Below are 72,089 nucleotides of genomic sequence, written 5' to 3'. Positions count from 1 at the left end.
CTCCTTTAGAGGACTTTTCTGCTTCTTAAACAAAATACTTGGTAAAGACATCTGCTGTGAAAAGAAAACTTTACAAGATGCCATTATGAGCCATATTGAGGGGTAAGTAAAAAAGTTCTAAGTAATAAAGGGGAGGTTCTTATCATATTTGTTTGATATTATTAAATTTTCACGCACATCTTAATTGGAAAATATAATTCAGGGGATTCTCATCTTCAAAGCATATTCTCTATTAAAAGAGATTTTTTTCATAGCAAATAATATTTGTCAACTGAAGCTTGGCCAGTCCAGTTTAAGGTTCATTTTTGAACAAGTTGCAAGGATTTTTCTTCCTCAATATGAGAAAAGCATTTTATAAGTGTCATTAGAAACTGTGAGGACTAAACTTAAAATATGTGCTATGAATCAGCTGAAACCAGTCAGACTTATGATGGAAAACATACCCAATTATAGTAACATGTCCTGTATTTGGGAAAAAACAGTAATTATCAAAGGTGAACATTTGTGTGTGTGTTTGCATTTCACCAAGGCTGAGATGTCACAAAAAATGTATGATGTCAAAAAAACTTTGTTCTGTATGTGGAGAAGTCAACACAGTCATCACATGTGGAGAAGTGCTGCAATATGGTGTGTCACCTTTTTAAAAGCTGTGGGAGTTGTTCTGATATTGTTCTGCTAGACTACTAAAATATTGATTTCCTTGACCAAAAGAAGTAAAATTATGAAAGCCTCTGTGTGTCATATACACATCCACCATCATGCTCAGGGCTATCATTGAACTGCTGCCATACAGAGGAAAGGGCATAATGATTCAACTCTGAGATGCTAGCCAAATCTGTTCTGTACATATGCATGGCATTCCTGTTTAGAGGATGAGTAAATACAGGACAAACGTTCATGCAAACACAGAGACCTGTGCGACTTTTCACTCTAATCAGCAACATTTTCACCAAACAATTGAGAGGATGACATTAAAAACTACAGTTAAGTGATGTATTTCAAATCAAAGGCTTTCCATTCCTTTCCTGCCTTTAATTTTATTTAAAAAACGATTTCTATGTAAATCCTTAAATTCTGTTAAAAGGAAACAGCCATTTAATGTCAGGATTTTATTTAGAATTAAGTACAACAAAGACATTTCTGGGAACATTCCTTTAACAATACAGGAGAAATGCCAGACCACATAGACGATACAATATGTTACACACTCAGTGAGAGATGTGCCAAGGGACAAACACTTTCTACTTTTTTTTTCTTGATCCAAGTCATATTTATTTTATTAGGTGTATTCTCCATAGGCTTCATAGTGGAAGGATAGCCATGTGCTCAGACACTCAACACACACACACGCGTGCGTGCACAGAAGCGACAGGACAGGACCCTAGATCTTCACTGGTGCATGTAGTGATTCTTTCTTTTTTTTTTTTTTTCTCATGGAGTTTTTCTTCTTTCAAACAGGGAAGATAACGCCACCAGCAGCCAGACATAATTAGTATTGAGGAAGACACAAAGAGTAGCACCTAATGACTACAAACATCTAGGTGGTTGACTTTTGTATATGTAATTGAAAGGGGTTAAAAATCAATAGCATTCAATGAAAACTAATTGCAAGAGGGGAGAGTGGTTGGCTGTGAGGCGTCTATTAAGAGAGGCTACAGTAAACCACTGTGATTCTTCAGTCAGTTAGAAAAATGCTCTTGAGTGCAAATTTGTGTGAAACTGTGCGTGAAAAATGGCGGAATAAAATACCCATATTTCTTCTATTATTTAGTAACTTTCAGACAACATGGGGTGATGGGAAGTAGGTGGTAATGTAACAGGAAGAGAAAAGCATTGTGTCTATTGTAGTTGGTGGTGTGAAAGTAGAAGTCACGGTAAACAGGAATATGTTTTAACTTGAGCTAGATACAAACATTTCATCAATTGCAAAGCCTATCCCACCATAAACATGCAAGAAAGATTAGCCGTCAGTAAGAGAAAGAGTAAGGTGGCATATTGTTTTATGTTAAAGATTCCTTGCGATGAGTGAGACCAATCCCACCAGAAATGATAAGATATCAATGTCTGTCCCCAGATCCAATAGATAGTAACTATCACATTTTTTTCACAGTATTCCTTTAATGGTAACATCAAGTCACGTGACAGAAACCACGAACATTGAAATCTAAAACTTCGTAATCTGCGACAATATATATTTTTTCTGACACCAACCATATATCTCTTAAGATGTAAACCTCGTCATATACATTTATTATAACCCTAAGCATGTACTTTAAACCCCTAAATGTAGCCATTAGTTGGTAGGAGCGAAGTAGAAAAGCGGAGGCAGAAAAGTGAACAGACAGAGTAAAACAGTATTTCCACCAACAGTCCCACACATGAGGGTTGGGGACATGGTTCCACCTATCACCACAAGTCTTCCAAATCATAAGGGCATTTTTGTCCTAATCAAAAGTGACAACTCTTGACTCTTAGAGATGTACGGAAACGCTAACAGAAACACAATGAGAGCTGTGCCACAATAGAGAACTGCAAAAACAAAATGTAGGTATCACACAATTTTTAAGACTTCATTGTGAAATGGCCACAGATATTTTTCTGTTGACAAACGTCAGTTTTTTACAATCTGTAAAGTTTATCTGACCTACAAACCTATAAGTCCAGTAAAAATATCACACATTTACCTAAGTGATTATTCCTATGCAAACTGAACAAACAGGATATCAATGGATTCCCAGTTAAACACTCAGGGCCATCAGGAGGACAGATACCAGCTACAGACATCTGCCAAGTATACAAGGCAGCATGTTTACCCTATGACTCAGTTCGAATCCTGGAGTAACAAAAGGAAAGCGCAACAATCAAATTAACACAGGTCTATTATAGAATACAACTCTTTCCATCACTGCAATTCATGGGTGTTTCTAAAACCCTAATCAGGTCAAATTTATACAGTGTATTTCTCACTGGATTTCATTTTATTATGTTGTGTCGTCATTACTTGATGTCCTGGCTCTGTTGCACTTCAAACATCACCTGTGGTCCTGTTCACACATATGGATACACACAGAGATTATGGAGAGGCCACAGCAAAACAACCGCAGCCAGTTAACACTGACACACACAAGCACACGGAAAATGTCAGTTGGCTGTGGTCGCTGGCAGTGGCCTCGCTATAATCTCTCTCTAATTATATACACAGCCAGGCTTACTGTTTCAAAGCAGAGACCTGAGAAAATACAACCTACTAATCTTATTTGCACACTGGAGCAATAACCTGCCGGGGGAGGAGAGGAGAGGATGACAGACTTCCACAAGAAAGGAACAGGGATTGACAGAAAAGGGTTAACAAAAATGACTGACTCTATGACTATAAACCGTTTGTCATGTGACGTTTTCTGTGCTTCCATTTTAACCCTGAGGCTGAAGAAATATGAGAACACTTTAAATACTGCACATAACCTATAGTGTTACCAATACAAATTTATAATTTACTTTATAGTTTTTGTACCTCTGGTTTATTAATGTAGTACATAGTTGTGTAATATGTATTGTGTATGATGTAAGAGAACCAAATGAGAGTTTAGGGAATAAGAGTGGAACAATCTTAGAATTTACAAAAGTTTCGAAGAATTCTGTATCTCTTCTGCCTGCTGCAGTAAATCTGGACATATTGTGTCTTTCTTTGCATCTTCTTTAGATCTTCAACAGAGCTTTTTTTTTTTAAAAACACAAAAAAGATTTTCCCAAGCTGTGCTGCTGGAATAATTTCTCCCGATAACCCTTTGTTTTACATCTGTTATGATGAGTAAACATGGCAATGGGAAAATTGCGCCCAAGTAATTTCTGGAATAAGACCCCAAATCCCTCTAAGACGAGACATCTAGGATGCATGGAACTAAACGTTTAAGTAATTTCTTCCCTTGATCACTGTGGGAAGTATGGGATCACTTTTATATAAAATGGATGAGCTTGGACCCCTGACGAGAAGGCAGCAGTATATCAGGAAGGCAATATTATTTTTTTTCACTGAGACCTGGGTGCAGGAACAACTGTTAACACCTCTTTACTCAACAATGTTGGCAGACAGAGACTGCATACAGAGATATAAAGCATACCCCACTTATAAACACTGGAAGGCCCCAAAAAACAACAGGCAACAGATGTAATTTATATCATTGGTTACACTGTGAATGTCAGAAGGTACAGTCTAGCTGCAGTTTTACCATAAAAAAAAAGTAAACCATTCCTTCATGCAGCAGTGTTAATTTGTTGTGCCTTGCTCTGATCATAGGTAATCTTATGCAAAAGAATTGACAGAATTAACTCTTTTCTTTCTTAATACCTTTGATTTCTGACCTTTATTTACCAACTTGTTTAATTATTTGTCCTCTTAACCCGAAAAAGGTCATTTAAGTACATCTAGTAAGATTATGAATTACCATATACCATTTACTTCCTGTTTTGACCTTAATATTCAATTCATCTGAGATTCTAATAATGTCTCATATTAAAAGTGAACAATTTATTCAAAGGTTTGACTTAAGATATTTAGGTATTACAAAATAATTCACACTTAAAATATAAGAACTCTTGTAATTCCTTCCCTCACAGTCCCACTTAAGTACTGTGTCAATGACAATATTTCCATTTCAACCACTCTATATGGTGAATGGCTGAGTCTTCCTTTCCACTTGAATGCCTTGTGATAGAATATATTCCTTCTCCAAAGGAGGTGCAATGCAGACAGTGTGCCACACAGCCCCTACACAGCTACACACACTATGTAAATAATGCATGTGTCTTAAAGGGTTTCACTTCGCCACAGCTGGCCCACTTCAATTAGAATGCTTTGCACTCATTTTTACCCTCTTTTCTCATGTACCCTTTTTTCACATATTCCACTGTGTGTGTGTTTTTTTAAATCAGTTTGTACACCATGATTTCAACTGAAGTAAAATTAAATCTCTCTGTATGAGCTGTCCTTTGTAGAATTTATGTTGGACGATTTTCACCCTAAAGTGCTACATTCAGATGTAAGAAATAGATCATTTTCTGTAATCCAACCCTTCTAAACCCTCTTTTCTTAGTCATACATATGACAATCTAAGTAAACTCAATATGTACTGAAAGCAAGTATGAGGAAAGAAACTATGCTAACTTTGCCCAATATTATTTTCAGCTCTTTTACTTACATTTATTTGGTTTCCTACAAGTGTCAAATAACACTTTTCAATTCTCTTAACATGCTTCCTGAAGCAATCAAAATACCAGTATTGTGAGCTGTGCATAATCTTTATTGCTACAGAATTTACAGGGATATTTGTTTCCAATGTCTGATTGCATTTCAGTTGCTTTTCACAATATTTTCTTTCTTGGTCTCCTCCTTGTCCCAAATTAAGTGAAGGCCTTGCACTAGTCTTTATTCTCCAGATGCCACCCCCTCATTGACTGTCTCCCTCTCGCCCACATTACTTCCACTCACCATAAGTGGAGGGCCCGGCCCGGTCTAGTCTCCTCCAAACACATCTAATTACTCCCAATGCCAAGCATTTCCCATCCATCACATAATCTTTCAGAGACAAGGTATTAGTGCTACCCGTCCCATCAGCCAATTACCTTCTGCCTTCTGCTTGAGTCACCTGCATTGCAAATGTGACCTTTACTTAGAGGGCTGATTGCATGTTTCCTAGAGTGTGTGAGAAAACATAGGGCATTCAAGAGTGTGTGTGCGACCGACAAGAAAGTGTGTTAAGCGAATGAAACTACAAAAGCATGTGTGTGTGTGTGCACATGCACGATTTCACACATATCACATGCTTGTGTTGCAGATGCACGACTCTAAGAAGGTTAGGGTGAGACTAATGTCCAGTTGTGTTATATTTGTGTGCATGTACACGTATGAAATGTGGATTCCCTATGTGTGTGCGTGTGTGTGCATGTGTGTGCCAGTGGGCTGGGGCAGTGAGCAAGCCCTCTCAGACACCCCTCTGACCCCCTCTCACCCTCCCTCATGTGACGGGCTGTCGTGAATGTTAATGTTCTGTGATGGCTTTGGAGCAAATAAGTGTTTCTGACACAGTACAGGCTCCCATTACAGGACTAGGCCAAATGGGCTCGCCAGTGCCTTAATGAGCAGGCAGATCAGTCAACCGCAGCCACTGTACCAGTTCCACACACTACTTATGCAGGGACGGACCTCTACACCCTTGACCAGACGTGGAGAAAAACTGACTTTGCCCTGTGGCGTCTGAAAACCTCCTTAGTTCAGAACTCTTTTGTGGATCATCTGAAACCAAGACTTTAAGCATTCGAAATCCTTAGAATTCCCATTTACAAACAGTATTCAAAGCATGATAAAAAATGTTGTTTTTTATTTATTTTAATTCAGCCAGTCAGCATTGACTCCACAAAGAAAATCAAATCGCTATAACATTTCCACACAGAAATTACACTTTGTTCAGCTATAATGTCCATAATGTAATTTATTATTATTATAGGCAATTTGTTTAAGATTGTCGAAGATATGTGAAATTACATACCGTCATACCACAAAGTACTGCTCCAGCCCAGCTTCACAAGAAAACATGAGATAGCTATGTGTGTCCACATGTCAAAACAGAGTAGTGTCACAGTAAAGGCTCTGAAATTGGGCTGTTGTTTTGTATAGTGACCATTTTTTTAATGAAATTCTAAGCCTAATCGTGTTAATCATGTGTTTAATATTTTTTTAAACACAACACTATGTTACGGTTATGCAATGTCTCATTTATGATGGTTTCACATAATGCAAAATAAAAGCATGTTACAATGTGAAAAAAAAACTTAAAAATTAGATGTCTTCCTTTCCAAAACGTGCACGAGTCATCTGTTCATATAGCTAAATATGACATATAAGTACTTTCAAATGATGCGATCTCTTGTAGTGGTGAAAGAAACAGTATGCGAGAGAAATTTGTTTTAACATAGTTTTGCTTTCATGTAACCAAGGCAACCAGAAAAAAAAACAAACAAAAAAAAAACGGTTAATATGTCAGTCTCAATCTTACTTCCATTGAAGGCTTATGGTTTAAAGATAACTGTGCCATCTGACTCTCCTCCATCCCCCTGATGAGGATTTTGTGGTTTCTTAAACAAGAGACTTGATAATGATATCTGCTTTGATATTTAAACACTCTGAAGAGGCATGATACTTATTCTAGGGGTGGAACTTTATAGAGTGCCATTATGAGTTCTCTTTTAGGGTACAAACTAAAAACCCATATGCCTGTACTGATTAGAGGACTTGTGCAAAACATAGGTGTACTACACTTTTGAAAAGCAGATGTAAGCATTTAACAGTTTTGTAGCAGAGAAATTATAATGATTTTACAATATTCAAGCCTCTATTGTGAAACTGCTACATTTTGTGCTGTTGACCAATGTAGCTCTTCCACATTCTATGAGGGGACAGTGTTGGCTATTCATTAACCACAGAACACTAGCGCACATTTTTGTAACACCATCACTACCTAAGACACAACAATATGTGGCAAATTGAAGTACTCCTCTTTTATTTCCAGCTATGCAATGCCTCATAAAACAAACAAAAAAAAGGTATCATGGGGGGACTTAAAAGGCTCTAAATTAGTAAACAAATTAGAGAATCATTGACAAGATTCATAAAAAATGCAGCAGGGGTCTTGTCATATAATCACATTAAGATTAAGACTATTTTATTGTCATGTATACATGAATGTTAACACGAAATGACTCCTCCGCAATTGACCCATCCAGGTTGTCACCTGTTGAACACACATGCACATGCACACGGTCACACACTCATGGAGACAGATGCCATTCACTGGAACAGTGGGCAGCCAATCACAGCGCCCGGGGAGCATGGGGGTAAGTGTGCCTTGCCCAAGGGCACCTAAGCTGTGGCAAGGAGATGGACTGCCACCCATCCAGCTGTCATTCCACCAATCTATTTTGAGCGGCGAGGGTGGGAATCGAACCACCGACTTTCCGGTTATTGGACGACCCAATCTAAACACCCAATGTTAGTGATCTAGGGTTGAGCGGTGCCATACATATAAATCTTAAAGTGTTCTTCTTACTGGCTGACCAACCTAAAGCACATGCCGTCGTAAACAATCTTTATAAAACCAACCACTCAGTTACTTTTTGTCATGGATCAAAGTGTTTGCACATATCATGTTAGTACTACTTTTTGGTGAAAAAACTAAGAAAGAAGCCCATGTATTTTGTACGGTTGCAATTTTAAAGTAGATGGATGCCACCTGTCAAATGGGATACAAAAACATAAATAAAAAAGTAAAGCTTGCAAGATCTTTTGCTGAAAGACAAACTGAGAGCATTGCCCATTGTAAGGTCCCAGTTAGTCTGGCAACTTGTGGACCCTGCAAACTCAGTCACAACCAGTCCAGTGCATTTACAAGCTTGCGAACAAAGACGCTGTCTCTCTCATCTCCCTCTGGATTGTCAAGAGAATGTACAGCTTGTAGGCTGATTCAAACAGTTATTTCTGAGAAAGGTGGAAAATGCATCGCTTGACTGACTCATCACAATTTGGAGAGAGAATGTAAAATCTCCTTCTCCCCCTACCTGAGGAGAGATCCAAGAGAGAGAAAAGCTGAGAAGAAGGAAGGAGAGAAAGGTGGAGACAGAGGAGCCAGGAAGCAGACGTTTGGCTTGATTGAGACGCATGGCAGACGGAGAATCACGTAGCGCGTCAGAGCACATCCTCACAGTTGGCCGGGCTGTCTTTCAAAACTCTCCAAATAGTCTAAAGTTGACCTGTTGGAGTTACTGAGTCATCACACTACATGTTGTAGCCCAGGAGCAATGGGCCCACAAAGGTGTCTCTTTTTTCACTCTCTGTGGGACTTGTTAGAGGAGCTATTTTGGACTCTATCTACCTTCATTTTCACTGCTGCAAAACACCTTGAGATGTACCACATAGTCCATAAAATCAAGGTTCATGGTTAAAAGTAATCCAAAGATTGGAATGTTTAACATTCCACAATAAAATACGGAATCATGGAAAACACAACAAAAACTTTAATCTGAAATGTATTTATTGTTTGAACCTTTTAACTGACACAAGCACAAAGGAAATCATAGTCACTGATCAATGTCATTGTGTTTAGAAAATATAAACAAAAACCTGAATCTGATGCCAGCAACGCACTATAAACCAGTTGGCGAAGAGGCATGTTTACCATTGTATTTCAACACCCAACATTTAAATCAACCTTCTGAATAAAAGATTTCAACACACACTGGGTCTATGAAGCCTCGCTGTTGTAAACTGAGCAGAATTTGGCCCAGCAATGTCCTGCTGAAATAACCACTTACAACCCAGGAAATTGATCACTTTGATGGTAGCATATGTCTTTCCAATATTCCATTACATGACTTTGCATTAATGGTACTTTGACACATGTTCAAATTATATGTTCCATTAGCACTGTTGTACGCCCATATCATCACCAGTGCTTGCATTTGCATCTTTAGCAGCCTGGATGGTCATTTTTGGTTTGTAAAACTAGACCTCAGTTTTTTCCCAAAGCAGCAAAAACATATCTGGCCAGAGAGCATGTGTCCACCATCTTTCTGTTAATCTGTGATGAATTTGTGCCCTGACAACTTGGTGATGTTTCTGAGTATGGTTGATATATTACATTTCTGGATTCAGCAGTGGACTGTGTGGATCAAAAATGGTTTTCCTTGGTACTTGCAAACCTATGTGACCATATTGATCATGGTGATATGACAGTATCTGACATAGTGCTACTTGAGGGCTCAAAGGTCATACGCATCCAGCAGTGGGTTCTGGCCTTTCCTTTTACGCACTTCGATTTCCTCAATTGTCTTTTTAATGTCTGTCTCAACTTTGTTTTTAGTTTTCTTTTGAGATTCAAATTGATTTTTGTTTATATTTTGATAATTGCTAAACAATGAGGACACTGGTAATAATTTATTTTGTACTTATGTCTCCTAAATAAAGGTTTGAATTCATTCACAAATTTAAGTGATTCACTGATTTTAGTTTTCATAGCATTTTAAGAAAATTCCTAACTTCTTTGGAAGTGGGGCTTATAGTTTCAATCAAGCAACTTCATCCAACAATAACTGTCAACTCCCTTAACAAAAGCAGCAGAAAATGCTTGTTCATATTTTTTCAATTTGAATATAAACTTTGAATTAAACCAATGCACACTTGGTGAGTGGTGGAGGACATACAGTACAAAGTGCCTGGTGATGAAGTTGTGGTTTTAACTGTAAAAGTTAATTCTCTTCATTTAGATGGAGGCAGGAACCTTTACCAGCTGACACTGGCCTGTGATAGTGCTATACCCTGGACAAGTTGCCTGTCGATTGCAGGAAAAACACAGAGAGACAGACAGTTGTGCATACCCCCATGGCCAGTTTAGAAACACCAGTTAACTGAACATGGATATATTTGAGCTGTGGAAGGGAAACCAGTGTACAGTGCTAACCACCGAACCACCTTGCAGTGCTGCCCTGTAACCAAGATTGTATTTCCCTGACTTCATCCATGTGCTGACAATGCTTCAACAAACCACATAATGTCTACGAAGTCTGCAGTCATTGCAAGTGGAGTTTGTACAGGATTAAATATTTGGCATAGAGGTGTAAAGCAAGAATATATGTTGCCACTAAGATCACTCAGTGTTACTATTATTACGACTGACTAAATATTTTAGTTAACTTTTTTTCTCTATAAATAAATAGTAAATGTTGCATTATATGTCACCGAACAAATATTAATGGCCTTAGATTTCTCTTTCGTGGAGTGGGGACCTTTTTTTCACAATGGAGAAACAATTTTGTTAGATTTCATTTTATATCCCAGACCCTCCACTGTTAAACATCAACCCAGCACTTTTTTTTTTTCAGACAAACCTGAAGGCCTCATTTGTATGTTTTGTTGGACCTCCTGAACACAATGGGAAATGGAAACAAAGGTCAGTGTTAAGTCTCCCCTGGCTTTTGTTCTTTAAAACAACAGTACTGTATTGATTTGCCCTGAATGATAAACACAAATGTTTTGGTATAACACAGTCTCTTTTGACCTTTAGCAATTACTTTTACATGGCTTTAGTGTTTCTCCAAATGAAAAAATAAAAAATAAATAAAATGTCCTACTCATTTTCTGTTGTGGTTTATTTTTTTTTTGTGGAACCACAGCTACAACTTGCTCCAGTGTTGTAAGATTAGGTATATTTCCCAGATGCTGCTCTACATTGTCAATTAGTTTTGACAGCAGCTTGGTGTGGCAGTTTTGCATCTGATCTACAAGTAGCTATCAGAGCATAGCAACACTGCTTCAACGATATGGAAAGGCATTGCCAGAGATCATTTGAGTATATATTCCATAAAAATCACACTCAGCAAACTCCCTCCTGACATGATACAAAGTACAAAACATCTGACCAAGGCGACATTAGGCAATAAGGCCCATTAAACTGCGCAAAACATCCAGAATATTCTCACTTATAGGTGTGAGTTGGCCACTTGTGTGGGTTTCGACTCAAGAAATTTAAATACATTCTTCTTGTACCAGGATATAAATGTAAATCATGATCTATCCTTATCGTGAAAACAGAGTTAACAACTGAGTTGCTTGATTATAAAGCCTAGTTATCCAGCTGGCTTAACTGAGTGACACAGTTCAAGTGTGTCGTGATGACCCATGATTAGACCCTCTTGACCCTTTCTCTGACCTCAAGAGTTCGAGATTACAATCCTGTACTTTTGGGGGGACTACAACTGTTTGTGAGGATGGCAAACAAACCCAATATGCCGACAAAAATCTTGTCACATCGACCCAATATATTTTATAACTTTTTCTTTGTTGTTGTTTTGGACCCTAACCAGCATACAGGAAAGAGCGATAGGATACCTTTTTTCTATTCATATGAGTGATTCTGAAATTGACAGAGCCAATGAGTCTGAGATGACCGAAATGATGAAAAGCAAAATGCACCTCGGGCTTAAACCTCTTGACCTGCGGAAAGATTGCAGGGAGGTGATGGCAGCAGGGGGCTGATAAAGGCCAGTCACTGGGGCCTAAAGGTGCATCCTGGACATGTCCTTTTGGCAGCAGGGCTCTGACCACAAATACACACAATCACAAACAGACCATATCGCCAAGCAGTGGAGGAAAAATAACAGGAGGCACTTCAGAACTTAAAGCGGTGCGGTAAATATTCTTTCCCTCAGTCTGGTGGCAGGTGAATGATGACAACATAAGCAACGATTGAGAGCTCTCGTCCACCATCCTCCTGATTAAATCAAATTATCCGAATGGACAAACTCCTCTGCACTAAACTTTGTTGTTTGTTATGTCAATATATTCATTTGCTGGGTCAAACATGTCTAGCCTTCACAGCAACTGACATTTAGATGTAATCTAATCCTAACAAAGAAAAGAATGTTTTGAAGTCATATGAATACACATCTATGAGTTGTTTTGTTTACTGTTGCTGTGAGAGAACATTAAAAAAATAAAAAATAATTTCTTCGTAATTGGAATAAAAGGCCATTCCATTGATTCTTGAAGAGGTTGTAAGAGCACTGTGCCTAAACTGATTGTGCGTGTGTCATCTCTCCACGCTCCCTTTTGTGTGTGGTCATGCTTTGCGTTTTCATTTAAGCTTTGATCACATTATTGCCATTCTCACCATATTAATGTTAGTCAATGAATAGATTAAATATTCAATTAAAGCCTGATGCACACAAGTGTGACAGTGTGTTTGAGAGTGATTTTCTCTGTGCATGTGCGTGTGACAGGGAGAGACTTAAAGTGTGTGTACGTTGATGTTTAATGATGTGTAAATATATTTATGGCTCAGGGTCACAGTGGTATTAACCTGACCCAGGCTGGCTTTCTCTCTGGGGGAAGCTCCGCGCTGCTGATTGTTCTGTATTTTAGGCCCTTGTATTTGTGGGCCCTCCGCCACTTTAAAGGGAGCATATGCAATTGAAAAGATGCTTCTAAAGAAAAAAAAGCTAAGCAGTTAAGTTTTATCAAACGGCTCCATTACTTTTGATATTGTTTGTGAAAACTCGGACTAATCATGTTGCACAAGAGGTGTCGGACATTTATCATGAAGTAAGATGAAATTTACTAATCCCTTGACTCTGCTACCACACAGGAGAACTACATACTGTGCTAAGATAAGTGTTGCCTTTACCAAGTGGGGAATCAGTTAAATGTCCCATCAGCCAGGCATGTGCCAAAGGCCTACATCTTATTCAAGTTTTAAACCTCTAATTGGTTACGTTTAAAAGGCATTTAAGAGTGCCCTTTCCTCTCCCTTTTCTCATTTCCCATTTAATGTGTTGTGTCAAAGTCTATTACCTCAGTTGGACGTTTCTGTCCCTTAAGTTGAAAAAAAGGGAAAAGGCAAGGAGGACGGGGGGTGGGGGGGTGGGAGCAGAGAGAATGAGAGGTAAGATGGTGTGGAGGCAAAAAAAAGAGAGAGAGAAGCCATCAGCTGAGGTTTGCTAGGTCGATAAAGCTTTTAGATTTGGAGATGTTTTCAGGGGGAGCCCATTTCCTGCGGCTAAGAGTTGTTAATGGAGCTTAAGGAATTATCTTATGAGCCTCGGTTTGAGAGCAGTTTATTTCCCGGACCCCGCTCCTGTGCCGGAGTGGCTGAATATGCTGCTGTCAAACCCGCTTAATGAAAAGTAACGCGTCGCTGATTACAGTTTTATTTGGCCTCTATGTAAAAAGCCCCTGTTAATTTACCATCTCGCTCCCTCTGTGCGTTCGTATTTGCCATGGCTGAATGATTTAGTTATAGCCGGCTTCCCCTCCAAACACTACGGCTCTCTCCCAGGATCGGTCCCCCCTCTCTCCCTCCTCTCTGTCCTGCCTCACGTCTCTTTCTCTAAAATGAAAAGCTACTTGGTTCAGAGGCCTAATAAAATATGTCTTCATGCTAAATTCATTGAATATCAAGACTCATCTCATCCGACTACAAGTCTGCGCAATTTCTGTAGCTACAAAATGATTGCGCCATTTCATATGCGGGCTAAACAGGGCTACAGAAAGAAAGACGTGAATTCACTTTTTCCAGTAGGGCCTTACTCTAGACCCCCCTGACAACACGCATGCCTTCATTTTGGATTTTATTTGCGCTCGGGTCAACTTCGCCACTCGAAACGCTGCAGGCAACTTTTTTCGACCCAAGGAAGCAAATAAAAACATAAATACTGTATATATATATATATCCCTATTGTCCGCTTTCTTTCAAAGGGTGGGGGGCTTCTCAGTCGTTGGTGGTGCTCTTCCCATTAAAATTCATCACAGAAGCCCCCCCCTCCCCTCACAGGACAGACAGAGTCCCCCGAGAGCTCCACTTTCGCCATTACTGTCAAGTACCCTTGGCTCCTTTCTTTTTGCCCTTTTATCTACAACAACTAATTCGAGTTCCTTTGCCCTTTTCACTTTTAGACGAGGTGAGTGCCTCTCACGTAAAGCCCTTTCACTTTTCAGGAGGAGTAATCAGCGTCCAGGCTGTTTTTTTTTTTTTTTTTTTTTCGCACAGCCCCGTCTCAAGGAAATTGAGGGGTTAGTGTCAGAACGAACACTCTTCACTTCAAATTATTTCAGGGCCCTTTCGTTAATAGACGTCCAGTGAATAACTTACCCTTTTGACAGCTGCATCATGGACGATGTTGAGATATTTCGATAATATTATCAGAGAGCGGAAAGAGGGAAAATCAATAGTCTGACATGAAATATGACTGCGAACATCCCAATTACAGGCTGTTTAGAAGGAATTAATGAGGCAGATCTTAGATACTGATATTGTTCTGTCTTGGGGTTCGAGCTGCTTCATTTTCTTGCTGTCACTAAATGAGAGTGAATGCTTTCTGAAAAAAAAAGTAGAATGAGAGCTGCAATTTGCGCCTGGGTTAAGAATGAACTGTTATTTGAGTAAGCGCTTTATTTAAAAACAGGACGCCTTAAAAAACATGAAGAAAAAGAATCGTATTTCTTTGCCGTGTATAAGGCCATATTTCACAGTGGTGAGACAATCAAATCGTAGTTTTTAGGGAAACAGGATGGTCGGTCAGTATTTCAGCACCCTGGACAGCACCATTAACCCCACATGACAAGCGCTCTTCAGAAACCGACTGCTTTTATTTTCAGTGAACAAAGTTGAAACGCTCCCATCCACTTCGTTAGAGAGCAGTGCATTTGTGAGATTTTTTTTTCTTTTAACAGTGATAACCATCTGCTGATAATTAAATAATATTCAATTACATTTGCATGCGCATAAGAAAGTAAATTTAAACAAAAACTCCTGTAAACCTCGGACTTACTTTTTTTTTCCGAGTTGTAAACTGTTAGTTATACACTTCAATTACTTTTGTGCGTGCGTTGAAAATAAATAAACAAAAATGATCCGGATGTTTCACTTCTGTAACTCCAATATAACAGTAGGTGGCTACAGTTGCTTTCAAACGAATAAAACATGGGCTAAGGGAGTCGTGGAGACGCAATAGGCTTTCCACCCAGCTTTGAGTCTGAAAAAAGTCTGTCTGTTTTTGCAGTAAAGGGTCATTTGGTTATGTTATGAGCAGAAAAGTTTGTTGATATTTTTTGGGAAACTCATGGCACTATCTTTGGGGGAGTCTTGGTGCTGCTGCAATGCCGCCGCGCTCCTCTCAGCCTCCAGAATGGCGCCTTTGGTGTTCGCGGTCCAAGAGACGGTGGTGTTGGTCAGAGCCTGGCTCAATGTGCTGTGCCTGAACAAGGGATCGTGGAAAACTCCGTCCACCCAATTTCTCAGCGTCGTGACCGGCGAGTCCTGCCTGTTATCCAGGCCGGCCACTGGTGAGGTAGCAGAGGGGGACGGGGTGAGGGAGGAGGGCTGCGGCTGGCACCTCAGCATACAGGACGGGTATTCAGTCTGGTTCAGAGACGTGGCGGTCTGGGCCAAAGACCAGATCCGAGGTTTGCCGTCTAATATCTGGTGCCCTTGTTGCTGTTGTTGATTATAGCACGACTTTGCCTGCTGTCTGCTGTCCAACTGGAAGTCCTCCGGATTCGTTTTGAGACAACCTTTGCTCAAGTCCTGCTCCCCTCCGAGAGAAACAGGGAGGGAGATTTTCAGAGACGCGTTCTTGACGAGGTGGTCGGCGGGACAGTCGGCTGTGGTCGTGGACATGTGTGTATTCATATGGTATCGGTGCTTCAGCTCACACTCAGAGTTTTCAGACTCCAGAGTGTCAAAATCATCCAAGTCGCTCAGCTGGAGGTCCTTATCAGCCCGACTTCTGGTCTCTTGGAGATCGAGAAAAAAAGGAGACATCAGTCATGTCACTAAAATGTAAAATGTCACACAGCAGAACACAATACAACTTGTATCTTGTTCCTAAAACTCTTGTAAAATTGGCCGACATGAGTTTGACTTGAAATCAATATTAGAGCTGTGGATTAGCAAGAAAGCTGATCTAAAACAAATTATTCGTATCTGAAAAAATGTCACTATTATAGGAACTAAAGACTCCAATAATATAATTCTAAAAGCTGAACTGGCATTTTAGGCCTGTATCAGAAATATAAACCCCAATCAGTCAGTAAAAATCAGCTTCATCAATGAAAAAAATAAAGCTCGGTCAAAAGCTAGGTTCCTGTGTAATGTGACTAAGGCTTGTCTTATGATTCTCCATCATTAAGTTCTTCATGTTGACCAAAGTGTGGTGGCAGGCCTGTCCAGAAAAGTTCCACAGAACTACTTGCAGGTTTTATTTCTATGTGCATTTTAAAAATAATAATTTCTTTAAGTTTAGGAGTTGGATTTGCTGTTGATATTATGCAATTAAAATCTTTGCTAAAACCAATTGTGTTGCATTTTATTTCCCCATCATGGTGCCGTGGTTAACGTTCATAACAGTGCCACGGACTTCTGCATTGTCATGAATAATACAGCACATTAGAATATGATAATAATCAGGGTGTAGAGATTCCTAACACTAAAAACACCTCCTGATAAAAGACCATTTCTTATACATTTCAGCATCACCTGATGTGGTGGTATAATTAGCAATTTGAGAATAGATACAGGTCAATCATCAACAAATGAAAAGCCCCTCTAGAGATGCAAAATAAATTAAAAGAAAAAGAAGTTTTACACTCCCAGAGAGAAGTGCTCATAGTAAATTTTATATTGTCATATAATTGCCATAAATGTATGAGTATGATTGTGATGTAGTCAAAAACAATACTTTGATGTATTTTTAAACACTCTGATTTTTTTTATTAATTTCTGCAGTGCAGTAAGGCATGTTGACACTAACCGTCATCATTATTCTCGCTTTTCATTTGCTCCTCCTGAGACCCATCCTCATCATCGTCATATCTTTTTTCCTCCGAACCCTTGTTCCTGGGAGGCCATGTCATCTTGTTCTCCTTCTTGAGCCTCCTCCTGGCGTTTGCGAACCAGGTGGAGACCTGTGTCAGGGTCATTTTGGTGATGATGGCCAGCATGATCTTCTCGCCTTTTGTCGGGTACGGGTTCTTCCTGTGTTCCTGTAGCCAGGCCTTCAGGGTGCTGGTCGTCTCACGGGTGGCATTCTTTCGCCTTGTTCCCCCATCCATCGAACCATATCTGTTAATGAGAGGAACATGGGCAAAATGGTAATGAGAGAGTAAATATGGCATACAATGCTTGTTGCATGATAATTTCTAATTTGTCGCCCTGGAAGTTTGTCTCCTGAGAACAATCTGCTTTTGGAATTGTTATGAACTGATGCATTACATGTTTCATAAGTCTTACAGCTGCACTAATATTCCTTTGTACATCGCTGCTTAATTAACATGAAGATCTTAAAGTTCATGTTGTCAGCTTGTGTCATTTGAGAGACAATTTGGACAGTGTACACTGAAAGAAAATGTAAAAGAAAAGCAGTTTTCTCTGGCTAGCAAAGCATACTGCAAGTAATGTGATTACTTCACACGATCTTAAAAATTTAAGGTGTGCTAATATAACTATATATAAATAGAAAAAAACTGGATCCGCTAGAATAATTTGAACCGCACAGCAATTTATCATACTGACAGGAATGAGGGCAAGACAGACTCTGTTTCATATTTGTTTCACTTTCTTGAAACTCTTCCAAACTCCTAAGTCTCTTTGGTTCGATCCAAAATGCAAATGATTCTATCACGTTACTTTTATCGGTGATAATTTACAGTGTGTACTGTTTATTATCCTACTTTTTCCAATGTATTGCCTATCAAACGATTCTTGGAGCCGCACATGTCCCTTTCCCTATTCCCACAAATACTAACCATAACCCACATTTAAAATGCATGGTGTTGATTTTCAGTCAGCAGTGAGCTGTAAAAGCCCTCTCATGGGAGTCTTTTATGAGGCCTTTATTGCTCAGTATAGCTTAGTGCAGGTCAAGCACTACTAAGGGAATCAGAAGGGGGAGCAACGTTCACCTTTTCTTACCCTGCGTTGTTCCCTCGCAGATAAAATAGACTGTAAAATCGCTTTATTGAGTGTAATGATGAGCCTTCGGGTAAAACACAAGTGCAGACAGTGCGGTGCTCCTGTAGGCCTGCTTGTCTATCGGAGTGCCTCAACTTGTGCTTTGGCTTTTTCTTGTTTGTGGACTTGCTAAGGTTCCCGATGACAGTCTTTGTTCATGATGTTGCAATTAAAACGATTGGCAGAAGACGCTACCTCACAGACTTTGGGTTAAGTGTGCTTTCAGTTGGCAACAAGACTTAGTACAAAAAATTTGGTGCAATGTTTCACTGGGAGATCCGTTTTCACACAATATCATTAAAGCAAATGTCCTCTGCCATATGCAGCATGGCAGGCCTCTTTAGAGTTGATGTCTAACAAAAGTGACTGAAAAGTGAGGCATCATTAACACCTTTTCTTTCAACCTTATCACAAACTTAATTTGCATGTTATCTGATTATTGGGAAGACCTTTCGATATGGCAAGCATGCTGTTCCCAAAAGTGAAGAGGCCTTTTGTTTTGATGACAGGGGCATGGGTCCTCCGAAGCAATTCTCCTGATCAGGAAAGCAGCGTGTCACGAGATGAAGGTGATCACCCTGCAGTGCTGCTAGACTTGATGAGAATAGCTTTGACCTCTCAGAAATGATTGACTTAATGCAGAAAATTTCTCCCTGCTCAACAATGTGAAAGCGTGAGAGTTACTTGAGCTACATCCTGTATTTGGCGCCCTAAAAACTTTAACATAAGCGTGCAATTCTTTCTAACTGTAGGCTCAGTATCAGCCCTAACGTAACTGTGACCAAACATGTGACCCACAGTATTTGAAAGTAAGTTGATCACATGAAGAGGTCAGATTATCGAGATTCTTAACAGGATTAAAAATGAGTTGTCTTACAAACTACATACCTGTCGTACTGATACTGTCCCAAGGTAGGATCATATGGGTAATAGGCAGTTGCCTGAGTTATTCCCGCATGCGCAGAAGCCGTGGCATCTTTAGTATCAAATGTACCCTGCAAACATGAAAACAAGTGTTTTAAGTAAGAAACAAATTTGGAAGGTGACTTTCCTGGAAAAGAACAAAAACTACATGTGAAACATTTGGGTGCTGATTTTATTTTAAAGATGCTGTCAATAAGGGTGATGGTTGATATGCACCAGAAAAATCGGAGAAAAAAATCTATTGCAAAATGAAACAAGCAACCTATTGAATTATCTGTACGGTGTTAACATGGTAACACCACTGACAAAAGTTTTTAAACTAAGAAATTTCTACTTTTTAAAAACTGAAATTACATCTTACTAACAGCATGGCTTACTTGAAGATTGCAGAGCTCCATAGGCTCTGCAGTAGAACAAGGCTTTGTTCAAAGTTACTATAGAGCAAGTTAACCAGTAAAAGTGTTTTCCTAATATTTCCCTCAGCATATTTGTACAAAGAGTGCAACCACTTAAATCAACATAAAAACAAAATAAAAACAACAACAATTTTGCACTTAAGGCCTATGTATTCTTGCACTGAATGCATTTCTGTTGAAGTCTGTAACAAAAAAAACTAACAAAAGTCAAAGAAAAAGTTCAGGAGAAATCAAATGAGCCTAAGTTTTGACTATTTTGGTTCCTGAAATTCAAAGTGTCCTGATGATGTGAAATTCTTGTCTTAATAACGGAAAACACAGAGGTTGAGTGTTGTCTCACTCAGGAAAATTGAAAAAAATAAATAGAATAATAAGAATTCATAATAGGAAGATAAATGTGCGTTGCTGAAAGGCACCTTTTTACGTGTTGGCTACTAAAGAAAAGCTGGCTTGAAGTGTGACATACAAATAAATCACACACTGCAAATGGTTGGCAGCGTAAGGTGTAAAGCATTAAAAGAGTAGAGGATCGCCTGCTTTATGCCTCAGCGCCCTGCGGCTCTATTAATCAATGCCAAGAGGAATCGGATGAAGGGCTTACCAGCGAGTAGAAAGCCGATGCGTCCGTGCCATATGTAACGTAATTCCCATAGCCTTGCCCGCCGGTGTACGGACTCCCGTACACGCCCAGCGCGGCGGCTGAGCTGAGTTCATGCCTCGCCGTGGCCAGCAGCCGGCTCTCATATACGGGACAGTAGACCGGTGTCTGTCCGGATGCCGCAACTCCCGAGTCGGCTATGGTTCTGCCCGTGGACTCGCAGCAAGTGGTCAGAGAGTTGGTTGTCATGAGGAACTGGGTGGAAACAAGAAAAACTGTAAAACTTACTGGTTTCCTTTTATGTTGAACTAAAGCTAATGATCCATTTGCACTAACTGGTATAGAAGTTTGTTTCAAACTTTTTTTATTTAGAAGTGGGGGAAATACCATAATGAAACGAATTTAACGTTCTATCTGTTTCACTTTTCTGACATGAAAAAGAAAGAAAAAAAAGAAACAACATTTGAGTACATTTTGACAGAAAATGTATTCACTTCTTTGGAAATACTCTACGAGAGCTCACCCTTTTTGATTATTTCAGAATGTCAAAATCTCACAACCAAAACACAACATATTATGTGATATTGTGCGCGTAAAACGTGTCCAGAACGAGCATCTATTAGCGTCCTTCCTCGTGAAGCATGTTCCTTTACAGATACAGCATGTTTTCCCAACATCGCTCCGTAATACCCAAAGTAATACCCAAATTATTTTTTATGGCTCAAAGCCAAAACAGAACAGCAGCTGGGTTACGGTGCAAAACACACACGGCGTGTGCCGAACAAGTTGGCATGTGTGTTCCAGGGCAGACAAACATATGGCTGACGTTACAGAGCGGCTATTATCTTACAGAAATCAGTGAATGGGAGGTCGGGGGTCTCGGTGGTTTCTGGTTATCCTCTTTTACCCTTTTCCCCCCTCTCCCGCGGCAGAGACACAGGTATCACTGGCTTCAACGCAACACCTTTCCGATAGCCGAGAGGACGTTAAAAGTCGCCCCGAATCTTGTCTGAAGTGCGTAAAAGCATCAGGCTTAAATCGATCAGAGAATCAATCGGCGACATAAAAACCAAAGAGTCTAATCAACAAATACAATAACGTGAACTTACTTGTGGAGCAGAAGAATATGGATATCCAAATTGTGGATATGACATGGTAGAGAAGTCCCCCAATATCCAGAAATAAAGCGAGACTGTCGGTCTCCACTCGGCTGCGGCTCTGTTTGACTGTACCGATTGATTGGTGAGCACAGGCTCCTTGGATGCTTATAGGGCGAAGCAGAGCAGCATGTTTAATTTGTGTAAAATGCCCCCCTCTCAAACGATTTTCAACCGGGAAAATACTGGTCAAATTAAAAAAAAGGGGAAAAAAATCTAATATATCCCCCTCTCTTTTTCTTTTTAAAGTCTATTTGAAATGAATAGATAAATTGAAGTGACACGAGTCTCTTTGCCCAAAATAATCACTTTGTTGTCAGGTACATATTTTTGCCTTATAAAAAAGTAGTATAAAAGACGTCAGCAGCAGAGGCAGGTTGTTTTAAACGGCGGTGACTCTGACGTCAGAAGTTTCCCACTCTCAAAATGACCAGACTGTAACTTTAATATGCATTTTCTTTCTCAGGGTGACGAGAAGAAAACTACAACCCATAAAGGCAACAATTTGGAGTGGACAACAGAAGAAGTGCGTGTTTAAACAGAAGATGTTGCGCCCCCAATCAATCAATTAGGCCAATCAGTATCTTGGAAGTGCAAACGTATGTATCAGTGTAAATGCATCAGGCCTAATTAAGTGCATTCTTATCATTCACCCGCATTGACACCAATCACAACACAGGGAGCTAATTGATTTTTAATTAATTAGAGAATGTTTTTCATATACTGAGCAGAAAAAAACCCTGATATAATTCATAAATTGAAATATGTTAATGTCTTGTATTTTGCTTGTGAAATGTTATTTTTTGCGTATCTATCTATCTATCTATCTATCTATCTATCTATCTATCTATCTATCTATCTATCTATCTATCTATCTATCTATCGAAGCATGTGTATCTCCCTCCCTCTTTCTCTTTCACTTGTGTTGTTGGTCAGGTAGAACCATCAAATTGGAGTAACCAAACCCCCCAAACTGGCTCTCGCCACCGTGCCGGCGCCGGTGCGCGCTGCTGTCTTGCTTGGAGAATCCCGGGTTGAGACATGTGGATAGCCCCAGGGGTCACTCCTCAAATTAATGATGATGTACTCCTCCTCCTCTTTCTCCTTCTCCCTACTTCTCCTTCTGCTCTCTACTCCAGCTGGATCTCTGCCTGCCGGTGACAGGTCGATTGAGAGTGATTGATGACTATCTAGGGGACCGGGGCCAACATAATAATATGATACCGGCACCTCGCAATAATTGCTCGCTTTCATTTACAGATGAAAGCGGTAATGAAGAGCTGTAAAGACGGAGAAGCTTGCGCTTCGGTTAAGTAACTTTTGTCTTGTTTTTTTTTTCTTCTCCTCTCTGCTTTTATTTTGTGAGGCCGTCAGGGTGCTGTGAGAGGGCGGGCTATATAAATTGTCTGTTCTCTCATTCATTTTGACAAATTGAATTATAGGGGGTGAGTACCTCCAAGCAAATGGCCGCATTAACGCTGCGAACAGGGGGGGTCAAAAGGGATCAGCCAGCCCTTTTTAATTTGCATTAACTCTAATGCCACCTTAACAACCCGTCTGAAGCGCTGAAGCATACACTCACTCACACCTCTCTCTCGCACGCGCGCGCGCACACACACACTCAGAGCTCCATTTTGTCTTATTAATTTAGACCTTAAAAAAAAGGAAGGAACTCATTGGGGTTAATGTGACACACAGTGCATTAAGAGAGGGCGGAACCCAATTTATCTTCAACATCACACTCAGCGGAGGAAGCTACAGAACAAAAGTGTTGACACTTTGATTTTGGGGATCTGGGAGCTCACCTAACACACGTTCTCCCTCTTCACCAACGGTGTGTATTATTACGTGGAGATATGAACGACACATCAGGGTTTCTGGCTTTGTCTATGGTTTGCATAAACCTATACACGGATGTGTGCGCAGAAGGTAAAATCTGACAGAACCTCTAACACACACACACACACACACACAGGCCCCTCCCCCATGTGTATACCTTTTCATTATCCACTGCGTTATCCAGTGTTATCAGGCGCCTGTAATAAAATATTTAGGCGCACTAGTGTATGCTTTTAGACGGAAAATAAAGGCGACGGTAGGAGTTCATGCTTGTTTAGCGTTTAAAGATTGAAAAAGAAGCTTCTGTTTTTTTTCACCCTCTTTGGACAGACGTGAGGAAACTGGGATGCTCTAGCTGCCTATAAAGTGGAGCAAGTGTGGGATAAGATGCTTTTTGGCAGGACAAAGAGGCTATATGGTGGAACTGCATTTTGTCTAGGCCCTTGACATTTCTAGTGAAATTGAACCTGAGCTTCAGATGAGGAATTTCATCGTTGTACTAATAATGTAGATGAATGGGCAGCTTGAAGATAGCTTTACTGTATAGATTAGGATAGATACTGTTCAGCAGTCATCCGGTGTAGGGACATCCATCATGTTCGATGAGCAACATAAATCAACGTATTCACTCATATTAGACCATAGCCAAGCAGTGCAACATTTAAGTCTTAAACGCAGACACAGAAAAAAGAACTAACATTTTTTGTACATGCTCTTATCAACATTCAGTCTTTGCCAAATGACAAGAAAACCAAAGTGTGATCTGAATGACCACTCAGCTGGACTTTGAAGAAAGCCTGCCAGTTTGCATCGCCTTTCCAACTGAACTCATATTACCAAGTTTCACATTGTAATCATGAAGGTGTCACTTTTTCGATAATCTGTCGTTGATAAATGAGCCACAAGGAGGGGGCGGCATCTGTTTTTGTGTGTGTTTGTGTGTCACATAAAGACAGAGACAAATAAAGACAGAAGAGGTTAAAGCACAACTTCCTCCTCAAATTATTTTGAAATGAGTCCAAAGTGAGTGGGTTACAGAGCAAAGGCCATGCTGTGTCAGTGATGCACCAGGCTCAGTCTTGCATGACAGCCAAGGCTGCTGTAAAATGCTTGCGGGAATTTTTATCTCATTTACTGAACACCAGTCTATATCAGACTGCCTCGTTTAACAGTTACTGACAACGGTGTTAGGTTGTAGGATAAAGGAGTTCTGAACTCAAACTGAGGAGTTCTGTGGAGGCCTGCCTCCCGCTGCACTCGATTTTCAAACTATTTGAAACTGACTTGTGTAGTTTGTGAACACAGTTATCTGGTTAACTTGCAGTGCAAAGGTCACCGACTCAATCCCAACTTCCCCAGTCTTTAAAAAAAAATGATTGGCAAAAGCATGACAACTTTTCAGATAAAAATACAGAAGAAAAAATGCAAAAGCTAAAGTGAAAAACAACATCACAGAGAAAGCAACGTTTTAAAAATCACTATTATTTTAGACATTTTTTGTGTTTTCGTTTTTTTTCCTGAAATATGGTTTTGTTATTGGGCTTTGTTCGGTGTTGCTGTGTTTCGCACAAGTACTCGGCACTGTATGAAACAGAATATGAGCATAGCATAATTCAACTGTTAAATTTGTGTAACTTCATAGCGGTCTGTATGCAAACCTTTAATCTGATGCAACGTAATGTGAGTTCTGTTTCCAAAATAAAAACTGAGTGCGCACTGAGACGGGAAATTTGCCTCATTCATGTGTGGTTCAGTGATAGTGCTGATGTTAACCTCTGACGTGTTCAAACTCCCCAATATGGGTTAACTTCAGGTGAAAGAGCCCAAGAGACGATTTTTTTTTCTCCTCTTCTCTTCATGATTTATGTTGACACCTTTTTGTTTTCCACTAATCTGCCCTTTATTGTTGAAATGTTTGAGCCTTTTGTAACACATTGATCTAGAATTTACTTTTTTTTTCTTTTCTTTTCTTTTCTTTGCTTTGCTTTTGCTACAGTACTTATGGCTTTCATTCCAGCTTTAGAAATTGCATGTTTTTCTCTTTCATCTTTGATGCAGACAATGCTCCGGTGCTCTGATGTCTTATGGTCCACTGTCTCATGCATTGTTTTTTGAGTCAACAAGGTAGAAAACCAAGTTGACCTCAATAGTTGAAGACAGCTGCACAGACCAACTTGCTCAGTGACACGAAGCCCCAAGCAATTCCCAGGCTTTCCAATAGCCACCATGTTTCTCTTTCTGTGGTCGCAGAAATAACACTCACACATTCACACAGAATGCTTATCCAGCACAACATTAGCCTATATACTGTCTAGTAGTCTTGGAGTCCAAATGGAATATTGATCTCGAACGATCTTCCCAAAGAATTTCTTATTTCTCTTCTCAAACAACACAATGATTTTTGTTCCCTCTTCTCCACTTTTGGCCCAAAAGTCCTAATGGTTTTTGCATGAGTTGGATAGCAAGCTGGACTCCTCAAGGCACTTTTTATGAAACTGGGGACTTGTGTTGCTGCTGCTGAAGATGGCTCCGTGAATTGTGCAGTCGTCAACATTGTCTGTCATCACTTCGAAATTGCCTGTTTTAAAGTGCTGTTTATCAGTTTGGCTAAGTCAGCCTTGTCATCACTGATAAAACTGACTGGGAAAGTTTTTCTTATCCCTTTCTTGTCCCCTTTTTTAGGTCAGTGAAGTAGCATTGAGTACGTATACCAGCGCATACAGGAAAAACACTCAAGTTAGTATATAAAGGGGTAAAAAGGGCATAAAAAACTGACATGTATGAAGGTTTTGAGAAACTAATGCTAAACATCGTGGCTCAAGTTTCTATTTCAATGCTATATGTTTGTGTTTCCCTTTCTGTCTGAAATGTTTTGTTTTTTAGGAAACAATCACCAAAAAATATGTGTATACAAAGTAATTGCCAAGAGACAAACAATTAAATTAGAGGAAACATTTAGAACATCACTTTATTTCCATCCACACAGTTTAGAGCGCATTATGTGCCTGAGAATGTGATTTTTCACACGAAATGGGACCAAACCTGAGCTGATAGTTTCCTTGGTGAGGACTGGAAAGCCTTGCTGCAGAGCACGGTGTGTTTGTGATTAGACGGGATGATAAAATGGGGTGGATAATGGCTGTACGAGGATGAGCATTTACTTCTCCCAAACTTTGATTGGTTGGGCAACAAACATATTTGGGTGGGCTGAGCTCAAGACTGCGTATATTGTAGATCTTTTCCAGATGCAGAAAAACGGGACCTCTCCCATTTTCGGATTCATACTTCATGAGTTTTGGGACAATTTATACCAGATCCTCTCCTGCTAAAGTTTGAAGGAGGAATCCTTCATTGTTAGAGACAATGGTTGATACTGACATTTGGCCAAGTGAGGGGTTTGTAGATAAACTTGAAAATCTGAAATTGTTTACTAAATCATTGGGCCTGCCCCGTGAGCATGTCATATGTTTGATATCCTGATCTCAGAGCAGCTGAGCAGCTGCTTTGCTAAAAAGAAATATCAATTTTAAAGAAGCTTCCAGCTGATCCAAAATGCTACAGTTCTGATGAGAAGTAGCAGGAAAGATGTTTCTTCAATTTTAGCTCTCTTCATTGGATACCTGTAAAGGCCAGAGTAGAATTTAAAATGCCTATCCTCACATATAAAGCTTTTAATGACCAAACTTCATCATATCTTAAAGATCACACAATTCAATTACTTTTCCAACAGAGCATTTAAAGGGATAGTTCACCTCTTTTGACATGAAGCTGTATGACATCCCATATTAGCAATATCATTTATTAAATTTTCTTACCCCCTGCTGCGTCCTGTGAGCTGAGTTCCAGCCTCGTTTTGGCGTTGACAATATTTTTGTAACAGGTATAACAGGCACATAAATAAAGCGTTTTGCTTCTCAAAATAATATGTGTTCAGAAGAGTAATATATTTGCATCACAAAACCGTTCATCCAAAAAAAGTCAGAACTCACAATCGTTTGGCGCTATTTTCTCTCTACCTTCATATCAATGCGTGCTGCCACCTGCCGACAGCCGCACCTGCTACGGTGTTTACTGCTCGGAAGCAGGGGACTGCTCGGTCTGCATTTCGGTCTGCATGATCTACATAGCCCGTAGTGATACTCTTTTGAACACATTTTGTTTTGAGAAGCAAAACGCTTTATTTTTGTGGCCCCAGCCAACTGGCCAGACTACCTTCGTCAATGCCAAAACGAGGCTGTAACTCGGCTCACAGGACGCAGCGGGGGGTAAGTCAAATTTAATAAATGATATTGCTAATATGGGATGTCATACAGCTTCATGTCAAAAGAGGCGAACTATCCCTCTAACTCACACACTGCAGGCTTATGTGTGGTTCATAAAGTTTCCAGAAGTAGAACAGGAGGCAGAGCCCTCTGTTCTCAAGCCCCTCACTTAAGGAACCAGCTTCCAGTTTGAGTTTGGGGTCCAGACATCCTGTGATAGAAACACCCTCTCTATCTTTAAGATTAACCTTAAAACTTTTACTTTTTATATTGTGGGCTTGGGTAGCCTAGAGTCATCAATTTATTTATGCTGCTATAGGCCACAAAGAGGCCTAGCCACTGAAAACGTCTCCTCCTGTTTTTACTCTCCACATATGTATTTTGTAATTGTTTTTGTCTTTATCTTCGTATTTTTTCTTTCTCATGCCAGATGTCACTAGTCTGAAGTTGCTGTGTAAGTTTGTCTTTCTTCTCTGTCATCTCATCACCTAAAAGGTTGAGACTGCCCTTCCTGAGTGTGGTTCTGCTGGGTTTTCTTCCTGATGAAGCAAAAGATTTTCCTACCCACTATTGCCCATCGCTACAGCACCTGCATATTCCATTCTGGGATGCTTCAGTTTCTGTTGTGGGAAAGTTAAACTGGGGTCCTATAAACTCATAACTGTAGTATGAAAAAAGTATTGAGTGACAAGCTTTTTAACAATTCATCATGTGTTTATTAATCATTCCTGGAGTATGACAAAGTAATTAAGACTGAGATAGTTACAATGATGCTTCAGTGACTATTTATGCCTGTAAGATATTATTTTTTCTTGGATTTAAACTGATCTAAAGCATGATATAAATAAAATAAGAGGGACCTATCAATTTTCACATTTTTTTAACTATCAAAGGCAACATTTTAGTCATTCAATATTCAAATAAATTTCATGCTAACTTACTGTATTAAATGCATTATGAAGGTAGCAAATTTTGCAGCATTAGCATCTTAAATGATAAGTATGTCCATTATCCATCATGTGACATGTATAAGTCGTGGTGGTGAAATCAAATGAAATAATCCTATGCTTGATATGAGTCTAGCCAGCTGTTTCTTTCTCCGTCTGCCTCTCGCTCCCATCTCTCCTGGTGTTAGTCCTCTCCAGCCTCTCTAAGAGGTTTAACATGTCAAAGTTCTCCGAGCTCATCCATAATTGATCACCACAACGGAGCATCTTCTCTGCACTTAGTTAACCAGCTTTCTGCAGGTGCTCCCCTAGCAACTGACCAGGGACTGAAACACTGAAGTACTGTATGTAGATTCCCCAGTCCCCAAAATGGGAACCCAGTGTGCCTTGTAAATCTTGGTGTTGGCCCCTTGTTCACTGGTTATGTTCTTGAGCTCAGCGTGTATGTCTGCCCATTACACAGTCCAGGATATGAGTGAAAACAATCAAATGTCTTGTAACATTGGCATTTGCTCTTGGTCCTCTGTGGTCATTCCTGTGATTTCAATGAGTAAAGGAGATTTATCCCTCTTATAGTTAAACAAACAAAGACAAAATAATAAAATATTAACAAAAACAATAATAATAATATTTTACAGAGGAGATATAACCTTATTTCCTCAAGCTGACACTGTTTGCAGAGTTCCTAATGAAATGTCTGTTACATGCTTTGGGAAAAAACAGTACCATAGCTCCTTAAACCATGAAGCTATAGCTCTTTTCATAGCAACTGGTTTTGGGGAGTGTGTCAAGTCGTTTATTCATATAGCTCATTACATAAGCCAGGTGCAAGCTCAACAATAAGTACGGATCATGAAAACATTAAAAGGCATAAATGTCTAAAACACATTTAATCACAGAAAGATGTAAAATTAGATGAAAATAATGACATTTTACCCACACTTTAAAACCAATCTGAAAGCTTGAGAGAAAATATATCATTTCTGTCTCCTAGTTCTTGTGACAGGCTTGTGACAGAGCAGGGCCATTATGGCTTAAAGCACCATTAGCTTATCTAGAATTAACTATCTGCATAATGGTGAGACCTTTACTTGATGATCTTAAGGGTATCTCTCTTCTCTATCTCGAGTTAGAGAAAACGCCAAAAGGCTGTTTTTCATCCGTAGTCACTGGACCGATGTTACATTACAGTACAACAAAAAAAAAAATACAAAAGAAAAACAGAATTCATAAAAATATTACAATACCAAGCCCGTACAAACAAAAGAGAACTATTTGTTCTTTTTTTTTTAAAATGAGCTTTAAATATATTGTAAATATTCAGTTTTCTTATAGCTGCTGAGACTGAGTTACAATCTAGTGCAGCTTTTACAGAGAAAGCAGATTGACTTAAAGAACTTTTCCTGAATGGGATGACAAAATCTCCCCTTCTTGCTCCTCTTGTTAGTCAATATGCATCTGCTCTTATGTTGACAAACTGTCTGAGCGGGAAAAAAGGAATGTTTTCTCAAAGCTTTATCTGGAGGGGGCACCACATGGTAGTGCCAAACTAACTTTTGCCTTCTTGTCAAAAGGATGGATGGGAAAAACACTTTATTCACATTTTAGTAATTTTAGATTTTAGTGTGTTTGGCAGCGATGACAAAACCTTAGATAAAGGTTTATAGAAAGAGTGCACACAAAAAAGCCTGTTTATAGCTTACAATTAGGTTTTATCAGTTGACATTTAAAGAGGCACTAGGTACCATTTTCACCTAAAATTATAGCCTTCAGGAGTTTACCAAAGGTTAAACAAGTCAATAGTAAGCGAATGAAGCCTGTCTTGCTCCCAACAGGGGTCTGTATGCTGAAAATCCCATTTGTAACTTCGGCAGGAGCGACCCGCTTCTGAAGTGTCGTGATGCGCGAGAAGAGTCGTTCGTGTTTACGGCACTTAGCTAGGTACTGTATGCTAGCTGTAGTTGTAGGCTATGTGTTCGCTTGCGTTGAAGAGCCAACACCAGGCGTTTCATATTCCTCCTTTCACAGACTGAATATGAAACGTTCGATGTTGGCACTTCCCATCTTTGTGAAATTTCTCCAAGCGTGATCTTGTTCATCTACCATAGTGATCTGCGTTTTAGATCGTACAGAAACAGGTGATGATGGTGCTCTAATTCCTCCTGAGTTCGAGACGTAGCCTAGCTTCAGAAATACACGGACTGACCTGATTAGAATAAGAATAGCGTTTTGATCCGAACAAGAATTGTTATCTACACATGAAAATGGATTCATTTGTTCGGATTATGATTGTAATCGGAATAGTGTAGAGCTAGTCTGCGTTTATTGCGGCGTGTATGTTGGTAGTGCCTGCGCGCATCTGTCTAAGATGTAACTTTTGTAAGTGTCTGCTAATACAAAGGAATCACTCCATGAATACACCATGATGAGGGAAGAATCCCATTCAAGATCAGCAACAGTCCATCCATACATCCATACATCCATTATCTGCCGCTTGTCCGGGGATCGGGTCGCGGGGGCAGCAGCCTGAGCAGAGAAACCCAGATGTCCCTGTCCCCGCGGCCACTTCCTCCAGCAACAGTATTATAGCATATTATCTTGAGTTCTCTCTTCAGAAAATCTCTGATTATAGTATCTTACGTGGGCAGTCTACACTTGTGAATCAGATGACCTAACTGCACTGACTAAATAACACAACGGCAGTATTCGCTACGATGTTTAGTTAGTGGATGTGTATAATACAAAGGTGGGCATTTTTACGACAGTGTAGAATTTCAGGTTGACCATTAGAGATCGCTATACTGCCGCTAAACTACCTTGTATCCCTTTAAATGCTGATAGAAATAGATTTAGGTTGTAATACAGGTTCAGCCACAATAATCATTAACTTGGATGTATAGGGCAAAATTTGAGAAGGTTGTTAATCTTAAAAGTATGGGATTCTGACTCATTTTGAAGTACACTGACCTTTGTTATGCACTTTCCCAGGCCCCAAACTGCCCAGGAGCACATGGGGGTGGCTGAGATGCAAACTTTGGTTTCCACTCCCCCGACACATTATTTTGCTACAACATTTGCTGCCTTTTCAATAGGACAACAAATCAATATCTATGGCGATTTGTTTTATGACAGTGGTGATACATCCCACAGCTGTAGGGGGAGCCAAAGAGCAAAAGCATTGCTAAGTTCTTTAGTGTAACTTTAAAAATAGATTAAGAGAGAGCTGTATCTCAAAAACTACATAGTTCTGGATATTTTTTTTTTTTAATCAATTGTGCAGGTCCAACACTGCAGGAACATTCTCAAATTGTTATATTCAGGAATGCCAAAATACAACAAATGTTGTGTGAACAATGCAAAAAAAGCTGTAAGAAAACAGTGAATGTTTTAGTTCCCGGGATGTTTAGTGAACATTCTCTTACAACATAACTTTGTGTGAACATCGTTTTCATGATTTTTGCCAATTTAACTTAAGATAACTACAGGCTAGTATGTGTTGAACCTTCTGTTCTTTGCTGGGATGCCTTCCAAAAATAGCTAATTTTGGAAGAAGTTACTTTCCCATGAGGGCAGGTGCACTTACTAAGACCCTCCCACACAAGTAAGAACCAGGTGGCTGCTCTCCCTCATGACAAACCCCAAATCAGAGCGCTGACTTCCGTGACTCCCCCAACACCTGTGACCACCACCAGTAGCACAGACAACTCAGCTGCAGTCATGTGCAGCCACCAGTCACTGAATATATTTTTACCATACGGAATTTGTTTTGAATTAATGTACAGTCTACTTTACAAGCCAGGGGAGCTGTTTATTGCTCTTTCGATGGATAACATAAAGGGATAAAGTAGCACTAACCTATGCTATGTTGTATCACTGCCCATGTATGGACACAAGTATTTATAATTAAGTATTTCTTCACAGCAAAATATTACAGAATGCCAATAAAAAACAGGCCTTTTATTTGCTTTCCACCAATCAAAATGTCCCAGCTTTGCCTCAGATGCTTTAATGTTAACTCCATGCTGCCCTATATTGATCAGAGAAGGGATTTTAGTTTACTTCTTCTACTACAATGAAGCGCACAAGTGTCATGGGCAAGCAGATGAGAGACTGAGTACGATCTGCAAATACAGGCATGAAAGTGAAGAAAGGAGTGTTTGGCATACCTGTTAAGATATAGTTTTTACTTGAGTGCCTTTGTGTCTCAACTGTGTTATTTTTATTTTTTTCATTATTTTTCCATCCATAGTCTTTTTTTCTCTTTGTCTGGAGAACAGAGCAAGAATCATCAAAAATAATCCCCTTTCATCTTCCTCTCCCATTTTCTATGCAATTCTACTTGTGATGCACAAAGTCATGATGCTCTTTTAGGGTTCACCCACATAATAGAAGTAATGCATTGAGCATGGCTGCGTTGAGGGCCAGAGAACGTGTTACAGGCAGTGATTATCTTCCTGAAGAGAACACAGCCTAGGAAGGCACTTACAATCATTTATTCATAATGCATCCGCTAAAACACAAATGCACTTTATTGTCTCATTTTGCATCTTATTTTACCCATAAACCAGAAAATGGGCTGGATTTCTAATGAAAGAGCCATGTTAATATCAAGGCAGATAAGGGCTGGCATGTGTAGATGGAAGCACAATGTGGAAACCCAATCACAAGTTCCTTCAATCACCCCAAACCAGAACAAGAGAGAATGGATGCATTTGAATATTTTCCTCTACCTGGACATATTAAAACTATACAATTTTAATACCTATTTAACATGCAGCTGCTTTTTGTGCCTCTCGTTTTTGCAGCTTTGCATAAAAAGCATGCAGGTAATGCAGGAGTAACTGTGGCAGCTGTGGACACGACATGGTTTTTCAACCAGGCGGGTCTGTAGCATTTCCTGCCTTTCATCGCAGCATCTCACTGTGCGAATGGACTGCTCTCTCTCAGCTAATCGTGGTCTTTTCTTTCTGTTGTTTTTCACTGTGCTCCCAAAAAATGGGTCACATAAAGTTCTTTGTTTTTCATAATTCAATACTTTATTCCCTATAGATGGACTTGGACTCAGAAAAAAGTTAATTCTATTCCCAGAAAACAATTAGTGAATTAGAAACGATTGCTCTCAGAATTTCACAAAAGCATTTAAAAGAGTCAAGAAAGGGTAACGCTGAGACCCACCAAGAGAAAGTAATATTAATTGTGGGATTCATTTGGATTAGCATGTTTACTGCAGTGATACGAACATTTCTTGTCTTTCCTACTATTTGATCTTGACTTCTGAACCTCACGTCTGTGTTTTGGGGACGAGTTAACAACCTTTTATTACTCCAAAAGCATATTTGACAATGTGAGTAAACAAACAAGGAAAAATTATTCAAATTGCAGGACTGTCATTTTGATGGGCAAAGTTTGACTGCAATTGTTTTCTTTTATCTTTTTTAGTTTGGTCTCTAGGGGAGCATCTATGTCCAGAATGGTACAAATTAAAATGGACACATGCCTGTGTTCGTTGAAATGCTCCAAACTGAGGGAAATAAAAGTGTCCTTAGACATCCATCCATCTATTCCTTATACCCACTTAATCCAACTAGGGTCGTCGGCAGGCTTGGAGCCTATCCCAGCTGTCACTAGGCGAGGGGTGGGGTACACTCTGAACAGGCCGCTAGTCCATCACAGTCCATCAGAGTGAGTGAGAAGGAGAGACTTGGAGGAAAATACAACGACCAAAGGAAACATGCAACTTCTCTCTGTAACTTTACATCAAATGTCTCGGTTCTCTGGCTGTTTAGTAATCAGGCTATAGTTGATTGATAGTTAATCAGGGCCTGCACAGTCAAGCGGTCATGTGAATAAAAGCCACGTTAAACTTTGATTCATTTTCTGCCTGATCACGGCTTTGGGCCTTGAGGAAAAAATGTGCCTGATGTAGCTGAGCTTAACCTGTAAAACACCCCATTGTTAGTTCCTCCTGTGTCGGGGTCACTTTGAGAAACAAAGTAAAGGTGAAAATGAGTGGTGATATGAATATAATGAAGTAGTAGGGGGAAGAGGGAAGTCATTCCAACCATCCACGTTGCTTTATTTTCCACTCCGCCGCTCACATTTGAATATTTTGAAAGGGGCGCCTGTGTTGCCTCATCATGCATTATTCGGAGGCATTACCTGGGCTTTAACACTGCAATAAAGATGGCTAGGAAGTGTCTCTCCCCTTTTCACAGAGATGCACAACAATAATCATATTCATACACTACCAATCACTCGAAGAGAGGTCTTTGGTTTAACTTTATAACACCTTTAAGGATGTGCATGTTAGTGGCAGGGATTTATCCTGCACGAACGACACTTAGATTGCTGCTTTTAATGTGTTGGTACAAAGATCATTTTTTTGAGTGAATGAAAAAAGCAATATTATGTTCCCAGATGGAATGTGCATTTTCAACTTAAAGGCAAATACCTACGACAATAATCATAATAACATCAATAATTACGATAATAATTCATAGAATGTGACTAAAGCATCATAAAATAGCCTTTCGACACGAAGTTCTTTCAATTTTACTCGTAGAATATTTCAGCCTGGAATGACTGTTACACTGCATGTTTTCTTTTGTTTTTTTCTTAAATGGACAAACACAATGTACGAGATATCTTGTTAATTAATTCTCATTCTCATTCATTCTCTTTCACCTTAGTGACACAGACCTTCTTGTTTTGAATTTGGCAGACCTACTGTATCTCCATGATGCTGACCACCTCCCCTTGGACTCAAGCATATACTCTGAAAAGAAGTCGCATTATTCCCTTATCATTAACTTCTTTCATTAGTGTATACAATATCCTCAGCATATGTTTTAGCCAACATGATAAAAGAGAACATTCTCCTTTGCGCAGAACTGCCAGACAATATGACAACTTAACTATTCTATTGTTTTATTGTGCAGATAAACAGCCACTTAAAGAGAGGTGGACTATGGAGCTCTGAGCAGACAGTCAGGGGAACTCTGAGGTAGCAATGTGAACATTTAGATATTTGCATGATGGTGATGTGACAGTGTTTTTAGCTGTTATGTGCCCCACATTCCACTCCAGTGCTTTTGTTGTTTTCATTTGCCCCAGTGCTCACAGACAAATAATACATACTGGCCTTTTGCCCTGTGTCACAAAAAGAAAGAAAAGAAATAGAAAGAAAAAATAAGTTTGAGTATCCAAAAAAAAAAAAAAACAATCACATTTCCTCTTTTCTCTAGAGATAGTTGAGGAAAATGAGAGGGTCACCTGGCCTGGTGATGGAGATTTGTGGCTCGGGGGTTACATTATTCCCACACAACTGTTTTTTTTTTTTTTCCGAAAATAAAAAAATGCTTGTGTGACATTGGTCTTTCAACAAGCAAAGTGTCCTGAAACCATGAATAGAAATACATTCCCTGCTTCCACCCTGACCCTAAGCCCTATAGCCCACGGCCATTACTGTCACACACCCACAGAGGGTCAACTCTCAAGCCCCTGAATAAAACCTTTACTGTCTTTCAGAGAGAGATGGAGATGGAGCATTGCAGAGTGAGACAGAAAAAGACAGAAAATCTGGAAAACAGAACTATCTCTGTGTCTGATGAGCTGCTGTTTGTCCCCTTGATGCCGCCTGCGGTCTTGATGCTTTTTGTCTAGCCTCTGGACCTATTTTACTCCCTTCTCTCCATCTTCCTCCCTCGATATTTCTCACTCTTGCTCCATCTCTTACCCTTGTTCTCCCCATCACTCTTCCTCCATCTGTGTTTCTCCCTCGCTTTACCCACTTTCCTTCCAAAGGCTAAGGATTCCTGCAGCTCCTCCGAGAGCAGTGTGTGAAAATGCACAATGCAGGTCCCCCGGCGTGCCCACCCCCAGCACAGAGTGTGAGAAGTGGGTCCGGCATTTGATGCCTGACTGACCAAATCTTCTGCCAGATAGCTGGGTCTTTCTATTCCCAGCGGCGCAGCAAAAGCGTGGCCAGAAGTGGTGCGGAAGAAGAGGGGAAGGCACAGTAATTGTATCAGGTCTGTAGAGATTCCCCACCATCACCAGTGCCTCCCACCCAAACAAACACACACACAGACACACACACTCCTAAACCGCCCCAGACCAGCCTCTCAGTTAAAAGGGAAAGGGTCCCTGGGCAGACAGAAGCAACTTCTCTCCAGAATAACCAAAAAACAGTGTGCACTCATATATGAATAACATTCAATTTATCACATGAAAGCCCATTTATTGAATACAACACCTTGCACTGTCCCCAATTCCATCTATTTTTCAACACCTCAATGTAAAAAGAAAAGAAATAAAAGCGGACTTTTTCCCCAATTCTTGTTAGGATTGCGCTCCTTCTTAAAAATCCATACAGCAAACACTGATTTTTTTGTCATAAAATTGTCATTACAATGACAAACTACAAATTTGGAGCCGAGAGCAAGACTTTAACACATCCTGCAACTGAGCTTGCATGTCCTCTGCTTCTTAGAGACTTTGTGCTTACTATGGAAAGCTCTCTGACAGACATATTTACCCTTCAGTGACACCAAGGAAGTCACATCCTAACAAAAGATGACAACGATTAATATGTCACTTATTAACACCGAGAAGACACAAAAAACTGTTGCAACCTAACAATAGATCCAAGTCAGTGAGCCTCTCCGTCCTTACAGAGGCTGCTATTGTAATGCTAAATATTTCATTAGCGAACTGAGAGGGAAGTTCAGAAGACCTCAGGAGAAAACACCATCCACTACAGGAGCCTGTCAAACTTGCTTCATGAGTAAACAAAACATTTAATTGCTGGTCCGTAGGAATGATGCTTTCACAAATAATGGAAATGTATTGTGTTTACTAGAATTGTGTATTTTATTTGGGAAATTGCTCCTTGTGAGGTGTTATGCCAAAAAGATGGGAAGTTGAAAATATTTCAGCACCTGAGATGACTTTAGAAAATAATGTAATAACTCATATTCTCTGTCTAAGATAGATGAGGACGGTGTTAAAAGATTACTTAGATATAATTGTAAATTAGCTGGGCATAAGGATGACAGTGCTGATTAGATCCTCAATGTCCAACAGTGTGCTGTAAGGGTAGGCCTATGCTTTGGGACAGATATCAAAGTTTTGAAATACTTTTATCATGGCAGAAACAGAGCTAGTTGCTGGGGCTTGACATTGTGGTCATAACAGAGGAACAGTTATTCTATGGAATTGTGCCGTGAATACCGTAAAGCCAAAGCTACAACAGGACGTAAACATTCATGTGTACAGAGGATCAAGTAAGGCTCTAGACAAAAATGATAGGACATTTGTCTGTCATTGTCTGAATTTAGCCTAAATCATTCAGACTCATAGTGGAGGCAGTTGGTGAACTCAAGATATTATTGAAGCCACTCGGAATAAGAACAAAACCTTTTTTTCATTTAGAAATACTTTTGGTCATTTTAAAATTAAGGAGACTTTCCAGCCAGTGGCTGTCACTATAGGATACTGGTTGGTCAGAAACAATCTACCTCTACCACCAACACACCAGCGCAATGCTGGGTTAGAAATCTTTAGGATGAGCAATCCTTATAATTTAGCTCAGATGATGTTCCGAGAAACCAAAGCCGATACTGTACAGTGAACAACGTAAACTGCGGACAAATGTTTGTTCAGAGAGAATTCTCTCCCATTGGTGTAAGCATAGTGAATCTGCTGCCGTGTTGTAGTCATGCACACACCTGTACACTTCCTAGTTCTCTGAAGTCATTCAAAACTCCATGTGCCCAATTTACAATTCGGTGGACATAAATCACAAAACACAAAACTCATCTTTGTACACTGATGGCTGTTATGTTGACAAATTACGAATCCATGAGTATGTTAAAATCCTTCTGCTGTAAATTTACTCAGTCCAGCAACCACTGTCATACACAGGACTGTTGTGTGTCCTGTCTCTGTGTCATTGTGGCTTAACAAGTGTTTGCAATGAGAAACAGCTGGTCCTGTCTATAGTGGAAGATGAAGCTGAGCACAGCTGAGTCAAATAGAGACACGTTAAGTTATTTTTTTGCTATGCAGTGGTAAATAACATCAGTGTTGTAATCCTGACCATGTAAAACAAAAACTCAAAGAGTATACTGAGACAAAACCAAGGCAAGATGAGGCAAAATCAAAACCAAGTCCTGGAAAACTGTCTAAAGTATTGTGTAAAACAAACAAACAAACAAACAAAAAACAAAACATGCACAGCAAGGGTATTGTGGCAACTTTTTCTAATTGATGCACAAGGTAAATTTTGCCATAATATCTTTCTTAACCTAACACTAAATTAAATGATAATCATCTTTAAAGTCCAGATAAAGCACATACCCGACATGAGAATATAAATATCACAGTTTAATAATGTTGGTAACTTAGTTCACAGTTCCGTTACTTCAAAGTAAATCTCTTTGGAATTTCACATCGAAGCATTTTGCTCAGGTTAAAATGAACTCTATTCTATTTGCCCTGTTAGTTTAGGTAATTTGAACTGATCTGAGATCCGTAACTCAGAGTGTCATGAAGAAACGCCCCCAGCATCTGAGAGTAGGCTAATTTTCCAATTTTTTTGGGACTTAATTTACTTGACAACTCTTTCAATTATTGATGTTTGGCTGAGTGGTTCATGGTTTATTTGTCTGCAGTGTGAAAAACAAACGAGACTTATTTCTGCTTTGTATTGGGGTGGTCAAGGTTCCTCATAATGAGCTAAGTATGTATTTTAATTGTAAAGGTCCACCACCCTGTGTGGCAAAGTCTGAGGGGATTGAGTGTGCGAGAGGTCTTGGAGCATGGTGCACTAACTAGGTGAATGAGTCACATACAATATCTAGTCTGCCAGAAAATTAACCCAAAATTAGAACTCTCATAGGAACACTTTTACATAGAAGTGGCTCTCATTACTAAGCCTTCACACATTGCTGTCACATCTATCTCACCCAAAGCAGACAGCTGTTCTGTGGATTATGGTTTGTATGTTGTAACTGACATTGTTGATGGGATGTAGCTTGATATTGATTGGCGACAAAGCTTCGCTGTGTCTTTGTGTGAAGACACATCAGGCCAGGTCAGATGTTTGGATGGGAGCAACATTTAATCAGTTTGAGTTAGAGGACGTGGAAGTGCTGGGGTGGAGTACTGAGCAAATTGCTAATACAAGTTAGATTGGTATGCTAATATCATACTGAGGTTGCATTTGTATGCATCCTTTCTTGGTGTAAATAAAAGCTTTACATGGTTCAAGCCATCTCAATACATGCTACATTGCAGTTTCCTTGGGACTGCTGCTTTGGAGATTAACTCTCTGTGGTTTTGTCTTTTAGGTAAGCAAACTTTACAGGAGATGTAAATGTACCGATATGCCGATATCCCATAATATGTGGTCTTTCATTTGAAGTAAAATCCAGATTTCTGTTTGTCTCAGACAAAGAGAATATAACAAGACAGACAAATGTGGTTTATTTCCAAACCAGACTAAGATCAACCTTATGTAGCATTTAATTTTAGTCTTATCAAAATAGTTAAATGGTTAAAGTTGCTTTCAGACAACACAAATCCCTGACTTACTTTGCCAGTGTCACTAACAAGAAAAATATCAGCTGAAAAGGCCGCTCTTTGAAATTTTGTCAAAGCATGCTCATGAGCCCCTGTGCACAACATAAAGCCCCACTATAATCCAATGTAAACCAATGTAGTCTACATAACCAACCCTATCCAGTGGCCACAGTGAGTTATAACATCTGAGTTGGCTTGAAGATAGCCATCTCTCTTCGTCGAAGATGTTTCAGAGGGCATCTGAGCAGTATATTCTGTGAACTCCCCAACCATTTCAAAGGGCTATTCACGGCGCTGCACATTTTCAGCATCCCTTCCAATTCATTACCCCTTCGCCCACATGTATTATTCTGCCCGCTATACACATTCCCTTCTGTCTCCAGGGGCAAATTTATTGGTTGAAGCATTTTGACTCCATTTACCTTTTAAAAGCTGCCGTTTAAAGCTCAATATTTTCACTCTAACTCCATTCCTCGATAGCATGGGATCTATGAGAGTGCCCTCCTTCTGCTTTGATCGGCAGCCTAACTTGGTTTACTGCAACGCTGGAAATATCAGAGAGGAGTTTAGTCATGAATATTGTCTGTAGTATGTTAAAGTATATGACATTTATTTAAAAAGACTAATAAATAGATTCATATATTTTTAGTTCTTTAGTGCTTGTATTTATTCATTTCCATCGCAAACACATTTTTTAAATCTGGTCTATCTGACAGTTTTTTTAATGTAAGGAGTTTTAGGAAATGTAAAAGTATTTTTTTCATTTGCACGACTGCAAAAATCCACACCTATGGAAATTACACTGCATGGACGTCACACTCACTGTTATTGTATGCGAGTTTAAATGAGCTGGTGATGTTTTAGTATATGGGACATGTCTCCCCTCGCTCACTTCCTCCTGTCCGTTGGAGAGATGGGTAACACTATGCATATTTCAAATGGATTTAAGCAGTGCCCTGTGGGTCGTTTATGAGCCCATCATATTTATGAGGATGGCATATCACCATCAGGAGAGTGTCATATGACTTCAGAGAGAAGATAACTTTAATTGTTGGTGGCATTTAGAGAACACACCATACGAAATAATGTTTTCCCCTTGACTCAACGGGACGATAGCCAAGATCTAAGTGCAGTAAAAGTAAGGTGGAAATGATTTATTTTCTTATATGTTTACTTGTTTATGCTGATTTTAATTTACACATTATCATTGTGCTTTTTTAAAATGCGAGAATGGATGGAATTGTTAGAAGCCATTATGGTGAATTAAATTGTATGTTTTTTTCATTGTTTAAAAAGCTAATTTGCCAGTTATGTTTAATTCCACTTATGTCATTATTGACAAAGTTTTTTAAACTGACCAAGTATGAGTCATCTGATAAACCCCAAATGTGGTAATCAACTCCACAGAACACAAGCTAACACCATCATTCGAGAGTTTTCTCCCCAGGGATTAAAACGTCCCAATAGAGGGTGTGTAAACATCCTTAGTTAGACTATGGAGTTCAATGGTGAGTGATATCTAAAGTTTAACTGTCCCAAAATGGGACCCTGAATGTTATTACAAGTGTACACCTGCTTGTTTGTATTTTATTCTGATACACAACCGCAAGCACACACTACACAGGAGGAGAAAACCCGAGGTGCAGTGGTTCAATGGCAGGACAGAGACATAAATCTTATTGCCCTGAGGACAGGTGTTGGAACCAGGTAGAGAGAAGTTTAAAGGCCCCCACACAGCAGCTTTGATTCACTGTAATTGTCACAGTACATTGGAGAACAGCACAGCTACCACTCTCTACAGAGACCACCCCACTCATGTTGCAAAGTTTAAATTAGAACTTGTTCAGTGGGATTAAGTTGCTGGAATCAAATTCGGAGATATCAGTTCTGCTACCATTAAATGTTAAAAAATATTTTTTAGCAATATCTGCTCTTAAGAAGTTTTTAGAAGTATTTAAGATTCAGTTTATCATCTGATGATTGTAATTGTCCCTGTTGCACAGAGAATTTCAATGGTCTAAATTGGTGTGTTTCTCTTGTACATTTATCTTCAAGAACCCAGGAGATGAAAAACAATAAAGTAAAGGTATTAGTGATGTTGTGGGGCTGGTATAGCCTTACTACATCACCCATTTGGGATGGTTTGCGGCACATGTGAAATTAGCCAAGCTGGGAGGTATGTTATACACATACATAAATCCTTAACCCAAGTTCATCATTCATCATTGGTGCTTGTGATGAGTTATATCCTGGAGATCTACGACATGATTGACAAGTAGGAATGTTGGTGAACAACACTGCATTTGTCCAAGCAAGCCCTGATTGCATCAGTCACACCTGGCGACTGCCTTGGGCTTACCAGCCTGTAATTTCATGGCTCAAAAGTACAATGTCTCATTCTGTCAACATTCACTCCTAATCGAGGCTTGCTCATTTAACTGTGGTATCCGGCATGTCCCTCTGCTGTTTTTGATATTGTGAGAACGTTGCACAATTTAGTTACAGAATTTTGATTTTGTATAACTTTTTATCCATTATGTTGGTGGCAGAAACAGATATTTCTGACCCTCATGGCTGTTGTGAATCTTATTAGGTCATATTAGAGTCATCTTTCCTTGACTGTGGTGGATTCTATAGCACTGTATTGTTTCTACCATCCACGCAAGGACGCTTTGAGAACACACTGCTTCATGCATCATAAACGACAAAAATGTATCTCCTTTATCGCCCCCCCATGCATACTTATTAAGCCACTTTACTCACTGTCCCATCCTACTATCTGTGCTTAAGAAGTAATTAATATGCCTCTGTTTGCTCAGTTGTGTTAATGGCTTTCAGATAATCAATATGCATATAGTTGTACATTTAAATTTGGATCAATATGCTTTGCTTTAGTAATTCTTTATGCTAACAACACGTCTTTAGTTGATTTAAGAGAATGTTTAAACATCCTGATTACTGCAGTTTGGTAGAAACGCTTGAGAGCTGTTATAGCCAAAGAATTCATATCAGACAGCGTTAAGTGAGAACACAAAATACTGGAAACTGATAGAAAATTGTATGATTTGATATACTCTTGATGTCAGTTTTAACACTTACTGTTTTATGTAACACTTATTTATTTTTTAATTCACTGCCACAGCAACAGAGTTTGAATCAGTAACTCGCATTAATTGTACTTAAAAAATGACAACTCTTGGGGGTGTCTGAAAGTCAGGTTGAACTCAGTTCACAACTGCCAAAGAGCCGGGGGCAACGGTGGCAAAAGTTCAAAGGCCAGGCAAAGTGTGATGCTTTATTACTGGTGAAAAAGTAATTTTCTGTCAGTCGATTTCAAATGATCAGCGGCCCCAAAGGGCATCAGTGCTCTATTATCATCCCATTCAAACCAATCTTAAGAACACAAGTACAGAAGAAAATAGATATCTAATTTGTAAAGCATGTCATGGATTAACCCTGGGTTTATTCATTGTATTGCCAAAAAATAAATTGTTATAATGTACATTAAAAAAAAAACAATTGATTATAAATCATTCAAGAATAACATATAAAAAGAGGATTCTGAAAAGATGTGCCCACTATAAAAATCTGCCATCTGATCTATCTGCAATTATTTTTGCAGAAAAAAAGAAAGAAAAAAGAAGTGGTTGCCTGTAAATTCTCTATCATGCTGTAGAAAAACCATAGTTTTGCATCCATGCCTTCATGAATATGTGTATTCTTGTGTGTTTCCCTGCTTTGACAATGGAGCCTCTTTAGATTTGCCGCTGATGGCGTGTCACGGTGAAATAGATCCCCCTCAGCACTGACACCAGAAGTCAGACTGTTTGATGGTTCCCAACTTGGGTCGCCTCTCCTTGATTGACGGTTTGTAGATTGCTTGCCGACCAAACACGAGTGTGAGGGAGACACAATGTCAATAGCCCCCCCCGGCCCACACACACACACACATCTACCCGATGTGTTTTAATGCCTGCACTTGCATATAGAGGCGAGTGAGCACCTGCACACAGACCACCAAACACAAACGTATCTCTTATCTAACTTAACTTTTCTCTTTGAGATGTAGGTTGAACTTAGTTTGTTGGAGTGGCTTTTTGGAGTATAAACAACAATATTTATACAAAATACCTTAGAAACAAATTTCTCAAGGAAATGAGAAACTGAATAAAGATTAAGGGGAGGGGGGGGTCAAAATAGTGTATTGTTGCCCTGCTCAGATTTATAAGTTTTATATTTTTTGTTTATTATACCTTTTGTTATTTAACACATATGTACATATAGATAACGTAGAGTTCAATATAATGCAGGGGTCTTGATAGTCTAACACACACACAAACAGGCTTGTGAGCTGAGGCCATCATCAAATCACGCTGGCATTGTTACATTTGAACAGGAGAGTCAGTGAGCTGGAAAGACCCTGTGTAAGCCTGAGAGACGGTAAGAGAGGGAACAGTGCTATGCGTATAGGTGTGTGTGTGTGTGTGTGTAGGTAAAGGAGTTGGGTGGGGCGGATGATGGAGGGAAGGAGTGCAGTAAGGGGAAAAAGAAAGGCCAGATAGGGATAGAGGGAAAAGAAACGAAATGGCCCCTTGACGCAGAAGAGGAAGAAGGGGGAGGAAAGTAAGCACAGAGAAAAACTCAAGAAAAGACAAGAATGCTACAGGAAAAAAAGGGATGAGAGATGGGCTCAGAGTAGAGGAGAAGAAGAGCTTTGAGAAAGATGCGGGAGATGGGAGTGAAAAAAGCACAAGAGGGTGGGGGGTTACGGAAAGGCAAGGAGACACCCATGGGAAGATAGAGGAAAAGGGTTGAAAAGGTGGGAGTAGTCAGAGGAGAAGTGAGGAAAGGAGAGGGTGAAGTCAGAAGGGAACAACCCCTGTTGCCCATCCACACTGCTGTAGCTTCTGCTGCAGCTCAGTGATGAATTCCTCCTGCTTTGCTTTCTGGATGCACACTCTTGTGCTTCTGTTTCTAACCCCTCTATGTTTCTTTCAGGGGGATTGTCCTCCATTCCTGCATGGATAAAGGGGATTGGGAGGGTAAAGGACAAAAAAAAAAACAAAAAAAAAACATCTAAGTGTGTATATTTTTTTCAAGATGGATTGTCAATGTTTAAATCACATCGGGGAAAAGGAGAGAAGAGGGAGAGTAAGACAGAAAGAAAAGGTCATTCTGTTGGTAGTGACCAGAGGGGGTATCCGTGCAGTGAAATTGCAGCGTATTGCTTTTGTGACAGAGGAAATGTAAACTGGCCGTGTGGGTGTGTGACCTCTTAGTAGGGAAGAAAGGGGACTAAATGGACTCAAAACACCCCCTGGGAAAATTCTCAGTCCCTATAATGTAATCAAAAGGGGTTCTGGTATGGATGTGGCTGATTGTTCCCCCACATTCCTCGTAAGCCTGTCATTGCAGGACATTTCAGAATATGATGATGGTGGAGGTTTGAAAGTCATGTCAGTCATGATGTCAGAGGACAGTTTGATCTTAAACTGTACAACTGTTACTTTAAAATACTATATAGGTATTTTAAAAACATTTAATAGTTCCACGGGGGGAAAGTAGTAACAGATTAAACTTGATATTAATTCATAGTTAATTTTGCTGAGTATCATACCCCTAAATTACGTTTTTCTATTTCTTTTCCCCCCGAAATGAGTAAAGGCGATGCTATTGATAAGCTATATCTCATCAGGAGTAAGGTCAGAAGCTTGTGGAAAGAGTATAAGAGCTGCCACCTCCTGGATTCTTGAAATATTGCAACTGTTCTCAAAATCAGGAAATAAAATTGCTTGATAGACCACAGGCCTGATGTGGAAACACAAACAAGAAAGATAAAAAAAAAACAACAACATAAGTGTCACAAGTGTGTAGCTATTTGGATATGATACTGAATGACAATGACAATTTCATACAGTGGACAGTTGATTTTAATAAAGGTATACGTAGTCAGTGCATAATATCTGATATGGTGTTTTGAGTAAAAACTGGACAAAATGTTTACAGTTTATAGTCAATTTTCTGCCGCATAATTATATAAAAAAATGTAATTTCCTGCAGTGAATACACATTATTTAGATAATCATAAGATTAAAATAACATGTATATAAACAATATTCCCCCTCGCGTCCTACTAGAGTTGCATTGACTGATGTGAATGTAACATTCTCCTGTGCAACAGCCCATTAATGCAGAACTAAACACTCTATAATGCTACATCAAAACCTTAACAGTTGACTGGGTCCAGTCACACCTTATCAATGCTGCGACATTTAAACACGGCCCTGGCCATCACATCTGCACCATGCAAAACTAAATGTGATTTAATACCACTTAAACATCCGACGCAACACACACGCTTGCAATTGTATTTACAGACATACAAACAGATTTGTGTGGACACACACATGCATAATGCTCTCCAGAGTTGGTTTTTGCAGCGTGTGACTTTCATTTTTAGTGAGAATAAAAACCTGATACGGACACACACAGTCACATCGTTCAGACAAGGAGAAGGTTTGATAATTGCATGGAAAGTTTAGTGTGATGCAAACATGTCTGTGGGGAGGTAAAAGTGTCTGACTCTTTTCCATTACTGTTGATTAGTTAACCTTTAAGACACCAGACAATAGTATTTTATAGGAGGCATGTTTCCCTCTCCCTCTTCTGTCAGGAAATCAATACAGTGATAGAAAAGAGAGAACAAACTTAAAAATAAATATCCTTTTTTTTCTTGATTGTGTGTGGTTTTTTTTCTGATTCGATGTGTATTTAGGAAGAATTTAGACATTCACACGTTTTTTTTTTTCTTGGCTCTGGCATGTAGGATCTGACACGAAACAATTCCTTGACCTTAAAATACAGATTTTGTGCAGGATCCACTGAGCATTCAGATTCATCATTTTAATGGTTCAAATGTTCTGTCCACATGTGTAATCACAAACATTTTTTCTTAAAGGCCTATAACATTTATATGGACACTTCTAAAGAGGCACGTCAGTACTTGAACCACAGACATAGCCTCTTCTCAAATTAATGAGGAAAAAAATACCAAAACACATGAAAATGTGGTACCATCAAAATACTTATGTGCTACATTTGCTTTTATTCTAATAAGATCTTTAAGATGAATGACCAAACCGATAGTTTTAAAAACTTTTAAAAACGTGTTCATTTTTCATTATATATATTTTTTCAGTGTGTATATATGTATGTGTGTGTGTGTGCGTGTGTGTGCGTGCGTGTGTGTGTGTGTGGCGGAATGCAGCTAGAATAGACATTAATTACTCTCAAGTTGCATGCTCCCAACATTGAATATTGCCACTATGAATCTGTCCAAGTTTTTTTCAAACATAAATGAAGGTAAGGTTAAAAGCCTTAAAGATCTCACATGCTTTAGATTCAGTTTTGTGCTAGCAGGCTGTCTGTTATGATGCATGACTGATTTGGGCCAGTCTCTTTGGCCTGCATGTTCTCCTCTTGGAAAAATCTTTTCGAAAATTAATTTTAGATTTTTTTTTTTTTGTAAAACTAAAGTTCTTTGATTTTGGTTTTTTGGCTGCCACTAAGACGTCTGAAAAATGCTGATTGCCCAACTTTTCTTGGCCATATGGAATGAAGCCATTGCAATAAATCTTTCTTTTGATAGGAAAAACTAGACTTTCCTCTTTCTCAAAATAGTTTGTTTTATAAATTAGACATATTATTCAGCGAGTTGGATGTTTTGAAAAATATGTATTGTTTATTAGATAATTTTGTAATTAGTGAGGCTAGCATACTGGTGCCCTCTACTGGCGAGTAGCCACTTCTGTAAAGTGATAACAACAACTTTAATAAAACAAAACATGCTCTGTGATAACGACTTTATAAAAAAGACATAAAGGGAATATGGCGGCTGGGGGACTTATGTTTTTGTGTTGAATTGATTTTCACCTTAAATAGAATTATGTTTGCTCTTCTTTCCTATCCAAAGTGTTACTATTTCATTTGTTCAGGATCAGTTCACTGGGAGACTCCGGACATGTCCCTTATACAGTATACCACCTGACAAATCATACACTCACACCAACACAGCACGGACATCTGGACAAACACACACACCCACACACACATTCTGGTACCTTTAAATGTTGGCAGTATGCTGAAAATTCAACATGGAAAATGATCGGAAACACATACATGTCTTTACACCCCTTACTTGTCTCCTCATACCAAGTGTCATTGTGTCCCAGGCGACAAGGGTGTTATATCTCTTTGCTCATCAGTAGTAAAAAATAACCACATAGGTTGTAGAAAGAGGATCATAAAGAGAGAGAAGTGGAGAAAAAAAATGCTCCAAATTTGTGCTTGCCATGTCTGTCAGGGAAAATTGTCTAAACTGTGTTCACACTGGACAGGAAACAGAAAATATAAATAATATCGCCTGTAACAGCTTTTGCTTATGTGGAGAGCTGACTGTTTAGTCTTTTTTCTTTTTAATCAATGCTGTGGGTCACCAAAAAAAAGTATATCTCCATCAGCACAAGCACAATGATATTGTCTCATGCATATTCTATGTGTTATATTGAGACCAGGTTGTCAAAACATAGAGTGAAAGCAGAACCATAACATTCCTGTTATGCAGCAAGTCACTTTTGGAGAGATTTCAATTGTCTTTCGTTCGCTATTCTCTGTGTTTTGGGTTTGGTTTGGTTTTGGTTCCTTGTCTGTGTACAAAGGCCAATCATCAACCTGAAATGGCTTGCGAAAGTCATGCCAACCACTACATCTCTACAAAGGCAGCCTAACACATGTAAACAAACTAGCATGCATACATGAGTATGTCTGTGATTAGGGCAGTCACAGAGAAACCCCAGAAGGAGAGCTGTCATGCCGTTTTCTCAATGGATTTTTGTCATAATTTCTGTGTTCACTTTAGGCAACACTGGAAAATCAAACGTAGGCTTTCAAAGGAGTCACAAGAAAAACAGTTTTTGTGTGAAAGCTGCAGGAAACGGGTGAAAATTGATGTATTCTGTCTTCAAGTCCTTGTTTCCCTAAATCTTATAGCAATCCTCATAAAGCCTCGACAGCCACATTAATGAGAAATATAGGTTTCATAGTCGTAGGGAGCACTTCACTTGACTTCACTTCACGAAGAAAAAATTACACACGTAAAAACGGTGCATTTATTCAAATTAGAGAGCATAATGACTTTTGGCAGCTTTAAACAGGTCAGTGGAAACTTAAACTGTCTGGCTGACATATGGTATCTCTGGTGGGATCAGATAATGATCAATAATAGAAGGGAGAAAAAAAACTCTCTCCCTCCCCCGTGCACTCCATCCCCTCCTTCACATCGTCCAACTTTCTCTCTCCTTACTGATTTTTTTCCTCGGTTTCTCTGCAGTACAAACCATTGATATCCAGTGCCATTCAACTTAAGTGGTAACTAAAAATCACTTGTAATGGAAAGTACATTTTTCTTGTCAAAGTATGACTATGCACCCATTATATATACGTATATGTACATGTATATGTATTTATATGCATGTGTATGTGTGATACATTGTAGAATTTGATTAATTCTACCGCAAGTGGTTTTTATTATTATCATTATCATTATTATTGTCATTAACAAGATCCTGACATATGAGCATAACCTTTTCTTCCTTTTTATCTTCCCTAAAACTATTTCGGTCACCATATCTGTTTCTGCTTGTATTTCTGTTGGTTTTCGCAGACCACCCACAGCAACAGATTACCCAGTACCTTTGTCTGATAACTTGTTACACATCATCTTCAAAACCTCCCACCCACTGTTCATCTCCCCCATAAAGACTTCCAATACCCGATGTATCTCTCCGCCCCTACTCCCCTCTTTGCTTGTGTGTCACCCTCCTCAGTGAGACCCCCCACACCAGCAGCAGATTGCTGTGCTATCGCCCTCCTGTCTCCACTCCGCTCCAATCCCCCGGTCACTCTTTAGGTTTCAAACTCCATTTGGCTGATCTATAGGCCTCCCCTTGCCAAATGACTCTGAAATGGTTTGGACAGTTGTAGACAGCTTGTTGGAAGGCCAGCTGCCACATATCCCACTTATTTATTCATCTTACATTGATTAATGGAGAGAGAGGTCATGGGTCAACTTCTTATTATAGTAGAGGCTTGACCCGAAAACAAATAAATACTGACAGGCTTTTTTTTCTTTTGTTCGCTTACTTGAGTCTTTTAGCTTTGATTAAACTGGCCAAGAACTGAAGTTAAATATTTGATGAACTGTCATTTGAGAGTCTGACAATGTGTATAATGATGTCAAATACTGACAAAAACCACTTCACAAGGAATGTTTTGCTCTCACTTTCGATGTTGTAACAGTTTTTTCAGCTGGTTTCATTGCCTTGTTCATACTTTGGGGAATGCAGCATCATTTCTAACCAACTGCCTTCTGTTAGCCCGATTCTTTCATGGGAAGCCCAAGAACAAGCTGGAGAAATTTTGAGTTCACAGACTAAGTATTTATTTTGGCCACAGGTAAAGTATGGCAGCGCTGGGCTCGGAGTGACAGAGGCCTCACAGGGCCTCCGTCTGACCGAGCCCCGATACCCGGAAATGATTCACATTTATCTTCTTGGGCTGGGCTCGCCCCGTAGAGAAGTTGGACTTACTCGCAACTGAATGTAACTGGCCAGTTATTAGTGACGTAAACAGGTCAACCACTGTCCACGTCATGTTCTTTGGGATGTAATAAACAACATGTGTGAGTGAGTGTTGTTTTAGGCGTGTATCTAATGTAACAGACCTATCTGACAAGATGTAGAAGCTTCATCCGTCCCAGTCCTGTCTTGGACCATTCAAGGACATACATTACGTATTATCAGCAGAGTGGATAAGTACAAGATAGGAACATAGGTTATTTAGAGAAATATAGAATATGAATACATAATGTCTAAGAACGAAGCCAATGATAACACTTCCAAATAGAACCACACCAGTGTAGCAGACAAATATTAGGCATGAAAAAATATTGGAACATAATGGTATTCTTAGAGAGAGAAAGAAGTCACTGTCTCCAGGTTTCCATTGTAATTCCAGCTTCTCTGTTCTGGAAGATGAGCTAAACCAACGCATGTAAGCCCCGCTATGCAGACTGGAACACCAAAACTTGGAAATGCTCCTCCTTTGAAAGTCAGTGGAACATGATATTTTGCCAAAAAAGATAAGATCAGAATCAAATTGCCCTGGTTTTTCCAAATGACTATGCTCTATGACTTGAGTGTAACTTTAGTTTTTTGCTTAATTTACTTTGTCATGACATCCACCTTTCCATTCAGGTGTGTGTGTGTGTAAGTGTGTAAGTGTGTATTTACATATCAGTAGTATGAGAGTATGAGCTATACAGCCAAAGTTGAGTGATTTCATTGTTACTCAGTGAAGAGTTGAGAATTGTTGATTTTAACTGCAGAATTAGGATTACTTTAAGACTGCTTCAGAATGCCACCATTTGTTTTCAAACAAATCGCAACAGGTCAGCAGTATCTCAGCCAAAAATGAAAGTACAACCTAACAATAAAAACCCTCTAACCAATCATATATCTCTATGTAGATAGAGATAGGTTGTCACTGGTCTTATATCATTCTTTGTGGAAGATTCTCTTACTTAATTGGTAGCAAATAATGTAATGATTTAAGATTCGTGTCAGTTTCAGAGTTTCTGATTCAGTGCATTACTGTTGTATAAATGTTTCAAGGACTTCTTTAAAACTGGGCCTAATTTCCCTTATGTTTAGCCCCCAACAGTTTTTGTATTGTAACCTCTTTGAAAATATTGACTTATACTAGGATAATACGTTGGTTTTGACACACCGTCTCATGTTACCAGTGGAGTTTAGACAAAAACAATACACACAGAATTGTGAGCATTTTGAATGGGCTGATAATGTGCAGTCTGTCATCAGTAAGGAAAAAATTAAAAAATAAATCCACAACCTGTGTGACCTGAAGCTCAGCATCTCGCTCTCGTGATTGGCACTAAAGCTATTTAATCAAATGTCAAACAGCACCGGTTTATGATACACAAGCCAACCTTTGGATCGCTGTTTCAAGTGAATGGGATTTGTACACACACAAACAAACGCGCTGAAACACACACAGAAGCCTAAACACACATGCTAAATCCTTTTACCATCCGGTCAGAGCTTTTGAGTCAATAATTTTGAGCCAATTCAGAAACAGCGCTCTATCCATTCTATGTATGTTTTAATGTGTGAGGGGAAAAGGAAGGAGAAAAAGTCATCACTTCATGTCTTGTTTATGTGCTTGTCATTTATTTGCTGTCTACAGACTATATCCCTTGAAACATTCTCACATTTCAAAAACTCCCCTGCCATTTCAGAAATAATTGGCCTTGTGCTGAGCAGACTCCACGTCCAGCAGCTTTTTTTTTTCCTCCTGCATGCAACCGAGCTGCCAAAGCTCACTCACTTCCTCTCGCCTTCCTTTACTGCTGACAATGTGTCAACACGTCCATGACGGCAACAATAACAATAAAACTGTTCTGTGTGAATGATTGAGATCTCACTTTGGTCTGGTGCCATACAAGATACATTACAATGAAATACAACTGGATACACAGTCCAGTCCTGTACAATGCAATATATTGTGTATAACCTTAGGGTACACACTTATGGGATATTCAGATACATATATATGAATATAGATATATGAATCACATTAGAAATCTTCAGTAAAATAGTTACCCTCAGGTTTCCAGCTTCATACAGTTGTTTGTTTGCATGCCAGCTTACTGCACAACTTAGTGTGGTGTGTCAGCTGTGTTTCCCTCTGTGTGTTTGTGCCTATAACTGTAAAATCCCTGCATTGTGACGTTTATCCTCAAGTTGAATCAAGTCAAATTCACACACAAGAACTGCTGAGCTAAGGACAAATTAGAACAAGCTCATTGACTCTGTTTTGATTTTCTCCCCAGGCTCACTTCTTTCATTATCTCCTCATTTGTTCTTGTCCCCAAAGCGTCTCGTGGTGTTATGCACCTATTTTCAATCACAGCAGCTGTCATGGAATTTTTTCATTAAAAAAAGAAATGATGAAAAAAAAAAAAAAAAAACAGAACGAAATACAAACGTCTGTGCAGTCATCATCACTTTCACTCATAAAGAAAACTTGCAGAGAAGTAAAATCATAGCTAAATAAAGCAACATACAGTAAAAAAAAAGAACACATTGAATAGTTATCCCACAGCAATACCACTGTTTACAACAAAGTCCATGGTATGTCAAAATAATCAACTAAAAAGTAAGCATTCAACATCTGTATCCTATGCTGATTCTGCTTTGGTCACAATTCCAAAAAAGCCAGATCTTTAGGAACTCAAGCCTCAACTGTTATTAGCTCTAATGTTTGTCAGCTGTTTTTTGTACCCATTGTGCACCTTGAGCGAGTCCAGTTTGTCTCTACAAAGCTGTATATTTTACCTACACATCCATCTTCAAAACTGTCCTCCTGTCGTACAACATCTTCAAAGTTTTCCCAGAGAAGCAGCTTTTTACGTAGCTATCTTTCATCATTTCAGTGGCCTCTACAGGTTGTAATAATTATTATGGGAACAAAGGTGACATTGTTAGTGTTTGGCAGTATCTTTTTTCCTGTTGTCTTCTGTTTGTTTTCCTGTGTCTGTCTTTGATTTCTCCTTGGCAGGGCTGATTGTGTGTTTTGCTGATTACTCACTGGACTTACCGTGGCTCATCCTCCTCCCAGCACATTTAAGTCCTGGTTTGCTCCCTGCTCTTCATCACTTCATCAGTTTTCTTAGGCGGTACATAGTGGGCCAGTTATTTATTTTGTACTAAGTGAAGATTGTGTGAAACTCATTTATACTTACCTTCTGTCTCTCTCAGGAAATACTGGTTCTCACCTGTTTGCTCCGCTCTGCTCAACAACTTGTCTGGATGTTTGAGGTCACCTGCCACCACTGCCGTCTTGCAAAGCAAGCCAGTTAGCTCTATTAACTACCCTTAGTCTCAGTTTGGAGTGGACCCTTTTAAGTAACAATACTCTCCAGGGGGGGGGGGGGCACGCACACTTATCAATGATTAAGGATTTGATTTGAACTTATTTTATAATAGCATGCAGTTATAAGAGAACTAGAATGGATGAACATGGCATCTTTATTGTTAAGAAAATGAAACTCTGATAACTAAATCAAGCCATTTAAGGAACAGCATTATTTGTACCCTTGAATGTGTCGGTAATCAGTAGTGATACTTAACATACCCAGGCATAGCACATATGGCTGTGTAAAATAAAATACACCACAAATGAAAAAAAGAAAAGTCTGCGCTCATGACTCAGGGCTTTCATGCATTTCCAAAAGTGGACCCTCTCTCAGTTGACCTACTGATGAAAATTTCAAGCAGGGTAGAGACATGGCTTTCATTCATAAGGTCACTGTTAGCGTTCATAATGGCCAACTGTGTTAGTCTCTCCTGCGCCACGGTGTTGCGCAGCCAGGTTTTCAGCCTGCGCAAGGCTGAGAAAGAGCGCTCGGATGATTGCCCAGACTACTGTATGTAGTCAGGCTGCATATCACATCAAAAGCATAGATCTATGCATTAATTATATGAAAGTGATAAAAGTGAGTCAGACAAATTTAGTTTAAATTCAGATTCTTTATTTTTTTGAAGCGTAATGCAATGGGTTGGGACTGGAGGCGGATGGGGTGCCGTGGGGCGGATCGTCTATGTTGCAGGCTATCCAGTTATTAACTAGCTGTTCTCCTGCAGAGACCAGCTGCTTACTTGGTTACCTCCAGTACCACGTTCACCAACTTGATTGGATTCCTTCAGTCCTGAGATCTTCTGGATCAGAATATGTGCCTTTTGTTCTACACTGATCTATTCATTGTAATATAAATCACTTATACTAGCCTCTCAGTCTCTTACCTCTGCTTAAGGGTCCCACTCCACCCACTACAGACTTAGTCATGGGTCTACATAGTTTGAGTGTAAATAGGATAGAAGGATGGACTGGTGGGACAACTAACACTATATCAATATCACATAGGAGTCCAGCGTTAATTTTCCATTTTAAAACAGTGCTCAGTGTTTCTTTCAAACTCGAGGACACATAATCCTAACCCATAACACTGGAGATCTACTATTTTAAACAAATCTCTGATGGTGCCCTAACCCTAGCTAAGCGACTTTTAAGAGCTTTGGGATTTTCCAATATCAAGGCTCAAATTCTCCCCTAAGCCCTAACACTTGCCCCCATCCCCTCCATTTTTTTACTTACAGCAATGGAAGTATATGATCTACTGGTGATCATCTTTCCATCCAAATGGCCTAAAACGCCCTGTTTTGAAGGGTAAGAGGACCAATATTTGACCTACCTCTGCAAAATGAAAGAGTAGGGCTAAGGGTGAGAACTGGGTTTGAACCTGTCAAAGTCCTTCATTGTAGTAAATACCTACTGCTGACCCTCCACACATATTATTATTGCTAAATTATTCCTCTTTTTAGGAGAATATTATGTGTTCTTATATCATAACTGAGGGAGATGTGACATACGTGGATGACCTTCTCAACTTTATTTCTAGTAGAAGGCCTTCAGGATATGAGATGCTAAATATTACTGGGGGTAGAGCTGGTACTCCAGAGTGTGTAATAATTGAACAGTGCTTCAGCCAAGAATTATTCCATGACTCATCCACTCTTTAGTCATGCAATCCTGCCTTAAGGGTGTGGAAAAATCATGATGAAAACGAGCGAAGTGGAGGGGTGAAGTACTCCATATCACTGCAAAGAGAGGCTCTGTGAGCTTTGGGACTGCTATGGAGAGGCATGGATGAATCTTATCTTTGCAGAGTTATGAGCAGTTGAATTTGAGCTTCCTTGACATTTACCTGGAGAGCCTACCTCGATGTCTCCCATTACATTATTCCTTTATCTTTCTCTGCTGTTGGCCCTTCCTCCCTCTGGTAGAGTTGCTGACATTTGTTTCAGATCACACTTGATACATAGTTTACATTATTCTATCACACCCATATAGCATTTGTCAAGAATTACAGACCTTTGCGATAACTGGGCAGTGGCAGTAGATCCAATTGCATCTGTGAGGTAATTGTAAGTGTAAGTGTGGAGGTAAGTGATTTTCTTCTGGAATTAAAAGTTTAACATTAGTTAGAAACCCAAACCACTGTATGGAGTTTGTAGTTTTATTCCATAGTACCAATCAAAACTTAGAAGGACAACTTCTTAATTTGGCATATGATCTGCTTTTTAGTGAAAACTTTTGATTTCAGTCATTAAATTAATAAACAACAGCAGTCTAAACTTTACTTTTTCACCTGAAGTGAAAATATAATTATTTGTCACTCAAAGAGAAAAATGCTTTCTGGATAAAGTATGCGACTTGGAGGTGTATCTTATTTTCAGGAGGCACCAGAGTGAATAAAAAATGAAGAAACTGAATCAGAAAGAACTATTGCTGTTAATTCTAACCAGCTGGGGTTACATCAGTCACAGTGTAATAAAGACTTGTTCTGATACCTGAACCTACGGAGGCAATGCTTGAGATGAATTTATAAAATGAGTCAAAAAAGAAACAAAGAAAAAGACAATGCTTTTTTTTTTTTCTTAACCCGGTAATTCTACCAAGCCAGAACACTCATACAGTACCCTGGGGAATAAATATTCTTCCTGTGTATGTCCATCCGTATATTCATTCAAATACACAAAAACACACACGCGCAGAGATTATCCTGCTCAAGTTGCTTAAATCGCTGCTTCAGTCCCCCCACAACCAGTAGTAATAAAATATCTCCAGTGTGCCTCCTGATCAATGGAGGAGAGAAGAGACTCAAGCTGGCAGGGTTAATGGGCCCCATTCCACTTAAATACCATATGAGCGACTCTGGGGAAACAGAGCTGGCGGGAGAGCGGATGGAGAAAAGAGGAGGGGAAAGGGACTCTGAGTAAAAGATGGAAAAAACACTGGAAAGGGAAGGGCATACTACATGATGTAGTGAAAGAATAGAGATAATATGTATGAAGGTAAAAGTGAGTCGAGAAAATAAGAGGGGAAACAGAAAAGCTGTGCTCTGGATAGATGGCTGAAGATTCAAGTTTCAAGATTCAAGAAGAAAAACAGTGATGAGAAATAAGAGATGGAGGATAAGAGAAGCTGATTTAAATAGAGAAAAACAGTGAATAACTGAATTACTGAATACAGATTGAGAAGAAAAATTAACCTGACAAGTTTTATTTATTCTTTGGGGTTAGCGGAAGGCACACGCAACACATTTTGAGACAACTGGATAAGCTGTTTCCTAAGTAACATCAGGCAGACCAAAAATGGACATGCAGTCAGAACAATTAATAAAACTTTGCTTACTGAAAGGTAGAAAGGAATTTTACTCATACAGAATTCCAATATAAGCTAAATCATTCATAATATTCTTTAAAGAAAAGTCCAAAACAAAGAACAGATATCTAATAACATGAACTATGAACAAGGACGCAAAACATCTTTGTTATCAATCCTTATCTGTTCTTTTATTCCAAAAGCACATGGTCATAAACGGTATATACTGCAATAACAAGTCCTCAAATCACACCAAATAAATAGGTCATTCAAAACCTGAAATAAGGCTGATAGGGCCTTCCTTTAAACTAACACCTCTACAGGTGGCAAGAGGGATAAAATTCTACATTGGAACAAACATAAGTTCCATATCCAGGGATGACATCTTTTTTTTTGTTTTTTTTTACCAAACACTTTAAAAAAAAGCACTTGTCACTTGCCAATTGGGTTTGGCCAATAACATTACTAGGTAAGGTTTAGGAAATGGTCAGGGTTAATATGTATATATATCCTTTAAAAATGTGAGTGTCACCTTAATTGGCACCATTTTGCTGGTTGCTTTCCTGACATGTAAACAAAACAACAAGTTATGCAACTTTGTCATTTTTTGGTTGGGTTTAAGCAACAACATCTCTTGCTAAGTGTAAGAAGTCAAAACTCCTTGGTTAGAGTAAATAGAAAAAAAAACATTATGGTTAGGACTGATGAAGTGCGTTCTTTCCACTGCTGGATGCCATTTTGACACTTCATATGCAGTTGCTTTTGGGAAAACTAAACTTCATTGAAAGTAATTCTAGGTCATATTGCCTGCATGAGCAAACAACTTGAGGTCATTTTTATTGAATATTCTCTGTAATACTATGATAAATCTGAATGAAATTATACCAGTTTTGTTTTAAACTAACAGCTTGGCACCAACCTCTTAAACGACAATCAGAGCTTGTTGTACAATATACTAAGCAAGTATCTAAACACACACTTACCCCTCTGAATCTCTATGTCTTTATAGGCTGAACCAGCTGCATCTGTGAACACTGATACCAGCATTGATCCAACCTGGGTCTTTGTAATGGACTCCAGTAACAACTCCATTACTGGTGGCACACTGATTAGTGTGTGGGGCCGACTATAAAATTAGTTGCAAAGGAGCCCTGCAGGTTGCAAACTCACACACACACACACACACACACACACACACACACAGACATGCATGCTTACAGATAATACTCAAACGCTATCCAATCAGGCACCAGGGACAATATATGCATTGGCGACACAGACATTAATTCACACAGCTGAGTGCACACACACACACAAACACACACATACTCTGTCAATAGTCATTCAGCATGCAGGCAGAGATTAGCTGGCTACGAGAGAACAAAGGTGTCTCTTCCACTGGCAGCCTGACATCCTTCTTGTCAAAGCTATAAGTCCAGATATTGATTATCCTTAAGTCCTCTCTCCCTCCGACTTTCCTTTTTCACTGGTAGTCCATGCAGGAATAGGTAGTGGAGTTGCATATGCAATGAGGAGGAACAGGGGAGTGAGCAGTGACATGCAACAACTGGATGTACATGCACAAACACCCCATGAACCATTCTCTTTGAACTCAAGTTCAATGAGGGATATGTGTATCTGTCGTCCCTTTTCTAAAAGCACAAAGTGGGGCCCCTGATGCATCAGGGGTAAAACCACAAGGCAAATTAAATCAATGGGCTTCCCACTGGCAGATGGCTCACTTTAACACTCAGTTAGCCTTTAGATAATTGAGGCGTTGACTCCACGGCAGTCGTAAAAAACGGATGGCTTGTTTATACGTTTCACTGGAATAGATCAGCAGAGGTTAAATAAATGAATTCCCATTTGTCAGGGAGTGGAACCCCAGTAATAATAAATGCCCCCCACACCCCTCCCCTCCTCTGCAAACACCTCCACTGTTTGGCCCCATAAATAGAGGAGAGGAAAGATGTTACCCACTCGCCCCTGTCATGCGCACACCCTCGCAACACCATTCTGCCATTGATAGGGTAGTACTGCTTAATGAAACGGTCCTTCCTTCCCCTCTACTCTGCTTGTTTTTTGTCCTCCTCCCTCCTGCATGCAGTGTGATAAGTAGCGAACCAGTGAAGCTTGTAATTACAATCTTACCGAGGAACCCTAGCCCAATCTGTGAATAAATCTCGCCATCCAATTACAAGATGTAATAATTTTGCAGTCAAGCTGGTAATGAGGTCTAATACTCATGCATGTGATAATCCCCCCTGGATGCTGACTCTATCAGATGTTAGCTTTGTAATTATACTGGCAGAAAATCATTATTTCATGTTCAGCAGAAAAATGAGCTTGGTGGGGGGAAGTTAATTTTCTCTATGCTCTGTGAAGCATAGACTAAATTTTAATGATCTAATCATTACCCCCGACTATCCCCGTCTGCAATTGACCCATGTAACTTGTGCGAGGCAACATTTTACTCGTTTAAGAGTCCCTGATATGCAGTAAGGTTTGCCAGGTAAGAGCCTTTTTATTTAGTAATTATACCACAATAAAACTATTATGCTAATGATATGGAAATCGATATCGTTGGGCCATAGTGTCATTTAATAGCAGCACGGAACATAAATCACATTTTTAATTGTACGTTGTTAACATTTCCACATTATTGCTTTGTGTTTTGTGTGTGTGTGCGTATATGTATGTGTGTTTTCAGTTTAAAGGATTGATACCAACAAAGGGAGAAAAGGTCACCTGCTGCCGGCTAAAACCTGAGAACGTCTCTGTTTTATCCATTCTTGAGCACTCTCATCTCACTGTGGACTGCTGTAAATATCTCCAACATGGCAGGAATCAGCCCGAGTACTACACTGTCAGAACGCATTATGATATCTCCCGAGACGCATACAGTGTAAAACAGCGCATGTTAAATGCACATGCCATTTCTATCTTTTACATGAGTCGCTGAACTACTTATCATTACAGGCCACAGATAAATTGTCATTAGAACGCTATAAAGTATGCTTCAAAATGGTAAAAGTCAACATGAAGCGACAACTATATCAAGCTTGTGTCAAAACTTTACTTTTTAAATGGCCTACGTCTTGCCTTGAGACATAGCTCTTCAAAAAAATTTACATTATTGTTGTATGTTTATTTCTATTATGTTAAAAATTCTATTGATGATAGATTAAGAGACAGTTAATGTATCATACTATGAGCAGTATGCTGTCATTATAAACTACCATGGACTATTTAAAAGTGCAAAAGAAGAAAGGCAGAATACAGTGTGATTGTAAATGGAATTGAGATGCTTTTATTCCATGTAATTACGGGATGTTTTTTTTTCTTTTAAGGTTCTTTTTTTTACATTTTACAGGTATTTTACAAGTGCTTGTATTAGTATTCAGTTATCTTTGTGTGGTTCAGTTGTCTGATGTTTGGGTTATTCAGGTTACCACAGGGCCACAATGAACAATTGTGGAAGCCTGATAAAATAACTACAAGACAACAGGATGCTTATAACACCACACGAGCAGACAGCAGAGAGAGGTGTAAAGCAACACAGGGGTGTCGGGCATGCATGTGGTGATAAAATCTGAGCTCAGCTGTCCAGGGGTCACGGCTGGCGGAGCACGAGATATGGCCGTTAATAGAGATGATTGATTACAGTGGGGTGACCCAGTAGCGTCTAAAACATGAGAAATTATGAAGCACATTGTCTGGGTCTTTCACAAAAGCTGTTTTTGGGTACAATAGATTCAGATTCAAAGGTTTAATATGCAGATACTATACCGACAAGGAAAGACAAAGGTTAGACTTTGTGACAAATGTTTGCCTAGTCTGACATTCTGTAAATGTCAGAGATTACACTCTGTTTTGTGTCCCAAGTAAAGTTCACTTTTGATATATATGCTATTTGCCTTTTCATGCTTCTATGCCAAATCATCCTAGATTGTATGATGATTACTTATTTATTGCACGGATCTGTGTTTCACAACAACACCTCAAGCTACAACATTATCATGCTGCTGTTTAATGTTACTAAAGTTAAAAGATTTTGCTTATAACCTTCAACATGGAGCTTTTATCTTAATTTTGAGTTCCAGGCTGCAAAAAGTTAGTGTCATTTTTTTATCAAGATGTAAATAAATTAAGATAACTGGCTTATTATTATTCTCATCCCAATGTAGAGTGAAACTCACTTTGCGCCCCACTGTTGTGATACTTGTATTAATCTAAATACAAAGGGGCATCTTATCGCATATTTGATATGCAAAATGTAAACATATTTGAGACTTTCCCTCTGCCCTTGACATAGTTATTGTTGTACCAGGGACATCACAATCTAAGCAGATTATGTTTTCATATGTGGTCTCTCAAGGAGTGATACTGAAATCTGCATGCATTGCGCAGTGAGGCATACGTTCACCTTTTTCTCAGTGTGATGGATGTGCATCCTCCTCCAAAGTGATAAGAGTCATTATTTGATGATCAACCATCCATTGTATAGCATACATTCAGTTGCCCTCATGAATAAGCTTTACTAAATCGTGAGTATGAACTAATGTTGCACAATAATAAGTCCAATGGTGGCATCTGGACATTCAGGACAGGCATCTGATTTCACATTTTAGGTATGTTCATTCGGCTCAAATCAACTCGAATATAATACTTAATATTCTACGTGTGTTTTTATACTTTTCTTGGGCTCCACTGGACTACATACTGTCAAACTACACATAGTCAGATTTGAGACCTCTTACATTTGCTCTGTTTTCCTATTAGATATTATTCAAATGTCATTCAAGGTCTCCTGTGCATCTGTGCCATGCAGAATTTATTTACTGAAAGTTTTGGTCACACATGAAAAGTTAAGCAGATGGTGCATCCACAGCATTCAAACACACATGGATATGCACCCACAGGCATGCATATACACACACACACACACACACACACACACGTCATGATGAAAAGAGCTGAGTAGACTGGGGCCTCTTTGTATCCTCTGCTTCTCTCTATTCACTCGCCCCCCTTTCCTCGCGCAGTTATATGCATTATCTTTATGCTTGCCCATCTCTGGACACGGACGCCTCTTGTTTCGCCATTTTAAACAGATCTAATCAGCGGTGTGTTAAACAAGAGTGGATCTTTTATGCATTGGGTGTTAGGACAAGCAAATCACCGCTGTAGATCAACCGAATAAACAACCCCACCCTGATTCAATTACAACAGCTGGGGTCTGTGCTTTTATCTGGCATGGACATCATTTCAATCAAAATGTAAAATAATCCAATCCAATAGATGCAATAGCTGAGATAGGATACAGACTGCTGAGCTTAGTTGTTTTATTTAAAAAAAAAAAGGAAGAAATACAAGCCATTCTCTTCCTGCTCTCCCTCTGACAGCTATCAAGAAGTTCCCATTCCCAAACTCCATTACCTTGTGTAATAGCGTTCAAAACGGAATTGAAAGAAAGAAGATGAAGAGATTGTTGGCTATATTTTTATAACCCAAAGCTGTTTTCCAAGACACAGCCTAGTGCACTCTTATTCAGTTAATTAACGGTGGCTTCATTTTTTCTTTTCTTTTTTTCCTCTGTCGCCCTCATGGGCACCTCGCCGTTTTGTATTACAGGCAACAACAACTATTGCATAAGATCATACTTAACGGGAATTGAAAAGTTGGCACAGAAGGTATTAATGGCAAATTAATGTAAACCTTTTCTCCATAAGTTATGGCTTTGATGTCAATAGGATACAGGCCACTGCACTTTAGCCCTCTTTAATTAACTGAGCAGAATGCACCATGATGGAAATTTGGAACAATGTTGAGAAGGAAGAGAGAAAGAGACAGCACAAGAAGGAGCATGTGATTTCTCTCAATAATAATGTTCACGGAAATTGAATGTAGGAGAATGTACAACAGTGTTAATAATATGGTTCGGTCTATCTACAATAATGTAATCTAATAGAAAGCAATTAATTTAAGACACAGGCCACTGCACTTTTTACTCATTTCATTAACGCATGGGATATTTGCAAGGAGTTTGAATATAAAGCTTTGTAAAGTATTACACCTCCCCTGTCACACCATGAGATGTGGTAGCTAAACTCCCTCAAAGGTAAATTATACAGAGTGTAAGCTAAAATTGAACTATCTTTTCTTTTATTACATGCAATAAACAAACTGGGTGCACAGTATACACCAATCAGCCTCTGCCAGGGGTTCATGCTTGGTCCGCCCCGATGTTTAGTTGGGTAAGTACACGCTGAAGTAGTGTTTGCATGAATGCCGAAACCCTACGTTTTACAGAACTCTGCGGTGTTGCGATGCCTATCAGCCACTTCATCTTTTATGCTGTTGCTGACATGTTTCTAAAGAGGTCAGAAACTCACTACTACATGCTCTTGTGTTTATCAAACTTAAGAAGTACATGTGATAGATGCTGTTAACAGTTATGCATATTAACACCTGTAGAGATTCCCACATTGTTCATTTTGTTGATGGTTGCTTGAATTATTAAAAGTCTGCATTTATCTATTAACAAGTAAAAATACATCTGTTACCTGGGCTTTACCTTTGGTCCAGTCTGCTGTTTATAACTTTTCAGAAGGAGATATTAAGAAGGGTTGTTTACAAGAGCGACAGTGTATCAATATGTACATGTTTTTTTTTTGGAATGGACTAGTTCTGGATTTGTGGCGTTCAACCAGTCACCATACACACAAAAGACAAAGGCATCCAGTGGTGGAAGCAGTATTTGAATACATAACTATTCAAACTAAATTGTGAAATAAACATTGAGGATTAGAAAGTGCAAATTACAAAATCAAAATTCAAGGAACTTGTATTTGTACCAGACTGTAAAACAATCCATTTTTGAATAACTGTACTTATTTCCATCACAGATGGTGTCAGTCATCAGGCTTCGAATCAGTCTGCAATGTCAGTGTAAGTAAAAAGAAAACATTTTTGACAAGATAGTTTTAGCGACTTCAGGAGAAAAACGCTTGCACGTTAATAACAAGAATGAGATCACTCCTGACTAATTCAGGATGGTTGCTAAGAGTCTATGATAATAAATAGCAGGTAGTACATAAATAAGACAAAAAAAAACATTTGACTGATCCTGAGAATATTTATTTATTTATTTTTTCCAACAAGTCCTTCAACTGAGAAAACTATATAGGACATTGAAATATTACTTATATCGACCTCCTATGAAGGACCATCTTCCTAGAAGAGGCAAGTGGGAAATACGACTCATGTGAGGTTTTCCACTTCAGAGCGGACGTCATTGTCATTTTGTTTATTTAGAAAGCAACATAGGAACGGTTGGATAGTGCGGTTACTTTCTGGTTGAGTTTAGAACAAAAAATGACAAATAAAATATTTGATTTCACAATATAGCCATCACCCACTTGGGTACAGTTTTGCTTGTTGCCCTGGTTACATGTAAGCACAACACATTACAACATTTTTAGGCAAGAACATAATTTGACAATTTGATTTACAAATCAAAGCAATTTGGATAGGTTTAGAAAGCGATCACAGAGAGCACTTATTCTTGGAATGTTATCATTAGGTTGTATCTGCTTGCACCGATGTACGACCCATGGGCACATTTTGGAGAGGAGGTCTATATCTTTTTTTTTCGGATGGTAGGAACACTTACACATTGTAGCAATTAATGATTGTAGCATATCTGCCTAACATATGTGGATGATTTGTAGTTATATTACAGTGGTGAACTATTACTTCTGATAATTTAGGGAGAACAAAAATACAGAGTACTTGAAGCACAGTTTGTCTCTGTTGACTCCATCAGACTTTTCATAGTTGTTGTGCTCGGTTCCTACACACACTGACAAATGGCACAGGTAATAACATGCAACACCCCCCCCCTCTATTGAAATGTCCAAACACATTTTTTTATAGTCATAATAAAGGTTAAAGAAGAAATGAGAGGAAGGGGAGTCATACTGCTACTTTTCCAGCTCCCACACACCCAAACAAGCATTTGATAATTCATCACCAGGCCATGACAGATGAGTCCTGCTGGAGAATATTAGAAAATGTCTCAAATCTCATATATATGCTAATGGTATGCTGAGACTGGTTGGGTAGTGTGGCGGACTTTGTAATCTGCTTTTGCTACTACAACGACCACTGAGTGAAAGTGAAGGCGACAAGTCATTGCACTTCAACAATTTATGATCAAACAACTTTCGTTTTGGATGCAGCAGAGACAGAAAGAGATCGAAAGAAAGTGATGGAGAATGAGGTTGTTAAGGGGTGGTGTAAGAACAAGAGGGCAGGACTTGTTTTATTTAGATTTTTTTGGTTTTTGTAATTTATCAAATGTGCATTAACACCAAAAAGCTAAATTTCAAACCTTTGATCATTAAAGACCAGAGCAATTAGTCTTGTTTCTGTCACATGGTTGCTTCGCTGCATCATAATCCATTTCATTTTCATTTTGATTTATGGGCATCATGTGTTTTGCGTGAATGCATTTTACATTTCTGTTATACCAAGGACCTGTAGTGAAGATATAAGTGTGTTACACATATGTAGGCACACTGCATTTATCTGCTAAGCTGAATTGCTTTAGTGTGTCTTGAACGGTATTAGTGATGATTCACTGGTATATACATCGCAAAGCTTCCCAAAAGGAAAATAAAAAGCACACAATTATTATTTCACTGATAGCTGGTGACATTATTATATTGCACCACATGTTCTCGGTGATAAACCGAGTTGAATAATTGAAATCGACTCTCCGTCCCCATCTATCAATTTCAAATAAGTTGTTCTCTCAAATAAGTTGCTTCTTTACGATCAGGGATTATTTTTTCATCTGGTTTCCCTGTACGCAGCATGCTATTTGTCAACTATGCTAATATTCTTCAGCCTTTAAGAAAAATGGAATTAGGCTAAAGCACAAAAAAAAAAGATACGCCTTTGAATTATGGCTTGCCACCTTGCATCGCAATATTCTGCATCCGTGTAAGAACAAGTACTGCGAGCTAGTGTTTCACATTTATAAAGTCTACTTCCTTCCTTCTCAGAGTCCCTCTCTTTCAAACCTGTGCACGTCCGTGCAAAACATACACTAAAAGTGATAACATAATCACTCAAAGTCCATGGTTCCCTGCTCTACTGGAGCTTGTTACGAGGTATTAATAACAGGACGCCTAGTGCTTTATTTTTCATAAATTACATATGTCAAAGATAAAACTCCATTGTTGAATGCCCATGGACTGGGCTTGGCATTGGGATAATAAAGGTTCAGATATTTTTTGATGACAGCCCCTCTTAGTAAAGTAGGATGAAAAGAAATTAACAGTGTACCAAGGAGTTTGAAATAGTCATACTTTCAAATGAAAAATCAGCATTTTACTGTATCATAAACATTGGAAGAATGAAATAATGTTGCTTTAAATGGTAAAGGGTTCTTTTGGGAAAAAAAAGTTTAAAGAAAATACGACTACTGCAACATGCAGTATTACAGCTTTATCAGGTAGGTACACTACTGTCTCCGCATACACTCTCATGAGGTGCATGATCCCAACGTGTAATGTGTGTCATACCTTTTCGTATTTTTGTGTACTGGTTCAAGGAACAAAGAAAAAATAACAACTTTCTGTGTCAGCAGGAAACTTGCACCTGCCCTGGTAAGTTCAGGGAAAAAAAAGAATACGACAAAAGGAAGAAAAAGGTTTTGTAATACATAGCTATAATCTAATTTATACCTATATCCCACCCAGAGAGCATGATATATTCCTTCTTTACACTAATAGATTATGATAACAATTGTACTTGTATCTTCCTGCATGAGCCAACATGCTCCCTTTCATTTGTTTGGATTTGTGTAAAACATCTTATTTTAACTGTGTCTACCCCCACCACCACACCCACACACACACACACACACACACACACATGAAAAACACATGCACACCCTACACTCACCCCAGTAAGGGGACCTGTCTCCTAACTGACAACAGTGACAGTAAATTATTAAATGTCATTATACTTCCTAAATCACAATTTACCCAGTTTCAGCAAATTGTTCTCTGGTGGGTGCCAGGGGTAATGGAAACTGTCTTCTCCGTTTTACATCTGGAGCTCCTTGTACTTGGTCAAAACCAGACCAAGCACCTGTCTCTCGAGGTGGATGTTCCATCCCTTTGTCCTTTTAAGTGTTTATCCACTGTCTTTTCCTTATTTTCCTCTTCAATTTTTAGTCTTCCCTGAGATTTTGCTTCACATCTTTGTCATCCCCTTCATGTTGTTCTTTATTCACTCTTTTGTTGTCACAGTAAAAGATTCCCTCTGACACTGATGGTGTGACACTCAGGTGTTTATTGGATAATTTGTATACAGGGTGCTGCTGACAGGGTGATGTTTTATTCAAATGACAGAAAAAAGAAACACTTTTTTTTTTGATGGGATTTAAGTTGTTTTTAGTGGAGTTTTCCAAAATCAGAAAAAGCAAATCTATTTTTTGTCTCCAATTCTAAGTGATCAATGTTACCTATTATTGCATCTTACTTCTCCATACATTATAGATTTAGTTTCTCTGGACTGGACTATTTATGCCCTTTTGGGCTCCATTTTGTGTTGACCGTGTTCATAAGTGGAAGGACCACCCTGGGGGTATTAGCCTCCGGCCCTGTTGTTAAAGGCACTTCCGTCTTTCTTCTGTGTCTCACTCATAATGTCCCTAATGGTGACTTCATCTGTGATTTGTGCAATGCTTCATTCTTTCCTCTTGTGCTCATTTCATTCCTCTTTTCTTTCTTTGGTGTGCTTTATGTTTTTCTCCTTCCCCTATCTTTCCAGCTAACTGCTCTTCCAGGCAACTTTCACACCCTCCTCGTCCCTGGTACAGTCACACTAGACAGAGGCCAGAAGTGCTGCTTGTCCCGCATCCTATCCCTATCCCGCAGGCCAACAGCTCTGCCACAATAAGAACAGATGCCACATCCTCCAGACGTTTGTCTTGGGTTTTCCTGAAATAATTTGGTACAGTTTATAGTCTCAGATAAATGGGACTAGCTGGTGTTAAGTGCCCTAAAAGTGTCCAGGGATTTGAGGAGAGAGGGAGAGAGTATGAGCTGGAGATTGAGTGAAAGGCTGAAAATAATAGGGAGATAATGGTGGAATAGAGGGGTAAAGAATGGAGCACTTTATTGTCTGGTCTTCCTCCTTTACTCCCCCTCTTGCTTTTGTCTCATCTTCTATACCTTTGCTTAACATCCAGTCCCCTTTCCCTGCCAGTTCCATTACGCCTCAGTGGTAGAATGATGATGAATCACCTAGCTGCAAGGAAGCAAAATATATCAAGTCTGGGTTGGTTTGGGAATTGGTTAAGTACTTCTGCAGAGCCCTGACCTCATAATCGCTTTGAGCCTGCAAGGATCTCCTGATTTATAAAGTAGCTGTTGATTAATGCCCTTTTAAGTGGACAAGGCAGGCCAAAGACGCAGAGGCCCAACCACTTAGACATGAATAGTGCTTGTAAAGAATAAAAAAAAAGGTATTGTGTGTGTGTGTGTGTGTGTGTTTGTGCATCTAGTGGCAGTGTATGGCAGAAGCAGACAGAATAACATGCAGTCAGTGAGTTTAGCAGTAAGGGTGATGGAGCAGCTGCAGATTCTCACCAGTCAAATCTAGCTGGCTATAAATCATTGGTGTTTGGCCTCCCTTTGACACCAATTGCTACCTGTTCCCTAAGCCTGCCTAAAGTATCTGTAGGTCAGCAGTTAGCTCTTTCAATATGTCCTGTTAGCCAAACAGGTAGCATTGCTGCTGTAACTGAGTAAAATATTGTAAAATGTGAGTATTAACATGTGTTACAAAATATGAAATTATATTTGCCGCTGATTCTGAATAATGGAGCAGAATGTTCTTCTTAACATGTTTTTTTTATATAAGGGAGTCTTCAAGTGATGAGATTCATATTTAAACCTACCATGTGTTTCATATCCCTAACCCTAATGATATATTGATATCTAAACTAAACCATGTTTTTTATTGCTAAACCTACCAGCCAAGACTGAGAGCAACGTGGAAAAGTGAAAAGTTGTTGAACAATATTCTTTTGAAAGGGACTAAAACTCAGTAACCTTGCATGACAGTCCAGGGTGTATTGCTGCCATAAACCCCTTTCTCTTTATTAATAAGCACTTTGACAAGTGGTAGCTGTGCAATATCACATTTGTAACAGTATCACATATTTGAATGTTATGACTTACAAGGGAAAATGTGGGAATTAAAATTTTTTGGGGAATTGAAAATGTTGTAATTTTACACTTTTTGAACGTACATAATAGTTTCACATAATGTCACAGGTATTTGACCATTTTGCAGCCCAGAAAGTGTTTTTATGGGATTTACATATTTAATAACAATGGTAAATGATGAATACCATAATTTTTAGGATTGCTTCAAAATGCAATAAATATGCACGAGTGACTTGAGACAAAGTCTGACTTTCTTCTACCATACACCAAACCGTTGGGATCGATGCAGGCAGTATAAACAAACTGGTCTCACTGGATGGATGGTAAATATCTGTAAGAAGTCTGGAGCGAATGTTGCATATATATTTGTGTTCTCACATGCCATCCCATACAGGACATCTGTAGAACAGTAAAGGATCCCAGTGCTTGTCTGAAAGTGGACTGAAGTGACGCACAACTAATACAACAGCTGTATGAAGTTGAAGCTTAATATAGGTAAGCTTTCAGTCAGGAGGCCCAAGTTAGAATCATATAACTTCGTCAATGTCATTGTTCCATTTTCTTTTTACCATATTTTCAAATTTTCTCTTTTCAGTCTTAGTTAGGTTATTTAAAGATAAAACTTCTTGTTTTAGGTTTTGCAGGACATCATGGTTTGGATTAGGATACGTAACAGTACCTATTTCAAGCATCTACTGTCTTCAGATGTTGTCTTTCTAAACTTGTACCATGTGCCTTACAACCTAACACTTAGGAATCCTGAGCACGCATCCATATATGATTGGCTGCGATGTCCTAAAGTGATGGCGGTGTATCATTTGGGTCTGTATGGTGGATTGTGGGGTTGGTGCTTCCATGGACTGACTTGTTCTGGTGCCTCTCACATTTTCAATTGAATCTGAATCTGTATAGTTTGAAGGCTGCATCAATACCGTGGGGACATTGTCTTGTTCCTTTCGATTTTTCTGAACTGTTCTGGCAAAGCTGTGGGGCCAATTGTACAGCAACAGAATGTTTTTCTGGGAACAATTTCTTTTTTTAGTACTTGGTAGGTCTTAATGTAACATCCATGTGAATACCATGACTCATGCTTTCCGAGCAGAATATTACATTTTCATGAGATTATTACCTGGAAGGGAATTTAATTTTGTGGCTTATCTGTGTATTTTGGCTTCATTTCTAAAAATGTATTCCACATGCTTGGATGTAGGCTTAATGTTCAGCACAAACACAAAAGTGAGCCTGGTGTTATTAATCTACATCATAGTAAAAACGTTTAAAGTTTAGACTTAATGATTTTATAATAAACGCTAATATACGAGGAGAAGCAGATATCTGGCAAAATACATACCAATGAACCATAAAAAAATACCACATTGGTCACCCATAAAATCACTTGTTGGATGCTGCTTCAGTCATATTTCATCTATATTTGTTGCTCCATATTAGTGGCCTGATTTATGAGAGAATATGCTGATTCTCGTAGGTCACATCATTAGTTGTCATGCACGGTTCAGAGAGGCAAGTGTGTGCCTTTTCCAGGAGAAGTCTCTAGACAGAAACACCTTCTGCTCTCATTAGGTGACTCTAATTGGAAAATGTCCCTTTCCTTTTCAGAGAAACTTTTAGGCAGTCATTCTGTTTGATTTTCTCTTTTTTTCTGTGTCATATCAGAGAATGTCTCTGTGTCTCTTCAGTTGTCTCAGTTACAACTCAATGAAGAAGGATCCATTTACAGGGGTATTAATTGGTAAATTTGGTGGTGGGAAGTGACAGTTACATGGAGAGTTTTATTTATTAATTATTATTATTGTTTCTAAATTTAGCACAACTTAATTTTAATGAAAAGCATGATATTGTTTATTTTTTAAAGCACCATTTAACCTCATTAAATCATGTTTAAAATCTAAATTTAGAGATATTAAATGTGCTAAAAACACATCAGTATCCACAGGGCCTCTAGTCTTTTGAGTACAGGCAAAACTGTATAAAACAGGTACGTTATTTATTCAGATACACCATGTTGATCATGTTCCACTTCAGTAGAGTATAGCGCAACAGTCTGATGAGGTGACATTTTGAAATCTATTTTTCTCAGGGTAAAACTTTCTCCTCCTTGTCTCCTTCACAGCACTGTGTTCTGAGATTGACAGCTTGCTCTCTGGGTTGTATAGGAGGATTTGAAAGGAAATTTGCACCGGCG

At 39.1% G+C, this 72,089-nt stretch overlaps 1 protein-coding gene across 1 annotated transcript; it reads right to left on the bottom strand.

Annotated features, from left to right (window-relative positions):
* Positions 1 to 15,357: 15,357 nt before the first annotated feature.
* Positions 15,358 to 21,665, bottom strand: irx4a (iroquois homeobox 4a). The gene is made up of 5 exons (XM_075466605.1): positions 21,596 to 21,665; positions 20,490 to 20,741; positions 19,437 to 19,543; positions 17,350 to 17,660; positions 15,358 to 16,333 (listed from the first exon to the last, which is right to left on the bottom strand). The coding sequence occupies exons 1-5, from the start codon at positions 21,638 to 21,640 to the stop codon at positions 15,621 to 15,623; spliced, it is 1,428 nt and encodes a 475-aa protein (XP_075322720.1). The 5' UTR covers positions 21,641 to 21,665; the 3' UTR covers positions 15,358 to 15,620.
* Positions 21,666 to 72,089: the final 50,424 nt, after the last annotated feature.

The sequence above is a fragment of the Odontesthes bonariensis genome, chromosome 5 (genome assembly GCF_027942865.1).
Source record: "Odontesthes bonariensis isolate fOdoBon6 chromosome 5, fOdoBon6.hap1, whole genome shotgun sequence".
Lineage (NCBI taxonomy): Eukaryota > Metazoa > Chordata > Actinopteri > Atheriniformes > Atherinopsidae > Odontesthes > Odontesthes bonariensis.
This window is presented reverse-complemented; position numbering and strand designations above follow the sequence as displayed.

Excerpts from the sequence above, each read along its gene's own strand:
- irx4a (XM_075466605.1), bottom strand. The coding sequence starts at position 21,640 with ATGTCATATCCACAATTTGGATATCCATATTCTTCTGCTCCACAA. Across the intron at positions 19,544-20,489 it reads CATCGGCTTTCTACTCGCTG|GGTACATTTGATACTAAAGA; the intron begins GTAAGCCCTTCA and ends TCATGTTTGCAG. Across the intron at positions 17,661-19,436 it reads GGACAGTATCAGTACGACAG|ATATGGTTCGATGGATGGGG; the intron begins GTATGTAGTTTG and ends TCTCATTAACAG.